This window comes from Miniopterus natalensis, chromosome 19 (genome assembly GCF_054644295.1).
Source record: "Miniopterus natalensis isolate mMinNat1 chromosome 19, mMinNat1.hap1, whole genome shotgun sequence".
NCBI classification, from domain to species: domain Eukaryota; kingdom Metazoa; phylum Chordata; class Mammalia; order Chiroptera; family Miniopteridae; genus Miniopterus; species Miniopterus natalensis.
The window spans coordinates 25,834,138-25,905,881 of NC_142099.1; the positions used below are offsets into that span (position 1 = coordinate 25,834,138).

The window sequence follows — 71,744 nt, forward strand, 5'->3', positions numbered from 1 at the left end:
CGTCACTTTCTCCAGCAGCCTCCTGTGATCCCTGACACATTTCTTTAGGGTCTCTGACTGTGTGCTTCCCTTGACTCTGTAGGTGAGTCATAGCATACACCCCATCCTATTGTTATTGCTCGTTTAAATAAAGAAACACACCGATGAATGGATCCTGATGTGAAAGATTACACAGCACCTAGTGTCCACCTGTTCTGAGATCTGACTTCAGTGAGAAAACTCCGTGGGCGTGAACAGAATCTTTGTGGAAACATCTCCCTTTCCTCTTTTCAGTAGGCACATCACCTTTTTCTTCACACTATGTATTTCCACATGCTTGGAAACCCTTAGCAACACCTGTTTCACCTTTTCTTTTTCTTTTTTTTCTTTTTTTAAATATATCTTTATTGATTTCAGAGAGAGGAAAGGAGAGGGAGAGACAGAGCTAGAAACATCAGTGATGAGAGAGTCACTGATCGAGCCCACAACCCGGGCATGTGCCCTGACCGGGAATCGAACCCCGATCGCCTGGATCCTAGGTCGACGCTCAACCGCTGAGCCAGGCCCGGCCAGGCTCACCTTTTCTTTTTCATATTTTCTTCTTTGTCTTTCTTTGTTCCCTCTTTTATCCCTTCTAATAAGCTGCAGAGCCCACACAACTAATAAAACATAACTGAACTTATATTCTGCAAATAAACGCTTTGAAGGCAGTGAGATCCTGACCCATTTCACCTTGGGGTTGTTCTTTAGTGGCTTAGGGTGCTTCGTGGGCTCAACATAGGAGTGGGCACCTCCCTTAGGCTGCCCTTGGAGTGACCCTGGAGCCAGCATGCAAAGATCTTTCCGCCTCCAAGAGAAAACGATAATGCCCACATCTCTGAGTCATCTGACTCCTGTAGGAAGCTAGAAAAGTAAAAGCATGAGAGGCACTCTGGGCCCCAGATCAGACTGAGCAAATCTGTGCACTTACCAGACTAATTCTTTACATTAATAAGGCAAAAGATGATGATGCATTTCAGAAATATCCAGGCCCCCCTTTCAAACCTGGGTTTCAGAAAGGCTTTGCGGTTCACTTCCATTTCACCCCAGGTCCCTGCAAATGTGGTTGGTGGTCACTGAAGGTTCTTTACCTTCCAGCTTATTGGGTGAGAAAATATGGAATCCTGTGTCTTTAAGAACTGAAACTGTCTAGAAACAGGATTTGATACCCTGTAGGAGACAGGAGACTTCCCTTTTGCTGTTCAAGTTTCATCTTCAGTTATCAGGAACTGAGCAGGGGGCACCAGGACTTGGAGCTGCAGTAGCTCAGGTCTGTGAAGCTGCTGCTTTCTGGAAATGAATGTGCTCTTCTTTCCTTTTGAATGTACCTCATTGCAGTGAAAAATACATTTAAGAAAGTCCCTGGTTGGCTCTGCATGTCCTGAGGTTCTCTGGAAGAAAGGAACTCCCGGTCTAGTCCCAGATGCTGGCCAGGCCAGGATTCCCCAGCACCACCCTTTGTCGGGTACAGCACCCTATGACATGGGGTGGGGGCCCTGGAGCAGTGAGCACAGCACCCAGCCCAGCCTGTGCTTGGTGGGAGGGCAAGCTGACACTATAGTCAAGGGATCTTACCCTGGAAGGCTTAGAAAGTCACATGGTCCATCCAACCTACTCATTTTACAGCGGAAGCAGTCAAGGCCCAAAATGCCACTGATGTGCCCTCAGGACGCTTGGTGTGCGGTGTCTGCAGTGTTAGGTCTGTCAGGAATCCAAGGATCTCGATTTCCTGTGGTTGGCTTTTCTGCCATTCCACAGCGGCACAGGCTGTGTTCCAGGGTATGGTGGTGGCCCCCCAAACCCACACGCCTGATTCATGCTCTGCCTCGCTCTGTGTCACGAGGCCCACCCCTACGCACTCCATCCCGTGCTCCCCATGGCTCGTTTCCAATCAGCATCAGCCAGAGGCAGCCACCAGAGGAGACTGAGGGTGAAAGGAGGGAGAGGTCAGCCTGGTGTTTCTTGCCTATCCCTCCTTGATTTGCAGCCTTGGTTCTGGTGGTGGCTTCATTCCTCGGTGATTATTGCAGCCCTCACTCCCCAGCTCATTTCCACTGGGCCCCAGTAGTACCATCCTCTCCCTCTGCGCCTTCAGGCCTAGATGGTAACAGTGCTCCACTGTTGATATCCCTCGGGTGCCTTAACATCCTTGAGGGCAGGTTGGTTCCCTCAATCCTGCCCATCTCCCCGTAAAGTGTTCCTTCATTAAAATATCCTCAGTAGAACCATCAGGATGGCATCCTGGAACCTGACTGATGTGCTGGGAAGTTTTGTTTCAGCATTCTGAACTAAGGGCCAGTTGGCTAGGGGCTAACAAAGTCCATGTTAAATAACATTACCGCCACCCACAAAACCATGAAGAGAACTGCTTTATACTTGCTCAGAGCCCTAGGATGCGCATCTGCCTAACTAATTAATGTCCACAGACTACCTTTCTCACCAGCAGAGTCTGCCCCATGGAGACAAAAACTAAAGGGTTGGCTGGAGTCAGCCCATCTCTAGCTCTCTGTCTGCTGGGTGTGCACTCAGGGGGACTGAATTCCTGAGCTCTCTGGGGTTGTGCAGACATAATCCTCCACTCAACCTCTCTCATTCCCACTCCCATAGATAAACCTACTCTACTCTTTATTTCACAAATCCTGAAAAATGAAACCATCATCTACCCAGCTTCCCAAGCTAGAAATTGCAGTTACCTGGAATTCTTCCTCCACCAAGTCCAGTTGGTCCCCAAATCCATCCCTGTCTTCCATCTGTTCTTTTTTCTATTTCCATAGACATCACTTTGTTTGGACCAGGAGTTCTCAACCAGAATCAACTGGGGAGTTTTTTCTAAATGCATATGCTTTATTTAACTCTCCGTTCCCCTGTTTCCTAAGGGGATATAAAAAAAAATTTTGACTAGGGTAGGATGTATTTTTGCTACAAACTAATCTCCATGTTCACTGAATTCCATTGGTTTTGACCTTCATTATCTCTTATGTGGAATACCTTACTCCCTGGTCTTCCTGCCTCTGGTCTCTCCACACACCATCAGAATTATCTGCTTCAAAGTCAAACTGATCATTTCTTTCTCTTGCTTAAAAATCTTCAGTGGCTACAATGATAAAAGCCAACCTGCCTGGCCAAACGAGGTCTTTTACCATCTGATTCTAACCTAGCCCTCCACCTTCATATCTGAAAGTACAAAGAGATTAGAGCAGATGGTAGGAGGTGAGAGGAGGGACACAGGCAAGCAACAACCTTAAGGGCTTCGGCTGCTGAGGCCAGGAGAGGAACCTCAGATCCAGAATTCCCCTCCAAGCCCAGAATTTGTGAGGTCTCACCAAGGATTTCCATGGGACTTTATCTCCTGGACAGTTCCATATGCAACCCCATCATTTGACCAAATGCAATGAGTTTTAGTTCCTTATGATCAGCAAAACCTAAGTAAACCAGTGCCCTTCATGAATGTCTACCTGGTAAGTACTTAATCATCTTTCAGCTCCCAGTTCAAATGGCATCTCCTTTGAGGAGCCTCCCCTGAGTTACCTAGTGAAAGCTATTCTTTCTTCTTCTGCACTATTGTAGAACCTTGCACGTGTCTCTGTTACGGCCTTGGTCTTATTTTATTCTATTTTAGAGTCATTGTATTAACTTAAAAATTCCATATAAATTTAGAATTACCTTGTCTAAGTCTAACAACCACAGCTATTTTCAAATAGAATTTCATTGAATCTAATCTATAGATCAATTTGGAGAGAGCTGACATCTTGATAATATTGAGTCTTCCAATGCATTCATGTGATATATTTATTTATTTATTTAAATATTATTTCATTTCTCTCAGCTAATATAACGTTTTACGTATATTCAGTGTTTTATAGAATTCAGTGTAGAGGTCTCTCACATCTTTCATTAAACTTATTCCTAAGTATCTTTGCTTTTTGATGTTATTGTAAATAGGATTTATAAGAGTATAATTTTTCAATCATTTGTTGCTGCTATACTGTTTTTTGTGGGTTGGTTTTCTGTTTGTTTTTTTGGTATGACCTTATATCCTTTTACCTTGCTAAATTTATTTATCAATTTTAGTCTGATTGGGTTTATTTTGAATTCCTTGGGATTTTCTATGTAGATGATCATGTTGCCCGTAAATAGAGAAGGTTTTTGTTTTTCCTTTCCAAACCTTGTGCCTTTTATTTCTTTTCTTGCTTTACCCACTGGCTAAGGGCCGCAGCACATTTAATGGGTGTGTTAAGAGCAGTCATCATTTTATGGTTTGTTCCCTATCTTAGGGGAAAGCATTTAGGTTTTTCTCCCATTAGGTATGTTGTTAGCTGTAGTTTTTTTCAGAATTTCCGTTTACCAAGTTGAAGAGGTTTACTTCTTTTCTTAATTTGCTGAGAGTTTTTATCATGAAGGAATTTTAAATTTTTTCAAATGCTTTTTCTGCAGTTATTAAGCTCATTATTTTACTTTTAACTTTATATTGTTAATGTGGTCCATTACATTGATTTTAAATTAATGAATTATTTTTTAATGTAGAGACTAAACATTATCTTTATTTTTTATTAATTTTTTTATTGTTGCAAATATTACTGATGTCCTCTTTTTACCCCCATTGATCCCCTTCACCCCGCGTTCACCCCACCCCCAGGCCTTCCCATGGCAATGTCCATGGGTTATGCTTATAAACATATAAGTTCTTTGATTAATCTCTCCCCACCCACTCCCCCATCCCCACCTTCCCTCTGAGATCCCTCAGTCTGTTCCATGCTTCTATGTCTCTGGATCTATTTTGTTCATCAGTTCATTTTGTTTATTACATTCCACATATAAGTGAGATCATGTGGTGCTTGTCTTTCTCTAACTAGCTTATTTCACTTAGCATAATACTCTCCAGGTCCCTCCGTGCTGTCTCAAAAGGTAAGGGATCCTTCTTCTTTACAGCTTCTTTACAGCTGTACTCCATGGTGTAAATGTGCCACAGCTTTTATATCCACTCATCTACTGATGGGCACTTGGGCTGTTTCTAGATCTTAGCTATTTTAAATTGCGCTGCTGTGAACATAGAGGGGGCGTAAGTTCTTCCTAATTGGTGTTTTGGGTTCCTTAGGATATATTCCTAGAAGTGGGATCACTGGGTCAAACGGCAGATCCATTTTTAATTTTTTGAGGAACCTCCATACTGTTTCCCATAGTGGCTGCCCCAGTCTGCATTCCCACCAGCAGTGCACTAGGGCTCCCCTTTCTCCACACCCTCGCCTTCACTTGTCATTCCTTGATTTGTTGATGGAGCCATTCTGACAGGTGTGAAGTGATACCTCATTGTGGTTTTAATTTGCATCTCTGTGATGGTTAGTGACACTGAGCATTTTCTCATGTGTCTCTTGGCCATCTGTATGTCCTCTTTGGAGAAGTGTCTATTTAGGCCCTTTGCCCATTTTTTAATTGGATTGTTTGTCTTGCTTTTGTTAGGCTGTATGAGTTCCTTATATATTTCGGATATTAACCCTTTACCAGATGTAATTTTTTAAAATGCTGAATCAACTTTTCATTTCTGGGACAACCCCATTTGGTCATGGTACATTATTCTTTTTACATATTCCTGGTTTCAATTTGCTAAAATTTTGTGAAGAATTTTTGCACCTACATTCATGAGAAATATTAGTCTGTGATGTTTTTCTTGAACTGATTTTGTCAGATTTTGGTATAAGGGTTTACTTTTAAAATTAAAATGTAGGGCTGGATGAGGTTGGTGAAGGGATTAAACAAAGAAAAAAAAGAAAAACTCATGGACACAGACAACAGTATGGGGACTGCCAGAGGGAAGGGGGGGTGGAGGGAGGTAGACGAGATTAAAGGGGGATAAATGGTGATGGAAAGAGACTTGACCTGGGACAGTAAACACACAATACAATATACAGATGATGTACTGTAGAATTGTACACCTGAAACTGCATAATTTTATTAACCAATGTCACCCCAATAAATTCAATAAAAAATAAAATTTATTTTTATTTTTAATCAAATATATGCATAATTTTTAAAAAAATCAAATAGCGCTAGAAGGCATATATCACGATTAGAGTTAGTCTCAACTACAAATAACAGAAAGGCTCAAAATATTTGTCTTGAAACAAAATATATATATATATTTAATTTATCTTTATTATTGAAAGTATTATAGATGTTTCCCCCCATTGCCCCCTCTGCCCCACATCTGTATCCCCCAAGCCTTCCCCATGTGTCCATGGGTTATGCATATAGATATATATTTTTTATTGATTGATTTGAGAGAGAGAGAAACATCTATTTGTTGTTCCTATGCATTGATTCTTGTATGTGCCCTAACTGGGAATAGAACCCACACCCCTGACATAGTGGAATGGTGCTCTAACCACTGAGCTACCTGGCTGGGCCTATGTGTGTGTGTATATATATTATATATAAAAGCAGTCTGAGAGGAAGGGAATCAAGTTGGTACGGCCTCTCCATTGTGTCATCAGAGACTCAGGCTTATCTTTTTCTGCAAATCCTTAAGGTCACTTCACATTCCAAGATGGTTGCTGGAGCGCCACACATCAGGTCCATGTCCCAGGCCATCAGCCAGAGACAAGGGAAGAGAAGAACAAGGGTGTCTTGCCTTTCACATTTACAGAGCCCTTCCAGGAGTCCCACATGACCCTTCTGATTATGTTTCTTTGGCCATCATTTTATTATATGGCCACATTTGGTTGCAAGGAGGGTTGGGAGGTATGATTTTTTTAGCTCGGGCATTGCCTAGGGTAACTGAAGAAGGGGAGGATGGGCACGAACATTATGCTGAGCAAAACCAACCAGGCCACAAAAAGAGCACATACTGTCTGATTGAATTTATATGAAACTCTAGAAAAGCCAAATCTAATTTACAGTGACAGGAAACACATTACTGATTGTAGACCAGGGCTGAATGGGATGGGGTACAGGGAAACTCTGGGGGGGTAACACAAATATTCTGCAACTTGATTGTGGTGATGGCTCTGTAGGTGTATAAATTTGTCAACATTCATCCAAATGTACACTTAAAATGGATACATTTTGTATATAAACAATACCTCAATAAATTTTTGTAAGTATGGAAAATCCCAGCACTATAACAAAACTACTCTGAAATTTTGTTCATTTCCATTAAGTCTCCTTTTATCTGCTTATCTTTACATGATTGAAATCAGAATGCACATAATGACTTTGAATCTTGCTTTTTTCACTTCACATTTCATCATAAAATTTTCCATGCTGCTACATTAATTTTCATAATCACCACTGTAAATGGCTCTATAATGCTTTGGAAATTAAAAATGTCATATATACTCATAGTAAAAAATATTCAGAAATAGCAAATAGTACACAGTAAAAGCTAAGTCTTTCCCCCAACTCTGACCTCAAGGTGCCTTCCTTAGAAGCAAGGGACAACCCAGTTTCTAGTATGTACTAGAAATGTACAGAAATATTCTATGCACATAAAGAAACGTATGTGAACATCATTCCTTCTCCTTTTAGACACAAGTATGACAATATTAGTTAGATACTTGCTTTTCCACATAATGCATCTGGGATGTTCACTTCAAGTTCACACATTGAGACAGGCCTTATTCTTTTAAACCACTATGTAATATTCCATGAATGGATCTTCTATATAATTTACTGAACCAGTATTGATAAACACTTAGGGTTTTCCCAGTATTTTTTTCCTATGACGCAAACCACAAGATAGAATGTTGAAGTTTTGACTCAGCTCTCAAGTTACAGGATATGCTATATTCCAAAAAAGTGCTACAAAAATTGACTACAAAATTAACTGAAAGCTGATGACATGACTATTGAAACACCTCAGCTGCACTGAGGATATAAAAGAGTGGGGAGAGAAGAGATTGTGAAGGGATTTGTGAGGGCTTCCTCCATCCTCTAAAGTCATGGAAGAGGAATTTAGCAGGGCTCAGTCTATGTCCTTGCAGTCTGATGGATTCAGCAAGCTGGCGTGTGACTTCTGCCTGGGAAATGCTGAGGAGGAGAGAAATACTGAGTGCAGTATTTTCTGCCTTAAGGGAGGGAAGGAATGTGGCCACTGGCTGTGCTCATCTTGTGGGCTCAGGGTTTGTCCAGAGAGAGTTACATAAGTTTTCCTGTGCAGCAGTTGGCGTGACTTGTCTTAAATCAGAGCCAGCCCTGCTCCCTCTTTCTTCCTCTGTCCCATCAGCTGGAGGCTCAGCTGGCCAACTCTTACTGCCTTGTTCACGGAACACAGCCCATATCTCTCATAATCTCAGCCCAAGCCAGGAGCAGATAGGCCAGGCAGGACCTCTGAATTGGGCCTGGGTCCAGCTCTCAACCTGTTTTCTGGCCTTTGATCCTTCCTCAGTTCCCTGTGCTCTGGGCTGAAATAGGACCCTGTGGACCACTGTGCTGATCCTTCCCTTTTCTCTTCCTTCCACCTGCATCAAGACAGGTGCTTCCCCTTACAGGGTCCAAATCCTCACCTGTGCCACCCACTGTGCTCTGGAAGAGCCTACTTTCTAGGCTTCTTCTCCCTCATTGCTCCTCTTGACCTAGAGGCCAGTTGCCAAGGTCATGACATGTGTGACTCCCTGCTGTGATCTGTTCTTGCAGGGTTCAGGTTATTTTCTCTCTGCTCCCTCCACCTCCAACAAGGCCCAGGGCTGGATGCCCCCAGGACAAGGCATGGACTCAGAGAGGACCAGTCTCTGTTAGCATCACTGGGAACAAAGCAAAACTCTGCAAGGAACATCTCTGCCCAGGAAGATAATGCCCAACACGGCGCTTCTCAAACTGCCCTATGCCCTGCAAGCACACGATTTGAGATTCACAGGCCTGTTTTCCTGCTAGACATGAGTTTCTCAAAACAGCTGCAAAATGCCCAATTCTCTCCCATACATTAGGCTGCTATGACTCATTATCTCACCCCTTTTGTTCTTGACAAGGGCCATTTTTATTTTTTTTCTAGCCCCCACTGAATGTGTTTTCATATATGCATTGAATAAATGAACAAATAATTAAATTCATTTGCTCAGAGCCCTAGCTGATTTGGCTCAGTGGGTAGAGTGTCGGCCTGTGGACTGAAGGGTCCCGGGTTCAATTCCGGCCAGGGGAATGTATCTCGGTTGCAGGTTCAATCCCCGGCCCTGGTTGAGGCCCATGAAAGAGGCAACCAATAGATGTGTCTCTTTCACATCAATGTTTCTCTCTCTCTCCCTTCCATTCTCTCTGAAAAGCAATGGAAAAAACTCCTCAGGTGAGAATTAAAAATAAATAAATAAATAAGTAAATAAATAAAATTTTGTTTGCTTAGAAATTAGTTTCCTCACAGATTTACAGAAGTAAACTTTGGTCCCACCACTATGTTGCCACAAACTCTGTGTACTACTCAGATTAATGTCGTTTTCCCAAGACCTAAGCCAGGCCTGGCATCAGTTGCCTTCTCGTGGCCCCGCAGCTGACGATTACTCAGGGCTGGGCGACTGTTTTCCTGAGCAAAGCTGAGCAATCATTTTTTTCTGTTGCCCTGAAATGACAGCTGGTAACAGCTCGTTTATTATCATTGCCTCTCCCAGCCTGTGTTGGGGGAGGGATGTTGTGCAGGAGGAATGGCAGGGAAGTCAAGAGGCTGCTTTTAGTGGTTGCCCAGTAAATTACTGCAGTTTCTCTCTGAGTCATCACAGCAGGCAGGAGCTTGGGGGGACAGGGGTTTCCTGTCAGACAGAACCCAGGTTCTATCTGGGTGTGGGTGGACACAAATGGTTCTGGAACCTGCCCAACAGCTGCCACCTCATTTGTATGAGGCTAGGTTTTGGATACTCATGGGTAGGTATTTTTCTGGGGTGTTCAGGTGAAAAGTTGTTTGGAGTGATGAAGTTCAGGGAACTTGATTTTTGGCTGTTTCCTCATTTCTGCATTTCTACTGCTAATGCTGTGATAGCCATGAAGTTGGAGCATCTAACCGGGGTCCACCTTGGGAAGAACTTCATGTGGGGCCCTTGGCACTGGAGAGGGGAGGGCATAAAGAGAACTAATAAACACAACAGCTCTGGCTTTTGAGGAACTTCTGAAGCACAGAAAGATCCTGAGAACATTCAAGAAGGAACTTCTGTGGGAATGGGCTTAGGGGGCACAAGGGCACAGGGTGGTGACCATGTAGAGAGAGCAGAGGTGCTGTGGCCTGGCAGAAAGCAGAGGAGCATTAGCTGTGAACTCTAGGGAGTTACTTAACTTATCTAGGTCTCAGTTTCCCCTAGAACAGCATCTGGCTCTAAATGCCATTTGTCACAATTATTACTGTCAATAAGATAAAACTATGGCTCTGGCTGGTTTGGCTCAGTGGTTAGAGTGTTGGCCCGCAGACTGAAGGGTCGTGGATTCAATTCCAGTCAAGGGCACCTACCTCTGTTGCAAGTTCGATCTCCGACCCTGCTAGGGGTGTGCATGGGAGGCAACTAATGGATGTGTCTCTCTCACATCAGTGTTTCTCTCTGTCTCTCCTCCTCCCTTCCACTCTCTCTTAAAAAAAAAAAAATCAATGGGAAAAATATCCTTGGGTGAAGATTAACAAATAAATAATAAAATAAATAAAATAAAATAAAATAAAAATAAAATAAAATAGATAAAACCATGGACCATCCAAGATGTTGTTTTGCATATTCTTGCTCACTGAATTTTCTACCGTGAGGATGGCCTGCCCTGAGCACCCTCATTCCCTCAAACTTGGGTTTGCTTTGACATCTACACCACCAATGAATGTCCACAAGCAGCCACCAAACAGGACAGACCAGAACGAGGCTGTAGGGTCTTGAGGGGGAAACTTTGGACTTCCGCTCAGGGACAGCATCACTAACTTTCCATCCCCAGCCAGCTGGTGGTAACATGTTGGCAGACCGAAAGGTTGCACAGTAAGTAGTTAAGAGCACAGAGCCAAACTGGGTTCAGATCTCAGCACTGTCAATAGCTGCATGACCTTGAGCAAGTTATTTAGCCTTTCTGTGCCTCTGTTTCTTGATCTGAGGTAGGGAGAATACTAGTACCTACCTCATGGGGTTGCAAGAACCACAGGAGTTAATACATAGAAAGTGCTTGGAAGTGTCTAAATGTTAGCCATCTTTATTTAGTAGAGTCTTGGGTGTGAAATTCTGGGTTTTGTCACTCTCCAATAATTTTTGAGGGGGTGGCTGGCACATACAGGGTAGTGTGAGGGGGGCAGGGTGACAAGAGGACTGAGGACAGCCAGGTGGCCAGGCAGAGCCTTCCTCTAGCCCTGGTCTGGGGGTCCTTAGGGAAGAGGAAGATAAGTGTGGTGGCCAGGAGGGAGGAGTACATGCCTGTCCAACGTCAAACAATCCCTGTAAAGACTCTCATTTTCTAGGAGCATCCATGGGGAGATAGGGCCCTGCCCAGGATGTCATCTCCTCCTTCTACAGATGGAGAATGCCCGTGTCCCTGCGACCCTCCTGGGGACCACGCCTGCCAGCTGCAGCCTGTGCTTCCCAAGCCCCTGGCCAGCCGCCTGGCATGGGCATTAGTGCCTAAACCTTCCCATGGCGACATCTCGCTTTTCGTACCACTAACTCTCCTACTTTCCGTTTCCTTATTTAGGTTAAAAAAAAAAAAAATCTTGCTGTGTCATATCTATTTTTGTAAATCACCTTAGGTTCTTCTTGGAATAGGCAGAGAATAAAGAAATAAACTAGTTCTTGGAATTCTTATTAACCTTTCTTGAAGTACTTATAGCAGTGATTTTCAGATATATTTTTTCAAAGGAATCCTTTTTTAAAAGTGAAATATTTCAGCCCTGGCTGGGTAGCTCCGTTGGTTGGAGCATCGTCCCAATACGCCAAGGTTTCAGGTTCGATCCCTGGTCAGGGAATATATGAGACAACCAATGAATGCATAAATAAGTGGAACAACAAATCGATGTTTCCTTTTTTCTCTCTCTCAACATTAATAAGTAAAAATTTTTTAAAAATAATAAAAATGAAATATTTCATCAAAGCCCTACACCCATATTATATACATCGGGTTAAAGCAAGGAAAAGAACCCCAAGCCTCTAGCCCCTGGCCGTCCCCTTGTCTCCTGAGAGATCCTTACCAAGCCCTCGCTCTGAGGAGCCCTCTTTTAAACCTCCAGACTGCTCCATACTGCAAATCTTAGTATGTCATCTTGATGCAGAAACAAGGAAGTGAGATGATTTCTCACGACCTTTTGGACAATTTGCTAATTACTGGTGGACACCAACTGCTGAAGAATGAAGATTGGTTAATACCTAACATAGAAGAACTATGAACAAAAACAAAAGTCCTGTTTTCCCTTCTATTATATAAGATAATCATTGTGAGGTTAAGTAACAACTAGGTCTTAAATCCTACTGATGGAATTCAATAGTCAAATGTGGGTTCTTGGTGTGAAATGTATTTTGTTAAAAAAATTTTATTTTTTGTTAATCTTCACCTGAGGATATTGACTTTCAGAGAGAGTGGAAGGAAGGTAGGTCTGACAAAGAGGGAGAGGGAGAGAGGAGGAGAGAGAGAGAAACATTGATGTGAGAGAGACACATCTGTTGGTTGCCTCCAGCATGCACCCAACCAGGGCCAGGGGTGGAACCTGCAACCCAGGTACATGCCCTTAAGTGGGAATCAAACCCGAGACCCTTTGGCACGTGGGCAACTTGGTGCTCTAACCACTTAGCAACACTGGCCAGGGTGTGAAATGTAGTTTTTAAAATTCAAAAGTAAGTTTGGAATTGAGTTTCAACTGATCATCACAACCTCTACATCAGCTGCCTCAGTTTCCCCTATACCAGTGAATTCTCCATTCCTCAAAATGCCTCCACTTTCCCCTCTCTCCTTTCATGATTACCCCCCCCCCCCCAAATCCCAGCTCCTTCATGAAGCTTCTTGTGATCTACCTAGTCCAAACTCTGTAGCACTTTGTCACACACAGGTTGCTCTGTATTAGGATGTAGGCCTGGCTCCCCCAGTGAGAGAGTAACGTGATGTCTGAGTCACTTTGCACCCAGCCTGCACTAGGGCACTGGGCACCTGCTAAACTCTAATTCTGCCTGGTACCTAACACAGTGCCTGCTTCTAAAAAAATTAAAATGTATATGTCTATGTAGGCATAAAGACAAATGTATTATTATTAGATTAAAACATTTTCTTTAGACCTAAAAATTTATTTTTTTCTTGATTTTAAAAAATAATTAAAACATTTGTGAAGCTCTCATAAACACTGTGGCCCCTGGCACTGTGCAGCTTACTAGCTACGTGGACCTGGGCATTTCACAAATTCTCTGCATTTAGCTTTCTCGTTTGTTAAATGGGAATAATAATAGGACCTGATTTGCAAGATTAAATGTTGGCTAACACGTGTTTTGTATTTCACAGTTAAAAACAGGGCAACACAAAGGAAAGAAATCTTAATTTCTTCTTGTGCTTTAATGCAACCTCAAATCTAGTTTTTAATTTTATTCTTGGCAAAACAGACTTCCTATTTCAAAGGAAAAGCATGACAAAAATAAAAACCAAATAAAAACAAATGAAACCAAACCAAAAGCTCTTTCCGAGACACCCAAGGAATCTGGCCAAACACCAACTTGATGAGTTCACAATAAATGAATCAGAGACCCACAGTTTAGATTCCCTCTCAAAGTCCTGAGAAGGAAACAGGAAGGCGAGGACTTCACAGAGCAGCTGGCTACTCTGCGGGTTCAGCAAGGAATCAGGATGTCCCCTCATACACCTCTCTTCTCACATTTCTCATGTGAATGTGTCCTTACCCACAGAGTAGATGCCATCAAGTGGCCCCGACTAGAAACCTGATAGTAATCAGGGCATCTTAAAACCAAGATTTGGTGATTGCTTAATCCTCAACTTTCATTCCATTCATTCCTGGCTGCAGACACGTAGGATTTCTAAGAAAGATTCTGGGGTGGAGGTGGTAGATTTGCTCTCTGCGGATGATGTTTTCCAGGAAACTCAGCTAGCTTCCTGAGAGATGTCTTACGCTGGAATATTCCCCAGTGGCTGGCGGGGAAACTCTGGAATGACTCAAGTGAGGACCTGAACCAGGAAAGGGTGGGTTTATGTCCTTAAAACCACACCCTCCTCTCACTTGGCCAAACTGCATCCGTTTTAATGACAGATTCAGCCCCTCCACCTCCACACCAGGAAGCCTTCCTAGATGAACCATAAACCCTTTCCACTCCAAGTCACTCTCACACCTCTAGCACCCTCATTTGCATATGTGGTTAGCATTTTATTGACATCTGAGTGATCTGTGAACCGCTTCCACAGGGCCCTCTAATGGACCCGCCTGAGTAGGACTGCAGCATCTTTAAAGATCTGTTTGAGGCCCAGCTTGGTTGAGCCCCCCCAGAGCCGATACACCAGAGAGTCAACACCCATGGAGTGATGGTGCACCACCAGCAAGGCTTTCCGGCAGGCCCCGGCTAGTGTGAGTCAGAGACGTGTTGAGGAAAGACCTGACTCTTATAAAGATGGACAAGTCAGGAAAGGCATAAGTAGAAATCCCAAAGAACTGCAGACACAAACATCTACAAACTGACACGCTCACCTGTGTGGCCACGCACAACAGAGCCAAGAGTCCCACTCCGTCTTAATCTGGCCAAGGTTCTGGAGCCCGTCTCTTCCCTTTGCCCAAGCAGGCCTTCCTACCAGCACACATTCTCTCCAGCCCTGAGTGGAAACAAAACAATGTTGACACCACCCCCACCCGCTCCAGACATGCCTCCCAGCCCCTGGGAGCAGAAGGGGTTCCCTGCAGAATATAGTAGTTCCCCCTGATCTGCGGTTTCACTTTCCAAGGTTCCAGTTACCTACGGTCAACTCCGGTTTGAAAATATTAAATGGAAACCCCCAGCGCCCTGCCGGCGTGGCTCAGTGCACTGAGCATCGTCCCACGCGCCGAGAGATCGCCGGTTCGACTCCGGGTCCGGGCACACGCCCTGCTGCAGGCTCGGTCCCCAGTAGGGGGCGTGCGGGAGGCAGCCGATGGATGTTCCTCTCTCATCTAGGTGTTTCTCTCTCTCTCCCCCTCTCCCTTCCTCTCTCTCTGAAGTCAATTAAAAAAATACTAAAAAAGAAAATCCCCAAAATAAACAATTCATGAGTTTTAAAATGCACACTGTTCTGAGTAGTCTTGCTCCGACCGCCCGGAACGTGAACCAGCGCTTTGTCCAGCGTCGCCACGCTGTGGACCCTGCGTCGCCACGCTGTGGACCCTGCGTCATCACACGCATGACGCTCCGCCCGATCGTCACTCAGTAGCCATCTTGGTTAGCGGATGACTGCAGCTCCCTCGCTGCGCGTCTGGCCGCGGAACTTTATTTTGCTTAGCAACGGCCCCAAAACGCAAGAGTAGTGATGCCGGCAGCTCAGAAATGCGAGGAGCAGCTGTAAAGCGCTCCGTGTAAGCGAAAAGGTGAGTGACACAGCTCAATAGATACTCTGAGAGACCACATTCACGTAACTTTTATTACAGTACATTGTTATAATTGTTCTGTTTTATGGTTTGTTACTGTTTTTATCTCTTACTGTGTCTAATTTAGACATTAAACGATCACAGGTAGGTATGTATAGGAAAGACATAGTATATATAGCGTTCGGTGCTATTGGCGGTTTCGGGCATGCACTGGGGGTCTGGGAATGTATCCCCCTCAGCCAAGGGGCGGGCGGCTGTATGAGGCCGAAGCTCTCGTCACTCAAAACTGGGCCCCCCGTCCCACAGCAGAGAAGGGCAGGGGACACTGCAGCTGCACGCAGGTCCACGTGAGAACCCGCCACCTGAGGGAAGACAAGGAGGAGGCAGAACGGGAGCCAGAGGCGGCGGTTTGTGGCGATCACTGTGACCCGCTCGGATGGCTGTGCATCAGGCGAGGGCCTGTGCTGGGGACTTCTGAGCAGAGATACATAACCCAGCCCTCTGGCCATGGGACATCGGATATGAAAAGTCAGCCAAAAATGCAAGGCTGCCTGCATTCAGTGTCAAATCGCTGGTGCACAGAGTGTCGGAGGAAAAGAAATAATAATGGTAACATTTATTGCGCGCTTACCATGAGTCAAACCCTATTCTAAACGGTTTCATACGGTATTTAATTTTTCCAACCACCCGTCATGTCGCTACTAGTATTCTTTTTCTCTTATGGGTCAGAAAATCGGGGCTCACGTTGATGAGCCACCTTGGTCGGCGTCCCACAGTTTTTAATGGTAGATCCAAGATTTGAACTCAAAATTCTGCCTCACCAAGAGCGTGGGCGCAGACATACCTGTGCGTGGTTTGTTGTTGTTTTTTTAAGTGATGGGAAAAGGCCTTTGGGAAAGAGGAGTGCCAGCAGGCATGGTCTCTGACTCCTGTTGGTAACTTATTTTTGGAATAAAGAAGGACCGTGGATGGCTTAAAGTAGGAACATGCCTGATAGCGAAGACATCATGTTTGATGTTTAGTTTTGCAACATTTAAGATCCTCAAACTGTGAGCGTGCTGAAACTATACTGGGCGAGAGCAGTGGGCTGGGACTGGCTGGTTGGGCGGGGGAGGAGCTGAGGGGTGGGGAGAGGAAGGGAGGGCAGGAGGAGGGCAGGGGGAAGGAGAAGCGGAGAAGCGGTTCTCCCGAGAGCTGCCAGACTCGCCGCGGAGCCCCAGTCTGCGGACCGTCAGGCTCTCCCTGATGCGGCCTCCACGCCGGGACCAGGGGGAAGGAGGAAGGGGAGAGGGATTGCGTTGGGGGTCGGGGGGAGGAGAGCGTCTTCAACAACTTCTTTGGACCCTCGGGTCGGGTCCTTAGCAGGGCGGCTCCGACTTGGGTCCCTTCCCCTTGCAAGGAGTCGCGGTCCTCGGACCCCTGAGACGGTGTCTGGTAGGACCACGAGTCTCCTGAACCACAGCGCCATCTCGTGGCCACTGACAGGTCTCTCTTGGGCTCCTTGGGCTCAGCACCTGGCGCCCTCCCCACAGCGCCGGTGGGCTCCAGCTGGCTTTCTTCTGCGACAGGGAGCCCAGAGGAGAAGTGAACCTGAGTGCGGATGCCAGGATTAGACTGGCCTTGATCTGAGCTCAGCGCTCAACATAATGGGAGGAACCATCGTTAGAGCCGGCAAGCTAGAACCTTTTATCTCTGAGCCGCTCTAGACCTCAATTTTCTCGTCTGTTAAAGGGCATAATAACACTGGGTGAAAAATAAATTGCAAAGCCTCTGGAACACTGCCTTCGAGCCGTAGGAGCTTGGTACATCATTGATGGTGCCATCATCCTCAGGCACCGTGATAGATCCCAATGCTGCCCAAACTGGTGCTCACGGGTGGCAGGTACTCTGGGAGCCTTGCAGACTAGTAGTGATGCCTTCTTAGTGCCAGCTCAATAGTGGGACAGCCCTAGCACTAAATGCCTGTTTTTATAAAAGACAAGAGTCCAGTTGGTTTTGCAAATCATGTAGAAATAGCTGCCTTTTCTGTTCATTAGCCCAGGGGGATATTCCATCTCCTTCAGTTATTCCTGCCTCCCACATATGCTGTAGGAAACCCCTTTGCAACAGAAGCACCCCACTTCTAAGAGGCAGAATAGTAGTGAGGGGAAAGGTTAGCAGTGCATGCCACACACACCCGGGGTTCACTTGCCAGCTGAGGACTTGGGGCAAGTCGCTGACTCCGCCAAACCTCACGTTTCTCATCTGTAAATCAGAGATATTAATTCCCACTTCCTTGTGCTTTTCTGCAACTAAATGAGACATTCATGTAAAACACTTAGCCAAGTGGATTTAGCATGCATCAACATCATCAGAGAACTTATTAAAAATACTAGTCACTGGGCCCCACCCGCAGTTTCTAAATCAAGAAACTTGCATTTCTCAAGAATTTGCATTTCTAATTTGCATTTCAGGAAATGTTGCTACAGTCTGTACAGGGTCCAGACTTTGAGAAGGACTAATCCAGCACATACTGGACCCTCAAAGTTCATTGTCATTCCTCAGCCATCCAAGTACAAATCAAAGGGGGGAATGAGGAGATATGGGGGAATTTAACCCAAACCCAATCAAATAAAAGCTGCAAACTCAGAACAGTCCCATTTCACAAATGTTCATGGAGTGTCTTCTTTCAATTTCTCTCGGATGCTTTGTGGGGCAGTACTTCACTCATGCACCATCTCATTTGATGCTTCTGAAGTGTGTAATGATCTCGAGGAAGGGGCTCTCAAATGACTTACTCAAGGGCATAGAGCTCTGGAAGGCAGAGCGCAGACTCCTTTCGAGTCGGCTGCCTGTCAGAATTGAGCATGCTGTGGAGGCTGGGTGGGAGCAGCTTGTGGAGGCTGGGTGGGCCAATGTAAACCTGCCTGGGGCCCTGTCCTCCGATGGCTTCCATCTTGACTGAATTCTCTGCCCAAGCACACTCTCCTGACCAGCTCACCCTGCTTTGGGGTCAAGTGCCGAATGATGTCCCCTTGCCGAACTCATTGGCTCTGCCTGTCCTCTCACCCCTGGGACACTTGACCTTCCCAGAGTGCAGCTTGTGTTTTGCCTCTGGCTGTTTGCTATGGGCCCCAAGTTCTCCTGCAAAAGCAGGATGCCCTCAGGGTTTGGGGTAGAATCAGGAGGCCCATTCTTGGCAATTAGACCCTACCCAGGCTCTGTAGGTCAGAGAAGGAGTATCCCTTCTTCATCCTGGGCATCTTAGAGGCCACAGAGAGCCAGCCTTAGCAAGGCCTCAGTAGAGGAGCTGCCACCCTGCCCCATTCAGCCTGGGGGTGGAGAGAGGAGCAATAACTCTGTGGACTCCAGACATCAGGGTTCCCTCCTCCAGGTCCCAAATTCATTTTAGTTTTTATGGTTGTTGGAAGGAACATGGCCTTTAGAGCAAAAAGACCCGCTATGAATCAACCCCAACATTTCTGCTACAAAAATAGCTGTGCACTCTTAAAGAAGTCTCTTAACTTCTTTGCCTGTGTTTGTTTGTTTTCTCATTTGCAAAAATGGGCTGAGTAGGACTCATCTCTCAGAACTGCTGTGTGACCTGAATGACTTCTACGTGTTCAAGATGCTGGCACCTAATGAGCAGTTAATAACACCATTTTTCTTCCTTTGACATTTATCCACCTACAGTGAGCCTGTCTCTGGGGGTGTATAGGCAGTGAGCCAAAGTCTCCGCCTACTAGGAGCTTCCACCCCACCCCCTTGCCCAAATAGGACAATGGCAGAGATCTGAGATTGGATCTGGCTGGGGGTGTTGGACGCAGGAGGCGAGGCTGCTGGTCTAAGGGATGGGCACCCACTGTGTGCACTCTGCAGCAGGGTGAGTAAAGTCCACTCCATGCCAGCTGGGCTTGAGTCAGAGCTAATGGCCTGCTAATGGTTTTCAGAGCTTTGCCTTAGAGTTGTGGAGAGTCTCATGACTCACTTTGTGCCAGCCAGGGAGACTAGAGGCTCCTCCACCCAGCAGTCTCTGCTCTTGGTACCTTTGGTTTCATGTCCATTCATTCATTCACTCCACAAACACTTGGCAGGAGCCCAGGATGTGCTGGGCCCTGGGAACACTGGCATGGGTGAGGATGACAGACTAAAGGGGGAAGGACTGAAGGTGGGTTACCTCTTACCTGACCTCACCTCTGCTCACCAGGTCCTGAGGGAGGCTGGGGGAAGGGGAGTTGGAACTTTCTTCCAGGTTCCCAATGGTCACTCCCTTTCTCATGCTGTCACAGGGAAGGCCTGATGAGAGAGAAGTATCTGAGGTTAATTGGTCTGAACCCAGCTCCTGCAGGGATGCGGGATGTGGAAGGAGGAGGCATCGAGGATAGTGCCTGGGGGACTAAGAGAAGCGGTGCCACTGATAGACTCAGCCATGGAGCTGGCTTGAGGGGAAAGTGATCGATATGGTTTCAGTTTAAGCGTTTTCTTGAGTTTCTTTTCTTTTTGATGAAAAGGGAGTCAAGAAGCCCAGGGTGGGGATATTGGAGGATAAGAGGAAGGATAGAGAGGGGAAAAAACACCCTTACAGAAGCACCCAGAATGTATTTGACCAAATATCTAGGCACCCTGTGGCCCAGCTAAGTTGACACACAAAATTTACCATTACACTGCTCCCATTTCTCGTCAATGTCTGCCCTCTTGAAAGGATCATAAAAACTCATCCACCTTGAGGAGCATTATGGGGCATTTTGTGTCCCAGGAATATTTACATTGTATCTCTAACGGTGAGATTTCAGCAGGGGATTTCCTAGGTAAAGGGAGTAGGACTTGGGATGGAGGCTGGGGGTGGGGCAGAGTTTTCTGAAGCCTCTGAAGAAATCTCAGCACACTGGCATCTCTGCCCGCTCTCAGCTTTCCATGACCCACATTTCCATCACTGTTTTTGCAGCTTTGCAGGGTACAAAAGTTAATTTCTAGCCTCTCCTCAGGATCTCCTTGGTCCAATTCCAGGGCATGAAACCAACCATAAACCACAAAAAGCCCTTCTCCATGAGAGGAAGGGGATTTTGCTGCCAGGCCAGTGGGGAGACAGGAGATCCCAGAGACTCAGGGAATCTGGGAAGTGGAGCCCAGGACAAAGGGGTATATGAGTGCTTGTGCGATTTTTTTTTGGGGGGGGCAGGAGAAGTCTGCTCGCCCCTGCAAATTATACTTGCAGGAATGACTATCTCAGTAGAAAATTTTAAAACCCTTGACTCTTTTCTCCCTTCTTACCAACGATTCTTTGCCTCTGTTTCTTTTAAAAATCAGACTGAACTGATTCTGTCATGCCCAAACTGCTGGCTAATCTTTACTTCTGTTAGGTTGATTGATTACATATGTTTCTTTTTCACATGATCCTAGTGTAGTCCTTATATGATATCGACTCAACCATGCCTGCAACCGAGGTATGTTCCCTTGGCCTGAATCGAACCTGGGGCCCTTCAGTCCGAGGGCCGATGCTCTAACCACTGAACAAACCGGGTAGAGCAAGGAGAACCCTTCTTGGCATGAATAGTAGAAGGGTTTCCCCAGACATGAGGCTGTATGTTCAGCAGGTAGTATGATTGTTCGCTTGATTTTATGGTTTTGTTTACCCAATTTTCTCTAAAATCTTCAGGAATCGAGCTCTTGATTGTGGGAGAAGCATTGGAGGGGGAAAGGTGAAATGTGGGATTAGATCGTATATTTCTGTTATATTATGTGGCAGTATGGCTTAATGAGAGGGGATGGTTTTTGGAGTTTGATAGACTTGGTTTCAGATCTTGCCTTCACCATGCTGTCAGTCAGGATAAGCTCAGATCTCAATGGCTTAACACAGTAAAGCTTTATTTCGTCCAAGTCAAACAGTCCAGCACAGGTGGCAGAGGTCATGGTGAAGGGTGCTCTGCTCCATGTAGTCATTCAGGGGCCAAGCTCCTCCCATCTTAAGCACATGGTTTTGTGGTGCTCTGGGTCTTCTAGATAGTGATGGGGAAGGGTTACCTGCAAGATTTTTATGGGCCGGACCTGGAGGTGGCAAAAATCACTCCTGTCCCCATTTCACATGGCTGGCCTATAACAAAAGAGGGCTGGAAAACATCATTTACCATGTGCCTAAAAAGAAAAGGAAAAATGGGTACTAATGGGTAGTAGAAGGTTCTGCCACAGCCATTCATCAGCTGTGTGACCTTGGGCCAATGACTTTAACTCCCTTAGCCTTGGTTTCATCATCTGTCAGTGGAAATGATACATATCTAGTGGGACTGTTGTAAGAGTTAAAAGATATAATATATAAAACATACTTGGTACATAGGGTACCCTTCCCTTTTAAATGTACGGGTAAGTACTTTTTTCTTCCTCTGGGTAATTCCAAATACTAACTAGTTGAAAGTCAGCCTTCAGCAAGTTTTCTTTCTAGTTAAGGAAACAAGGAACAATACATAATGTTCCCTATCACCTCGGGGTAGAGGGCTCAGTTTGGGTGATTGCCTCTCAGGGAAGTGATGAGGTGGACCCTGAATCTTGGGGGAGTTTGTCTTAAGGCCTTTCCATGGCATATGTTAAGGGTTTGCTGGAATATTACCATAATAGCCAGGAACAGCTGTTCTCTGGTTGAAGGAAAGAACCAGAGGAAATGACTTCCACGGTAGCATCAAGCATTTATGTTAATGCAGGTAAAAAACGTTCTGATGAAACTTAGTGGGCTCTTGGAAATATTTTGGAAAAATAGTTTCTTCTCTTGAAATCTTTAAGAAAAGGTCAGTTTCTACCTTTTGGAGCTATTCACCACATCTCAGTTTAGGGTCAGAAGAATAGACTGCTGCTTCTGGGCCAGCTTTCTCTCTCCTGTCTTTTCTTGAAGTGGTCTTTTCCTCCCTCCTCTTGGAAATGAGGTGCCCAAGGCTTTGTGCCTGAGTTGACTTACCTGCCAGCTATCCTCTGAGGTCTTCTTTATGTGAACATCCAGACCCCTGGCCAGGTTTCAGAACATTTTGTTCACTTGACCAAGTATACGCAATGAGGGACAAGCAGAAGACAGTCAATATAGGAGATGCAAAGGGAAAAAGAAAGAGCGGAGTGTTGCCACGAAGTGGGATATAAGCAAAATGCCCATTTCCAAAAATGCCCATTTCCAAAAATGCAGGATGCCCTGGGTGCTCTGCTCTCCAGCATTTACACTGTGGAGTGGTTTTGGCAGAGCTAGGTGCTGAATCAGAGCTCAGAGCCAACAGAAGAGAAGGGGAGACAGCTTGGCGGCCAGATGCTTTCTCTTCCTCTGACTTTTGCTGAATCACTTAGAAATGACATGGAACCCAGACTATGCTCCTTCCTCTGAATGACTTCCAGCCACATTCCTCCCCAGCCCCCAGCTGGAGGCAACTCTATTTTTAAATTCCTCTTGGGAAGTAGATTCTAAAATTCCCTAAGTCTTCCCATCAGGAGAACCTCTGATTTCCAGTAAATCCAGGGTCACATAGTTTTCTGTATTTATTTGCATTCTGTTTGCATAAATTAGCATGCCATAGGAGTCCTGGACTCTGAGTCAAAGTCGCCCAGAAAATTAATACAAATGGGCTCCAGCTTTTGTGCCCCTGGGAAGGGTAGAGGAAGGCCTCAGCCTGAGAGGAAGAGACAGAGAGTGAGAGGCCCAAACCTGTAGACAGACCGTCTCCCCACACCCTTGGCCTGCAACACACACCCTAGGCCCACTGAGAACTTGATCAAGGGATCCTCTGTTTTCTGGGTGTTGGAGATTTATCCTTAATGGCTTGGAGCCTAAGAGAGGGGATTGGAGTCATGGGGCAGGTGTAGGGGTTTGGTTTGGTGTGACAGGAACTCAGTGAGGAGGGATCTTCCAGATCTGAGTAGAGGGGTGGGAGGAAGGGGGATAGAGAGTCTCACTGGAGATGACACAGCTCCTGTGGAGAGAGCCCTGGGGGAGGAAGGGAGAGAGGGGGTAGAGGTAAGAAGGGGCAAGGGGCAAGCTGATGGGCGATCATGGCAGGGCTCGTTGGGATGGAAAGTGGGCTTCTGTCATCTAGGAAGGTAGGTATTAAGGTAGAGAGTATGGCCAGGCAGTTCCCTGATGGCCATTACTTTCTTTCCTTGCCAGGCTGGTGTTAGACTGGGGTTTCTTGCTGGGACCTGGAAAGTCTTTCCTTGGGCCTGTCCAAGGACTGTCTAAGGTATCACAGCCTGGAAACATGGATGATGGATTTTAAAGTGGTTCCGGGTGATGCCCGGCCAGGTGTGGCTCAGCGGTTGAGCGTCGACCTGGGATCCAGGCCATCGGGGTTTGATTCCCTATCAGGGCACATGCCTGGTTTGCGGGCTCGATCAGTGACTCTCATCATTGATGTTTCTATCTCTCTCCCTCTCCTTTCCTCTCTCTGAAATCAATAAAGATATATTTTAAAAAATAATGTGGTTCCGGGTGAGACAAACCAGGAGGATGGAACTTTGGGTTATTTTTCCAAAAGAAGGAATGGGCCACTCTGTCCACACACGTAGCTCATTCCCCCAGTAGTGACCAGGACACTGCTGAGCCTGAGTGAAAGGTGCTGCCTGTGGCAGAGGAATGTAGGGAAATGGAGTGGTCTCCACAGCCAGGGTAGAGGGTGGTACCCACTACCGTGCCCAGTGCTCTAAGCCCTGGAGTTTATTGACAGCTGGCTGTAGGTTGGCGACTCACCAGGTATAGGCTCAGATACTTTCTAAGGCCAGGCACTCTATGGAGCCAGCCCAAGGTAGGGGTCAGGGATGTGGGGTCCAGTGGAATTTAATCCTGGCTCCACCACTGGGGCTTTGGGTAAGTTATTTGAAGGTGTCTGTGCCTCGGTTTCTTCTGTAAAACGGGAGTAATAAATGCCTACTTTGTAGAGTTTCGGGGAAAGAACTAAACACAATAATCCCTGTAGTGTTCCTAGAACAGTGGCTGCCAGAGAGGAAGCACTCAATAGATACCACTGTTATTACACGCGGAAGCTCCAAATAATAAGCAATGAGAAGATTGCAGAACTTGGAGAGAAGCATGGGATGGGCCCCCAATTTCTTGGCTCTGTGCCCAGTGTCGCAGCTGCTCTTACCATTTCAGCTCACGTTGATGCAGCCACAGCAACAGGCTGTGTGGATGAGCACCAGGCACGGTCTCTGGCCTACCACAAGCTGAGAAATGACACTGTTAGTTGACAATGTTCCTCCCCCCCCTCCACCTCCAGAAGGGGAATATGGAGGAAAAGAAATAGCTCCTTTATTTGTTTGGCAGGAAGGAGCATATAGGTTGGAGGGAGGGACCCTAACTAGTTGTTTCTACCACTCCCAATAGAGGACCCCTGAGGAGGGTCAGCTAGTCTGGCACCTGTGGGCAAGGAGGGCCTAAACCTCATGAGTGATGTCTCTCCATATCCCAGGCCACCCATCAGTTAGAGCTGCCAGAGGGCTGCTGGAAGGCAGGGGAGAGGACACATGGAAGGATGGAGTGCCCTAGCGGTGTTGTGCCTAGATGCAGGAGAATGACTGTAGGTCTTCATAACAAACTTTAATGCAACCTCCAATATGTGCCAAGCTCTGGGCAAGACCTAGGGACCCAGAAACAATAAGACATGGCTACTCCCCTAATGGAGGTCACAGACTATACCAATTAAAATAATTATTTCAACTCCTTGTCAGTAGAGTCCTCCACAGATGCTGTTTCTACAGCCTTGGAGACCCACACTGTTGGCCCAGGGTGCCTTCCCTGACAGCACACCAATTTGCAGAGCTGAATATCTTGTGACAGAAAGCGCTGAGCTGGTGGATTACAAAAACTTGTGAGAGGCTTCTTAGCAGGCTATTCTCCACCTCATTACAATTCAGAGCCCAGAGCAATGTGCTAGTGCCCTGTGTTTTCTCTAGCCGTTGCTTTTCCTTCAAGATCCAGCCCCTATGCTATGGGATATCTGGTGGTCCAGTCTGGGATCCTCACTCTGGGCCCTTGCCTCCTCCTGTTTGGAGTTATCAAAGGAAACAGACTTTAACATAACAGAGTTGCTGTCTCTTGGGCCTGGCCATACAATTGTCTTCTTGCCCTATGACACCACAAAGCCTGACTTCAGTCATCATCAGCCTAAATTAAATTCACCATCTCCCAGTGCCCTCAAATATTTGAAACTGGCTACTAGTTGATGCTTGAGTTCAGAGAATTCTTGGATTTCAGGATCAGAAAGAAAGGACCTACTTGTGTCTGGGGTGCAGTGAGATGGTTGGAGGGGGGCTGGTTACTCCATCCACAAGTGTCCCCCCCCCCCGCCCCCCCCCCCCCCCCCCAGTCCATCTCTGAAGGCCAGGGCTGGGACAGGCCTTTCTGGGCAAGAAGCCTGTCAGTGTTGGTTTTGCTCCTTGACCAAGAGGCCAATAAGACATTGTAATATTGAGGGAATGAATGTGAAACAGAAACAAGTGACTTTAGTTTCAGGAAGTCAGAAATGGAAAGCAAGTGTTGACTTTCTTTGAGACCCACTCTGGGCTATATTTTGTGCTGTGCTAACCAGAATTCTGCTATTTACTTGAAGTAGGAACTTGGGAAAATCCCTCTTCTCTCTAGACTTCAACTTACTCATATGTAAAGTGCTTCTGGGTTTAGTCAAAACCCTTCTGGGCCTGGCATGCTATGGTTCTAGGTGTCCCAGTAATTTATCATCCAGGGGTCAAAGAGCTTGAAGATATGTGGGGAGAGATGAGGAGGAAGGGACTAAGACATGTCCAGTGGGAGTCCCTGTGAGTTTAGTTAACTGAAAGTGAGAGAAAGAGAAGGGATTAAGAAAATAAAGTGAAAAGAAGAGGAAAGAGTATAAGAGAGGGAGATCAGGAAAGAGAAAGTATGAAAGACAGAGGTGGCTACCACAAACACCTCAGGGCTTCTCAGGTACGGACTGGCCAGGTTTTCTTTGTTAGGCTGGAAGTAGGGGGAGGGAAGTGGCAAATCATATTTTCCAAAGAGGGCCACAATAATATTGCCACCCCTCCCCCATGCTCTTTTACAATGTGATCTTGCCCTGTGTAAAGGTGGAGTCTAGTTCCCTTCCCTTTAAACCTGGGTTGGTATTATAACTTGCTTGTAACCAATATAATGTGGGAGAAGTTATGCTGGGTGACTTCTGAGGCTCAGTCAGAAGCAGCTTCCACTTGGGTATCTTGAGACACTTGCTTTGAGGGAAGCCAATCTGACTACCTGAGACTATTATGCTGGAGAGGCCACACATAGACATTCCTGCTGATATCGCAACCCCCACCTTCTGGCTATTTCAAGGCATCAGACATGTGAATGAAGCTATCAGCCTGACTTGATCCCACCAGTAGCAGAAGAATCGCTCAGCTTAGCCCTGTTCAAATTCCTGAAGTGAGACATATGTATGTGTGTGTGTGACTATATATAGGTAATATATGTATGTAGCTATTGTTTTAAGTCACACAGTTTTGGGATAGTTTGTTGTAAAGCAAAACGTATTGGAACAAGATGTTATGAGAGATTTGGAAATATAAGCCCCTTTGCAATGAAAACCATTTTAAAAGGATAAATAAGACTTTTAAGATTTTGGAGATGTTTGAGATTTCAAAACTAATTTGGATGCAAACTTTCAATTTTCCATATTAAGGACATTACAAAAAAACTGTTTTCAATGGGTCACCATATTACATTTTTTAAAGTATATTTTTGTCATGAAAAAGAAAGAAAAGGCAGTACATCCCATCAGAATGGCTAAAATGGAAGGGATGAACAACATCAAATGTTGGCAAAAGTGTGGAACAACCAGAATTCTCATGCATTTCTGTGGGAGTGTGAAATGGTACATCCAGCTTTGGAAAACAACTTGGTGGTATCACCTAACGCTGGACATATGTAGATACTCAATTCCATTCCTAATTATATGCCCGACAAAAGTTTATATATATTTTTACCGAAAGATCTGTATATAAATGTTCATAGCAGCACTCTTCCTAATAACCCCAAACTGGAAATAACCCCAATGCCCACCAACAGCTGAATGAATAAATAAATTGTAGTATATTCACACAAAAGGAATGTATTGAATTATTGCAAGATTGAATTATTGTAATTGTGATGAATTATTGTCAGAAAAGTCATGGACAAATCTCATAATGTCAAGAAAAAGAAACCAAAGAGTACATACTATGAAATTCCATTTATATAAAGTTGCAAAAGCAAACAGAATGAATCGATGGTGTTAGAAGTTAAGACAGTGTTTACCCTGGGGGTAGTGACTGAAAGAGAATGTGAGGGGCCTTCTAGGGGTGTGGTGATATCCCTATTTCACCAGGTGCTAGTTACGTGGAGTTGCTTATTTTGTGAAATGGCATCAACTTGTGCAATTTTCTGTATTTATGTTACACTTCAAAACAAAATGTTAAAAAGCAGAACGCAGGACATGATCTCAAAGCAAAGGATGGGTGTGTGTGTTTTTAAAGGATAGGTTTTTAAAAATTAATTTAGCTTTATGAAAATTTTATGAAAAGTTTGCTATATTTGTTATTTTTCTAATTTCTCCTTGGACCAGCATAAATTACATAATAGGTCCTAGGGGCTCTGACAATGTCAGTGGGAAAGATACAACAAGGAGCAGAATTGGGACACTCAGAGCAAGTGTCCCTAGATAACCAAGTGGAAGCTGCTTCTGACTGAGTCTCAAGCCACCCAGCATGACTTCTCCCACATCCTATTGGTTACAAGCAAGTCATAAGGCCATCCCAGATTTAAACAGTGTGGCATGGTCAGTATCAAGTGAAGCCTTGTGGAGCAAGCTGGTTTTACAAGGCAGGTGCTTCTCAGCTGCTCCTTGCTGCTGCTGCACCCCATAGTTCACATGCAAATGGTAATGTGTGTATGTGCGTGTGCACATCTAGAAAGATGCTTCCCGACCTTTTCCTGACCATGGCACATGTAGAAAATGACTACATTGGGATGGCACACTGAGGTACCAGATGGGGCTCCTGTCAGCCAAAGCCTACTGGCCTGGTCCTCTGGGTGCCCCTGGGATGAGAGGTATCAATATACCTTGGCACACCTGTGGGAAGACATCTTCTTGGATAATGTGTGGGAAGACAAGAGCCTTAATTTTACACATTTTAAGTTCTTTCAATTGGCAAAGGGGAAGAGTCTGGGCTTTTCTTGCCCTTTTGCTCCCAGGGAGTCCAGCTCTGTATACCCCGCAGCCCCAGATTCCTGGCCCTATTGTCATGTCATGGACTCCCCTCTATTTCCAGCCTCCTTTCCCACCACACTCTCACCCCCTTTCACACTTCACTTTCTCCCCCAAGCTTATTGCACCCTGGGCATGCTGCACTTTTTATTTTCTGTGAACATCACCCAAGCCCCAAATCTCACAAATCCTTCTCTTTCTCTGTCATTCCATTCCCTCTGCCAGGAGTGCTCAGCCTGTCCTCTCTTTGCTCAGATGTCCCCTCCTCTGTGAACGCTGCCCAAGGCCACCATCATATTTTGATTTGTATTATTGGTTGTGTGTGTGTGTGTGTGTGTGTGTGTGTGTATGTGAAAACATCATGTGGTCCCTGATTTCCTATCTTGCCTATAGTAGGTACTTAACAACTGTTTCTCAAATGACCTCCAGGCTGAAGAAGGACCCCACCCCTATTCTTGGTGGTCACTCATTGTCCCCTTGAGTCTGAATTCCCCACCTCCCAGTGGACCTGTTGTGCTGACCATTTCACACTCTGCTACTCCACTGCCAGGGACCTGGAGCCATACAGCCTGGATGAGACACATCTTCCTTACTGAGACCCCCTCCTTTCCCCCAGGTCACCCTCTGGGATTAGCATTAGGCTAATTGTGGTGTGACAAAGGGAAAGAGTGGCTGCTGCTCAGCCTCAGTCCAGGCTCCCCTCCTTCAAGCACCAACCTGCAGTACCGAGGCGTGGCCACAAGGGGCTCTGCCCGGCGACTCTTCGCCCAGTGGAGGAGGCCTGGGTGAGAACAGTCCTACCCAGATGAACAAGGAGCCAACCTTTCAGGGGGTCTCTCCTCTCTGAAATCTCCAAGTGCGGGAGCCCCAAAGCCCTGTTGGCTGGCTTCTCCTGATATTTTACCCCTTAGCCATCTAGAAGATATTGTTTTATATCTTAACATATTCCTCTTTGCTTTCCCATGAGCCTCTCTTCTCGCCACCCCTTTTACTGACCAACAGTCACCACAGGGGAGGACACCTCCACTTCGGTCATTTCCACCTCCTGTAGATGACCATTGAGCCTAAACCATGAGCTCCCTGTCTTTCAGGATGTGGGATGGAAAATAGTCCTCTTCCAGCTCTTCAGTATCTCTCGACTCTGCCCCCTTCTGTCTCCCCAGTGCCACCCAGGTTTGGGGCTCCCTTTCTCTGACTAAGATTAATGCTTCCTGGAGGATCCCCTGTCTCCAGACAGCCCCCTGCCTGTGAATTTTCCACCTGGAGCTAGAGCGATTGCACTCCCATTAGGTGCTGGCCTTTAGTGGCTCCCCAAATCTCGGATATTCACACAGCACTCCAGCCCCCCCCCCCCCCCCGGAGATCTAGCCATGCACATGTTTTTGTTGCATTTTGTTAATTCTCCAGCCTCATGGCTGCTTCTTCCCTGGTCCTCCAACCAGCAGTAGTGAAATACTTGCAACTGCTCAGCACAGTGATGCTTCAAGCCTTTGTACTTTACTCATGTTCTTTTCCATGATCTAGTGCTCCCCCAACCCCTCCCCTTTACCTCCTCCATCTTTTTCCTTGCTCCCCATACTTCCTTCACCTGGCAGAGCCCTGTTCATCCTTAAAACTGCCAATTCCTCAATGAAGCCTTCCCTCACCCACAACTCCTTCCTTTGTCCCAGCACCCCTCCTCTGAATGGATCCTGTTCCCCAAACATGAGTCTCTCCCTGTATCTGTCACTGGCAGTTGTGATAATTATTCACCCGTCCTGTTTCCTCCACCTGCTCTGTACCTCCATGTGGGACCCAGGGCCAGCACATAGCAGGTGCCTCATGAAAACTGTTGCCCTAGGGTTGCTCTCGCTCTGCACCATCACCTCCCACCTTGAGCAAGTCCTTTAAATGCTCTAACTCCCATTTGTTGATCTGCAAGGTGGAGAGATGTGAGGATCAGAGGGCCATGTGTATTAAAAAATATACATGGCTAAGTGCTATGCACATGTTTTTGTTGCCTTTTTTGTTTGTTTGTTTTTTGTTCCAGATTAGTGTTTACCTGCACTTGCCTGAGTGGAAATCATAAGATGAAAGGAATCTGATGTCATCTTTTTGTAATTTCCCTACCTTGAGTCCAGGGAAAGCTGGTCAAGAGTAAACCATTAATTTTGTCTCCCTGCGGCCCCCAGTCTTCTCTGAAGCTCTGGGTTAATGATTCTGAGGCTGCTTTCTTCACAGGGCCAATTCGTATCTAATCTCTGGCATGTTCCCTTCTTTCTTAAGAATAGCTTGACTCACTCCAGTGACTCCCCATCCTGGAATCAGGAACTTGTTTCGCCAAAGGAAACGGGGCATGTGTAGGCCTCAGCAGTGCCCCACCCCAGGTCCAGCATTCCCTCTACCAACAGAAAAGACCCCACGCTCCCATGATGAATTCTGTGAAAGTCACAAACTGAGAATCCAAGCAACAAGGATGCTGTGACCTAACTCATACCCTCCTTCATATGAAGTTTAAGGGTTTGTTTTCAGAACCCCAGAAGAAGAAAGTTCTTGAAGATGTGCTATAGAGAAACCATTCTGAGACTGGCTTTCAAAAGTTTAATTAGCAGCTGGGGGAGAACTAGGCTGCAAAGAGAGGCAGCCCCAGTCAGGAGTGGGCCATGGAATTCCAGGCAGGTGGCCTGTTTGTGGCTGGAGTGCAGGTGATGCCAGAAGCTGGGGACAGAAGCCTGGGAGCCAGATACAGCTCAAGGGTGGTCTGGACACTTTGGAGATAAGACCAGCTAAGGGCTGCAAGCTCACTGGAGTTTGAAAACCAGCTCCCCAGCAACCACACCTCTCCCTCCCCTCAAACCAGTAAATTTGATGCTCATTTCTATGGAATTTTGGGCTGTGTTGGTAAGAGAATGCTGATGTCTCAGGTTCTTGTTCTGGGCCAGCCTCTTTAGACTTGTTTGCTCTGCTTCCTACCCATACCCGAGACAGGGCTGTGCATGAAGCAAAGATCCCACTGTGTGACCATAACGAGTTATTTCTCTGAGCCTCAGTGTTCTCTGTAAAATAGGAATCTCATTCCTCCTTTTTCTAATAATCAAATAGGTTTCTTGTAATAATTTACCTAGAATAAAGATAATTTAAAGAGACTAGACCTTTCAGACATCCCACTTGTGTGCATATATCAGAGTGAAAATACAGGAGAAGGCACTGGTTATGGTATCGCTGAGGCAAATCATTACATCACAACTGCCATGGTGATTGTATCTCTGATTTCAGAGTATTAAAATGTGAAAAGAAAATGCAACGCCCCCATGCCCACCACCTTGCTTAAGAAATAGAACAATTCCCAACAGCACTAAAAGCCTTGTGCTCACCAATTTGATCTCTTAACTTCCCACCCTGGAAAAAACTGTTGTGCTGAATTTTGTGTCTACTGTTCTATTTTTATCTGGTTTTAGCAAACATGCACCCTATGCAGTGTGTGCAATCTTGTTTTTTAGCTCTTCTCTGAATGGAATTACGTTCTATTCTGTGACTTGTTTTTTAAAAAATTATGAGGCGTTTATCTATGCTAACATCCTACTGTATCAATTGTTGTTGGAAATATGGGCTGTTTCCAGTGTTTTGCTGTTACATTGTTTTTGCTAGAAACATTCTCATAGCTGTCTCCTAGAATATGTGTTTCTCCAAGGTATATACCCAGGAATGGATTGCTAAGTCTAGATGAGAATGCCCCCCCCCCCCAGTTCTGATTGCCAACAAATGCTGATGCACCCCTCATTCCTTCCCTGAAAAGCCCAAGGAGAGGTGAATCCTGTTCTTGTTTTGTCTGTGGACCTTCAGGGGGAAGAAATATTTATAAAAAGGACAGGGAGATGTTGGAGGTAGAGCTTCCCAGGCCGTAGCCTGACTTTCAGCCATGGCCCTGGGAAACAAAGCCAGGAAGGAGTTGAGGCAAGATGGAGCTCCCCTGCTGGCTCTGCTCTAGACTGGACATTGGGGTCTCAGGCTGCAGCACAGTTGACATCACAGAATCTACTGTGAGGTCGCTACTAGACTAGGGGACATAGAAATTCAGACAGAAAGCAGCGTTGTATCGATCTTTATTTAAACTGCAGTAAGGAAAGCTGTAATAGGCTCTCCACAGATCCTCCCCTGAGTCCCCGTCCCCTTTGTAGCTTCCAGTTCTGGGTCCTACTAATAGGGTTCAGAGGTCACTGTCTTCATGATCTCAGATGTACTATCAATCATCTCCAGTCCCTGGCCACTCTCTCCTATCTCTATAATGCCCTCCAGGCTGTTCCTTTCCATTGTCTTAGCTAAACTGTCCACATCCTTACCGTGTGGTGAGGCCACTATTTTTGTAGTAAGATTGGCTTTGATGCTCCTCAAAAAAGAGCTGATCCTGCTGAATCTCTTGGTTGTGGAACCTGAATTACTTGTGGACAAACTTCTCCCCGATTTGTGAGAGGTCCTGGAGTCCTTGGTGATCGGTGCGTGGCTGATGCTTTTGCGGGTGGTGTCAGGCCTGCTGCCCCCTGGTCTGCTGAAACCTGGCTCCTTTTTGTCATTTCTCTGCCTGGTTAAGGACCAGCCAGATGGTTTTCCGAGTACCTTGTCACCCCCTGGCTTCTGGCAGCTTACAGTTGCCCTTAGATGATGGGGACTCATGAGATCTCTGTCCCTTTCCCTTCGCTCCCTCCTGTCCCTTCTACTCTTGCGGGCTTCAGCCCTGGCTAGGGACACTTGTGGCTGCCTTCTGGCCTGTTCACTCACATTGCCTTCCTTGGGCAAGGTTGAGATGAGAGGTTCTGCGGTACGATCGTTAGCTATTTCTCCAACAGTCTTGCTGGTAGGTTCTGCTTTTGCCGTTGCAACAATCATGCTGGTCTCTGGGGAGAGGCTAGTGTTGGAAGAACACTCTGAAGACTTGTTTGCAGCACCTGCAAAGGCCATCTTAATGCTCTTGGGTGACATGTTGGCAGCACCTGCAATGGCTATGCTGGTGTTGCTTCCCCCTGGATCCTTGGTGGCTGCCCCTGTTATGGCCATGCTTATTCGTTCAGGGGCAGCAGACTTGGTGATTGCCGTGCTCAGAGCGCCTGCTGTGGTGCCTGCTGCCACCCCGGCTGCTGACGCTTTGTCAAACTCTGTAGGCTTTGTGTTTGGGATGGTTCCGTCAGGCATGGCAGTGAATCTGTGGGAGTCATATTGGATACCCTCCCCCCCAGAAAAAGCTGCAGAGGTGGCCTCAGCCACAGAGGCCACGTGGAGACTTCTGATGTTGACCCGGTCCTGATCTGGTTTCCGTTGGAAATCGGCCACTGCCGCCCTCCTCCTGTCCTCTTCTTCAAACACAGGCTTGTATGTCATGTCCCTGGCAGGAGTGGTATAGGTACTATTGTTACTGCCCACCGGTGGCTGCAGGAGGCAAATGAGGTTTTCCCAACAGGCAAAGAGGTTTTCTGGAGCCTTCCTAGGGGGACACAGCTGCAGGTAGCAGGAGCTGCCAGTGGTGAACTTCAGGCGCAGCTGTTGTTTCTCATGGTCATGAATGGAGATCTGCACAAACTTCAAGGGGAGAAGCCTAGTGAGCTCTAAGGTCTTTGCAGCCTTATGGGTTTTTCTCCTGGTGACTTTGCTGTGCCCTCCAAGCTCTTCCCAGCAGGTGGCCTGGTGGGCCAGCAGCATGACATCTGGAAGTGGGAGGACAGGGCTGGTGCATGTGATGCCCATGGTCACCACGCGGACATGGTTGTGCACATCAATCACGTCTCCCTTTCTTGTGATCTGGATAAAGTCGCTCTCAAACATAGGTGCGTACTTGAAGATGTCATATTCTCCCTTTTGCAGTTGTCGCTGCAGTTTCCCCCTGGTGGTATTGAACATACTGGAGCCACTCTGGTTCATGTAATATGGTAACAGAGACTCCCTGTTCATGGCTTTGTTTGATCACAACAAGCAGTGTTGGCAAGACAGGTCCCTGGGTGTTCTCTTTCTTGGCCTCGTTGGAGAAGAGGGAGCAGTAATGCTCCTGTATGACACAGATGGCTCTATGTAGGTCTCTCAACCTCACCCCAACCCCACAGGGACCCCTTTGCCTCCTAGCCTCCCAGAGGCAGGGGTGGGAACAGGTCACAGATGATTGCTGTGGGGATGCTAGAGGGTGATTGGACCCCAGGCTGAACCTCTTTAAAGATGTAGAGATGTAGAGTGGGCTTCCCTTCCGCCTCACCTTGCCTCCTCCTCTGATTTTTTATTTCCCCAAGAGGCTGTGAACTCCACTTTCTCAACTTAAATCCCCTGCAAGGCCATACTTATACTCCTCTGCCCTTTGTGACTTGTCATTGTCACATACCCCTTTGTTCTCACCCCCCAGCCTCCCCCTCAGGGCAGGGCAACCATCATTTCCCCAAACACACATTGCCCCCACAGAGGACAGGCCCACTGTGCCAGGGACGCAGGTGGGTTCCAAAATAAAAATTGGACAAAACCTGTAGGAACATAAGATGATGGGATAAATTTGAACCATTTGAGCTCAAGGTTTAATTTAATCAAATAACCCAAAATTGGCAGTCTTGGTCCCTAGCCTATGCTTTCATAAAGTCTCAGTAAATGTTGATGACAATGACCTTTAATAATAACATTAACAACTGCTTCCCCTAGGCACCATGCTGTGTTCTTCACACAGGATTATAAGAATCTATTGAGTTTGGTACTGTTGCTACCATCCCTGTTTTACAGGTGAAGAAATTGAGATTGTATCCCTTGCCTAAGTTTATACAGCTAATGGCAGTGGAGGCAGTATTTGAATGCAGGTCTAACTGATTCCACAGTCTTTGTCCTGAACTACTAAGTACTTTGTCTCATAGAGGAAGCTTGGGTCGACCAAATGTTTTCGAACTGGATTGATTTAACAACCTCCAAGAAGACACATTTTGTGTATTACTAGAAGTTGCATAATTAGTTCTGTTTATATGTGTACATTATGGAGAGAATCCAAGACAATGGCTGGACTGAGTTGGGAATTAAATTATCCAGGGGCCACTCTGGCCAGTGTGGTTCAGTTGGTTGGAGCATTGCCCCATACACCAAAAAGTCGTGGGTTCAATTCCCAGTCGGGGCACATACCCAGGCTGTGGGTTCGATCCCCATAGGGGTGCATATGGAAGGTGACAGATAGATGTTTCTCTCTCACCTTGATGTTTCTCTCTCTCCCTCTCCCTTCCTCTCTCTCTCTCAAATCAATAAAAACATATCATTGGGTGAGGATTAAAAAAATAAATAAATAAAAGAAATTATCCAGGGGCCACCTCAGTTCCCCTGTGCAAAGAGCCTGTATAAGCTTCAATTCCAGGAGACTGCCAAAGGCCCTCCTGCAGAACCTACCAACAAGAAGTTGTTGGGAAGCATTGACACCTATGGGGAGCATGTACCATGCCTCCTGCCTTATTGCCACTCCCACAGAGCTAGTCACAGAATAAGTGATTTCTAAATTGTTACTTGAAAGTTCTGAGAAAGACCTCTGTTCCCAACCCTCTTATCTCTCACCTTAGAGATTCATTCTTTGAGAACACAGGCTATCTTTCTGTTAAAAGACACCTGTGCATCAACAGATGAGTAGATAAACCAAATTTGGTCTATCCATTCAGTGGAATATTATTCAGCCATAAAAAGGAATGAAATACTGATGCATGGATGAATCTTGAGAACACTTTGCTAAGTGAAAGATGCCAAATACAAAAGGCCACATATGGTATGATTCCATTTATATGAAATATCCAGGAGAGGCAAATCCATAGAGACATATTGGATTATTGGCTGCCTAGGACTGGAGGGAGGAGAGAATGCTGAGTGACTGCTTAATAGATGTAGGATTTCCTTTGGGATGATAAAAAATTCTGGAGCTAGTGGTGATGGTTGTACAGTATTGTGAATGTACTGAATGCTACTGAATTACACAGTCTAAAATTGTTACAATGGTAAATTTTATGTTGTGTGTATTTTAATTACACACACACACTGGTTCAGAACCCTGATAGTTAAAAAACATTTGGTTTCAGCTTTAGAAAGGTCAACTGTGTGACCTTGAGCAAGCTCCTCAGCTCTCTACTTCCTCATCTGTAAAATGGGGATAATAACAATTGCTGGGAGGGTTAAATGAGATAGCGCATTTAAAGTGTTGCGAATATTGTCTCAATAACTGTTAGCTATTATTGGATTAGTCCTCAACTAGCCCGTTAAGCCTTGGTGTGAATTCTTTCCTGAGAGCAGATTTGATTAGACAAAGAGAGAAGCTTCTAGGGTTAGAGCACCATGAGGAGACATAAGGATGCTCAGTGGGTAAACCTGGCCTCCTGTGAGGTTGTAACTCAGGCAGATCCATGACAAAATTGTTCATGCCACAGAGAATCTGCATGAACACAACCAAATAGTATGGGGTGGAGAAGAGAGGAGAAAGATTGATTTGGGTTTGAGTTTCAAGGGTTTGTTAAAAGCCCATCGGGAGAAATTAGGATAAAGATGAAAAAATAGTCAGCATTTTAGCTCTTGGCAAAAAGTGAAAGTTTCAATTCCAGAACCCCTGTCCTGGGTCAGAACCCTTTAAAGCTCCTTACTCCAAAAGAGTCAGGCCAGATCTCAGAGAAAGGTGAGGAGGCAGGTTGAGGGCAGGAGGAGGGAGGGTGGGCTTCCCATGACCTGTGAGTGTGATGTCACCACAGAGGCAGCCCAATGAAAAGACATTGCCATTCTGGCAGAGATCCCATCCAACTTTATTCTCTCAGACAACCTGCCCCCCCCCCCCCCAAAACCTTCCCTTTCCATTGGATGTGACACAAGATGAACTAAAGGACTTGATGGTAAATACATTATTCATCCTTTTTTTAAATTAAAGACTCAAAACATAAACTTGGCTGCAGAAAACAAAACTATTTGTAATGCATTTGTTAGAAGAACTCAGTTTCACTAACCATATACAGTGCATTTCTCAGATCAATTTTTCCTGCTATAGCCACCAACCCCTTCCTTCCTCTCTAATCCATTGTCCATGGCAGCTTAAAAATTGTCCTGAGTTTCATAACAGCTGGTCAGTGGCACCTATACCACACCAGAGGGTAAATGCAAGGGATTCCCCCGCTCTCTCCACCACGATAAGGAAAAGATTATCTCCTAAAAGAAGGGTGAATGGCACTTCCACCAGCTGGCTCTTTACAGATTAGGAGCTGCCCCTGATGTGCAATTAAAGCAGCAAAAGTAGGAAACCTGTGTCACAGGTGATAGGTTTTTTTACTTTTTCTTTTTTAACCCTCACCTGAGGATATTTTTTCCATTGCTTTTTCAGAGAAAATGGAAGGGGAGGAGAGAGAGATAGAGAGAGGAACATGGATGTGAGAGAGACACATCGATTGGTTGCTTCCCAACCAGGGCCGAGGATTTAACCTCAACCGAGGTACATGCCCGTGGCCAAAATCGAACCCGGGACCCTTCAGTCCGCAGGCCAATTGATGCTCTAGCCACTGAGCCAAACCGGCTAGGGCACAGGTGATAGTTTAACGGAAACATACATGAGTTCAAAGGAGCAGGCACCATTCCTCTGCATGAATCTTAACATTAAATGAAGCCAATATCTCTCTGAAGAACAGCATTGGTGGCAGAGTAGCCAATTTTTATTTCTCGCCTGAGTGTTACATATGTGCACAGGGAAAGAGCAAGGGAGCCTGGTTCTGTTCTAGACCTAAGGAATCATATGCCCCAGGGATTCCAGGAAATTAGGTAGAATACTTTTCTTTGAATTATCACACCTATCCCATCTAAAATTATCCTCCCTTTCTTTTTCCCCATTGTATGGTAAATGGGAACATGGGCCCCTTCCCATGCTCCAACTCCCCCACCTACCCTATGGGAAATACAGTGAAGGCCTTCTGTGAGCAGACTGTGAGACCTTGGGAACTTGGCCAGCAACTCGGTCTAAGAAAAGCCAAAGAGAACTGCTTCTAGATGTGAGCCTGGATTATAAACCGCTAGTGCTTTGATTTTATAAAGGCACGTACCCCTCCCCGATTGCCATTTTTCTGTTTTCTGTATTCTATAAAGCCTTGTTCTGGGTGGCAGCAGAACAGTAGCACCTGTTGGCTTCCCCCTGTGTGGCCTGTCCGCAGGCTGGATGGGACTTAGTGGGACAACTTCACCAGTGGCAGCCAGTGTGGCGGTAAACTTCATCGGTCGGTCACCACCAGTGCCTAAGTCAGAAGTCAGTCCTTATAAACCCATGTCTTTCACAGCCAGTCCTCCAGGTTATTTCTTGCGAATCCACAAACAATATGCTGAAGTTTTCAGGGACCTCAGCACTTTGCATAACACCCATCCTGCCCTCATTTTTCCCCTGATATTTGAAATACGTATTTGCAACAGTGAGACACACATCTGGGCGTTATAACGCATGTCATTCAAGTGAGTGCTTCAAGAGAAGCTCTGCCGCTGAATGGAAGGTGTCCATGGCTCAAGTTGAACAGCAGGTGCATGCTTTAGGCTTTCAGTGTATTCAGAGAAACTGATAGTTGAGGTATTTAGCAATTTAGATTTTATATCAAAATTCTACCTTAACACCAAACAGTTGGCCTAAGTGATATCCAGGGTTTGTTAATGAGAAATTGAGCATCAGATGCCATAGACTGAGGAACAGCTAGTGGCACCCCAAAGAACCAAGGGACACCCTCCCCACCCCCTACCCCCAAGAAACCAGAACAACACTTAAGTTTACCATATATTGGTATCAGTATTTATTATATTGACAGGTTAGGAATACTAGGATAAATAGTATTTTTTTTCTTACAGAAAATTGTAATGATACTATTGAGTAAGATTTAAACACTCTGAGAATTTCACAGAAACGTCAGAATTTAAACAGACCAGAGTCCTTGTGGCCAGTGTGAATGACCTCTCACAGTTGTAAATGCTCTGGGACAGATTTCTATAGACGTCTGCATGACAAAAACAATGCCATTAACATCCAATAATGCTAAAGCCTAGGCATCACCTAGCTTCAAACATGTCTCCACTTAATGTGGTTTTCAGCTGCAAGAAAAGGAAATCGGAATATTCTTTGGCTCTTCCAGCCTAGGAATAACTCCTGACCTGAGTCACTGAGCAGAGAGTCCTAGCCCTTTGGAAGGTGGACTTTTTGCTTTCTTCCTGTGACAGAGGGCCTGCAGTCGTGCCCGTGAATTTTGCGTTAATGCCTGGGTGCCAAGGGAAAAGAGGCCTTCTCTGTTGGCACAAAACTGCGCTATTGGCTGGCAAAATTCTATTCTCCTGGGGCTGGCAAGCTCTTCTGGCCGCCTGAACATATTGTAAGATGCTACACATGGTGATAGCCCCTCAAACTCTCAGAAACTAGATCTGAGGAAAATCTCGAAAAAGTCACACCAGTGCTATCAGAACAAACATCAGGAGAGCACAATGCCTAGTTATGAAACAGATGCCTGCACACAGTAATTCCTGTACATAACAGCATATTTGCTAAAAGCACAGCCCTGGCCATTGCACAACTTTGCTAAATGCCATTCTCACTCCATGTTCCCTACAGTGACTGTGGCAGTGGCAACGGAGGAGGTGACCCCACCCCACCCACCCAAGATACAGACACTTCTTCGGCATGAATCCTAATGGTGGGAGTTCTGGTTCTTGTAGAATCCAGACGATAGGTGGGCAGGACCCTAACCAGGGGCCATCTGGAGAATCCAAGAATGGCTGATATGTTAACGCCTAAATCCTGGAATTAAGGCAAAAACTGCCCTTGCTGTGGTCCGAGGTCCACTCTGGGGCAGAGTGGAGAGGCCCAGCAGAGTCACCGAGCTGTCCTGCCCTCATGGTTCTTTGCTGCTGGGATTCAAGAGGTGCACAGGAAGTCAGATCTCAATGGCTGCAGGGGTTTGGATATACAAGGAGGATTCAATGAGGAGTCCCCAGTTGCCCCCATAACCACAGCTGCTTAGCTCTGCAATGTTCCTTCTTTTATCTGTTGGATAAAAAGATTTCTCTCATCTTCTGGAGTCCGCCCATTCTGAGCTCGGACAATACACGTGGGCCGATGAAGGTTGAGCATGTATATTAAATGCTGCTTCTCGTTTTTGAGCTCCTCGATTTGGGCCTTCAGTTCAGCATTCACACTCTCCAGCTTCTCTGACTCCTGGGGGACAAGCAACAGAGTTACTAGGAATGGAGCCAAGGTCCAGCAAGGAGGGGGTAGCCAGGGAGTACCATGTCCCTGGGTGGTAAGGGTAGCACCTGGGACATGTGGGGGCTCATCAAGCTGGAAATGGCTGGCAGGGGCAATGCCACTGGCACCCTGCTACAGTGCCCCACAAAGCTAGGGCAGCAGCCTTAGGTATGGGAGTATCCAGACCCTGGAGAAGCCTTTGAAGTTAGAGGCTTCTTCAGAGATGCCCTTGAGTTTCCACTCAAGGTTGAGGCAGGTAATGAAGCTGCAGTAGAACCAATGGCTCAGAGATCTCCTTTGCACGAATCCAGCAGCCCATGGACAGGTCTTCTGAACCCACAAGGGCCTTGGGGGCTGGGGTGAAATCCAGATTCATGGTGCTTGGTCTTTTGTGAGTCACTCATTTCACTGAGAAGCTCATCTCCCCAGAAACAATGTATATGACAACACACAAAATGTCTTAATTTTCATTGACTCCCTAAGGCAGTCAAAAGAACCTTTTGGGACCTGTGGAATTTGGGTGATGACTCTGCCCTGGCCTGTCCACACTTGGGGGGAGAGACATAACCACTGGAAAGACTACAACACGAGCCACCCTGCTTGCCACAGATACTGTTCGCTTTAGGAAGGGGAGGGAGCTGGCTGAACACAGCCAGGAGCTAAGCCTATTGGGTGAGCCAAGGAGAAGGATTGTAGAGTTAAGAACTACCCGGGAACACCAAGAAAGCTTAACCATTGCTTGTGGATTAAGGAAATTACTTGTTTGAAGAGATTAATTAAAGGTGTTTCATAGTGAGCCAAATGAGAGCTGGCAGCTTCCTTTTCTCAGGAAAACGGGCAAGTGAAGCCTCTTGGACTGCGCTGACATATCCTGCAGCCTGGGAGCTGCTAGACATGTAGGGACTGGCCGAGGGTGCTGTGATTTTTAAATTCACACACCTGCTTTTGTACATCCTGAGTCACATTCATTGTGCTAACAGCTTTGCTATTGGCATTTCTGCTACCAGTTCCATAGCCCTTTCTGGGAAAACACTTCTGGGTAGGGGGCTTTTTAACTCCCCTCTGATAGCGACATGAGGTCGGTGGGGGACAGGCATGAGCAAGAGGGCAGGGCAGGGTGAGGGGACACTCACTTTCTGCAGACACTCTGTCTTCTCTTTCTTCTTGTTTCGGCACTTGGCGGCCGCAATCTTATTTCTTTCTCGTCGCCTCTTTTTCCTTTCATCTTCTTCAGGGGCTACCTGTAAAATCCAAGAGGCACCTGCTTAATGGGAGGCAAGAAATGAGACCCACCTCAAATGCACTGCCTGTTATTGCCAGCAAAAACTAGCAAATTAGAGCAGCTGTAATGCTAAAGGACCTGGAAACAGTAAAACCCCGGACTTAAGTGAAACATCACCACACACCTACGTCGCTAAGACTGAACAATGAAAAATAAAGAACTGTTAGTTAAAATTATATTGACAATATTGGTAAATCAAAATTTAGCTTATTTTAAAAGGCATTTGGATTTTGAAATAAGAGTTTGGTATTCAAATTGATAACTATTGGTAATAACAGTAATTGTTTAGAACAAGAAACAGATTCTGTTTGGTAACTATGTCCTTTCCCCTAGAACCAGGAATGACCTCAGTGGCCTGGCCACCCTGTTCCCCTGTTTCTTTGATTCAAGGCCCAAGGGCAGACCATTCATCTCCATCTTCACTGGAGCATCAATGCACCTCCTTCCTGAATTCAGGAGATGTCCATGGAGCTCCTGGAGAAGAGGACCCAAGCTCATTCCCAACCACAGTGGCAATATCAGCCCATGGCTTGGTGCCACTGATGGGTGGCAAACTAGAACCATCCATTGATTTGTCCTTCCTCTGTGCTTCCCCTGAGCCAGCCCTAGGGCTCCTCAGAAAACAAAACCCTATTCTGTTTTCGGTTCTGGCCCTCTGGAAGTTCGCGCTGATCTTGACTTTGTCTGAGGAATGATGAGGAATCAGCAAAGTCTGGCTGCTGGACCTGGCTTAGAGACCAGAGTCCAGCTAGGGTGGAGCACTTACTGTGGGCTGAGTGGGTAATGGTTTAGGCTGCTAATGTCAGACCTTGTCCTGTCACTTGTCACTGCTCTGGACAGTGGGAAAGGGTGTGGGAGCCATACCTCAAACCAGAGATCTTGGCATGAGATGATACTTTGTTTGGACTGAGATGGAAGGTCTTGCAATTTAGAGAAACAAAGCCCAAGGGGGAAATATGGTGAGAGAAATTCTACCTCTGATATTCCAGATCCCAGAACCACGCAGGCAGACATTTACGTTTAGACTAAATTGCCTTTGAATCCTAGCTTTACTACCTATTAGCTGTGAGACCTTGGGTAAGCAACCATGTTCTTCTGAGCCTCAGTTTCCTCATTTGTAAAATGGGATCAATAATCTTACCCACCTAATAGGGTTGTGATGAGGGTCAAATTAGTTAATAAACGTAAATGCTTTGCACAGTGTCTGGCTTACGGTCGGTGCTATCTGTATAGCTTTAGCTGTTATTAACCTCATCATCCGTGTCTTCATCAACAACTCAGCAATTCTAGTATTTCCTTTGACATTTTTTCCTTTGACATTTTGATATTTCCTACAGACATTTTGGATAGGTGGGAGAGGATTCAGGGTTTTCTCACATGGGGAAGTACTTGAAAGTAGAGCAGATCTCAGAGTCACACACCATCAGAGATGGAAAAGCCTTTCTAGAGGCCATTTAGTTCAGTCCCATCAGTTTATTAACGTGGAAATGTGGAATTCAACCAACAAATAAATACCCATCTATTAGTGTAGTAACGTGCCCAGGGAGGCCCAGGAATCACCAACTCATGGTCAGCAGACCAGTAGGCTATAAAACCCTGATGTTACCCAGGCCTTGGGCTCCTCATCCCGTGTCCTCTCGGGTCACAGCTGCCTCGTTCCACCATGTTGCCTTCCCAGAGGTGACTAGGATCTGGGGAACAGGCTCACGCTGCCCAAACGCACAGGATGCCTAAGGGTTTCACAGGCTCAGTGTCTAATTTTACGCTAAGAATTATAGCAGCCAAGGGGACCAGAATATTCAGTAGGTCAGTTGGTGCATTCTCTTCCCAGTAGGAAAATCTACTTGTTAAACTAGCCAAAGATCAAAAGATCACTTGAGGAACACAGAATCACAGATGGACTGGGTGGCTTTAAGGAGTTTTCCCATAAAGCAGGCTGCCTGCCTACTTCTTCCTCAGGAAAACCCTCAAAATATCCTTCAAAATGCTCTCCTTCCTTCTATGGCAGTCCTACTACTTCCATTGCATCCTGTTATCTCAAGATATTTAATTATAAAATTAACTGGGTGTCCCATTGTCCAACCTGCACTGTCCACTATTAGGCTGAGTACCAATGATATCCCCTCAGGTTAATTAGGGTCCAGCCAATGCCTCTAATGACAGCATCATACAGTGGTCCTCTCTATCAGTCACTGAACTATCAGCCAAGTGCTCTGCTAGACCCTTAAAAAATGTCACTTCATTCACCCTTATACAGGTTCATAAAGCCCTTTTATAGAATCATAAAGATCCTTAATTAACCAACTTCCTTTAAAACTCAGTTCCTTTTCTGCCAGTTCCATGACTCCTTGCCCAAAGGCAGTGTTCATGCCAGTGCAACACTCCCATCTTGTGCCCAGGATGGAAGGCCAACAAAACATCTAAAACCCCAGCTTTGAGTCCTCGAGCCACCATAACATCAGCAACCACCTCTCAGACTTCTCACCATGTCTGTTACTCCAGGTGTCTTATAAAAAGGTCACCCAGTGGGGAGCAGTGCAAGTGTCAGAGACAGAAGTGTACTTGGAGCAGAACCTGGTACCAAGGCTTCTGAGCATGGCTGCTGGACACTGACGGTGATCTCACACAGGCTCGCGGCTTTAAATAACATCCCTGTACTGGTGGCTTCCAACTCTACATCTCTGCCCTGATTCTCCTCTGAACTCTCTGAATGCATATCCAACTGCCCCCTCTACCAGGGTGTCCAACAGGATGGATTCCTGTCCTTGCCCCACCCATCCTCAAGAGCACATGGGTTCGCCATCCTTACAGGTGGTCAGGCCAGAAATTTTGGAGCCACCCTTGAGTCCTCACTCCACACCCAAGGCCCACCTTGCTACTGCTTATAGCCACCAAGCACAGTCCCCCTAGGTGCCCTTATTTCTGCTCTTTGGCCAGATATGCAGATGGCTCCTCTCTCCCTTCCTTTGAGTCTCTGCTCAGAGGTCATTCTATCAGCGAAGCATTCCCTGACCTCCCGATTTAAAACAGCATCCCACCTCTACCCCACTCTCAGTCTCCCTTTGCTGCTTAATTTTTCTCCCTTGCCCTTGTTTCTCATATTATGTATTTACTACTGTCTCCTCCCAGCAGAAGGTAAGCTCTCTGAGGGCAGTGGTTTGTGTTAGTCACGCTGTTGCCCCGTCTAGAGCATGTCTGGCATGTGGTAGGTGTGCAGGCATACGATAAACACATGCTGAAAGAACGGGCACCTACCTGGGCTTTGGTGACTGACATCTCAAGAGGTCTGCTGCTGACAGTGACCGACTCCAGAGCAGAGGACATCCGGTGGCAGAGGTGCTTGTTCTGGATGGCAAATCTCAGCTCTTCCTTGACAAAGGGTGTCAGGTTAGCAAAATCTTCAAACACCAGTGACCCAGGAGGGGACAGGCAGGGGACGATGGCAGAGGCACTGACTTCCGAGGCAGAGACCTGGCCTGGGTGTTGAAGCATCATTTTGCTGAAAGACACATCGAAACCCAAACTACTTCAGGGATTGGGGGCATGGGGCCGAGTCCCGCCACACCTGCGACCTCCAACCGGAAACCCATCCCCAAGGAAAGCCTCATAGCCCTCCGGCTTCTGTTTTGTTTTCATTTCATGCCATGCTCTGCTTGAGTAAAACAGGCTCTTAAAATACACAGCTCAGTGGATAAAATGCCTAACTTAAATTTGTCAGGGTTGGCGTTTCAGGCTATTCTGAATTCTCAAAACCATTCGTTTTGGCTGGTGTGCATACATGCAAATGTAGCCTCAAACAGTACTGAAAGAGGAAGACCATTATAAAAAGGGAAACTATTATGTAACCTCATTTCCAGTCTCTTTTTGAAAAGAGAAACTTGGTATCTGAAATGAAGTGGAAGTTGTCAGTGAGCAGAAGCAAAGCAAGGCGTGGGGAACCCTTGAATGTAGCAAATATGGCTCTGATAATTCTCCTTCAGGAAGTTGGATCCAAATAAATGAGCATGAGGATAGTAACTGTGGCAGGTGTGTTTCTTTCAGCCAGTCCTTGGAAGGGGCTGGGGGCTAGGGATTCAGATCACAAAGAACCAGCAGCCACTTTGTAAAGTTACGCTTAATGAAGCAAAGACCTCAGAGTAAAGAAAAGTGAGGAGCTAAGACTTTGGACCTCATCTGGAGGTCTTGTTCAGCCCTGTGGTGTCTGGAGAGGCTTGGTCTGGGGGCCAAAGGGGACCTGGCACTAAGGAACAGTGTGACCTGAGCTCTCTGAGTCTCAGTCTTTATCTGGCATATGGCTGATAGCTCCTTCAGCACAGGGACTGAGTGTATGCTGTCACTCTATCCCAGAGCCTGGTACAGTGCCTGGTACAGTGCGTGGCACCAGCTGTTCCCAATCCCTGCTGACCACTGGAGACTGCCCAACTCAATACATGGAATCAGGAATGGGTGGCCAAATCAAATGGCTTCTGAGGTCCCGTTTATCTCTATTATTCTACAGCCCAGGGAATCCAAAGCGACAATAGGAAAATAAAGGGTAGAAACAGCAACAGTCTCATGGTTCCCATAAATTTCTCCCTGCCATATACTTCCTCCAGCACTGGCTGTTCCCCCTTATTCAGGCAGTCAGTTCTCCAAGGGTAGTGAGGGTAGAGATTGTCTAGTCAGGGGGTCTTCTGGAGCATCCTTCTCAATCTGGGGATCTGTACTCTTCAAGACAAGTCCAACCAGATAAGAAGCCCATCAGTAAACCGCTAACATTTAACGAGTGCCTCCTTCATACCAGAAACCTTACATTATCTCATTTCATCCTCATGAGAACCCAGCGAGTTAGGTCCTAGCTCCATTTTACAGATGGAGTAACTGAGGTTTATACAAGCTAAACAATTTGCCTAAAGTCATAGTGTGAGACAGCATCAGGATTTGGAATTAGGTTTGACTCCAGAACTCATGCCCTTAATTTATAGAATATAGAATATTATTCCACATTGCAAAAACAAACAAAAAACCAGAGCAAATTTTTCTTGGAGATGGGGGCAGGCATAAGGGTAGTGGGGGGGGGGGGTCCTGGAACCGAAGCGTTGGAGGAAAGAGGCACTTGAACTCTAGGTAATGAATTGCTGATCTTTCTATGTCAGGGTGTACTCTCAGGCTGTGGCCCACATTTTGGAGTATGTATAAGTGGGTCTTTTATCCACAGAATTCCCAGACTGGGGTCAGATCAAGATTTAAGGCTCACTCATATGTCATTATTATACCTCCCAGTGCCTTCCTTCTCCTCTGTAAAAGAAAGCTAATAACAATTATCCCACTTTCTCATTGAGTTGTACAAGGAGTTGAGGAAATAACAATACATAAATATGCCTTACAAATATAATGCAACTAGGAGGTATTTCTCACTGGGCCTCCAGGGGATCTCTCCGGCAAAGGGCTGGCTCTCTGACAGACGCTCTGTGAGGTCCAGGTGGGAGGGTGGCTGGTCACTCTCTTTGATCTCAAACACTTTCGAATAGAACACGTTAACCTCTAACTCCCACTTAAGATCTGAGATATATTGTTGGAGGCAAGAATCCCAGGCCAGCAAATGCCACCGATGACTATTCAAAGAAACCCAGGAAATGTATGTAACTCTCTTCCTTAAAGCCCTGTCATGAGTCAGGACTGATGTTCTACCAGTTTAATCCTATAATCTTAGGATGCCGGGAGGGTACTTGTCTCTGGCAGGTGATAAACTCTGAGAAGCCAGCCTTCTAAAGCCAGAGGCTTAAGATTCTCCCATGCATTCATGTTTTCCCTCCCCTTCCAACTTTATTAAAAACCCAGTAATTCGGGGATGGAATTCAAAGCTACCACTGGGTTCGCCTTTGTTTGGAGGGTGAGATGGCTCCCTTCTACATGGGTAGTCTGAATTCCAGGCAGTTGAGTGTAGTTCCATTTCACCACCCAAGTTTATTAATGAGCTCTCAAGGCTTGAGGTCTGCTGTTTGGGATTTTTTTTTGTTTCCTTTCTAAGTGTAAAGTCAGCAATCCTGATGAAAGAAAATGAAGAATGTCAGTGGTATGGAATGTCTTTATGAAAAGCATTGGGTGGGCTTACTTGGGGACAGAAATGGGTTGTAAAAATGTTAGAAGCTTTTCAGAAAGTAAAGTAGTTGTATCTGAAGAGGTTTGTGCTTTCTCTGCACTTGACTAAAGCTTAGTTTTTTAGTCTCCTGATATACTTTCTAGTTCTTTACTCAGTTCTCTTAAGGTATGATTCAGCCCAGACTCAGGCTGTGTCCCTACAAGGAAAATTGAAGTTAAACTTTCAGACAATTTTTCCCCCTGAAAGTTGAGACCTTCTAACATCCCCCTCATTGAAGAAAAAAATATGTTTGGGGATTTTCTGAGTTGACTTTCTACATTGATCTTTAAATTGTCCACACTTGCTACAAAGCATCTGCTTCTGTTTCATTATCTCTGATCAGAAATCATGTCAGATCATTGGTAGTTTCATCATTTTCAAGAAAGTGAAACTTTACTCATGTATTTCTTTAACTGGAAATTTGGCTCCTAGATTTTCTTTCCTAGTAGCTACAAACAACTGTTGAATTTTCACTTTTCATTTTGATCTCTTTCCGCTAACCGCTGCTCATAAAACATCTTAAAGTCAGAAGCCAACATTGGTCTTTTGCTAACTTCACATCTTGTTTGGTCTTTCTCCCAGCCCACATGAAGGTTGGAGGCGTAAGGCTGGGCTTCAGGACCAGATGTTTCCAGGCCTATCGCTACCACTCGCAAGCTGAGCACCCACCAAGAAGCCACGCATACTTTCAGGGCCGCAGTCTCCTGTCTGTGGAATGAGACCGATACCGCCTACCCCAGTTCCCACACAGGGCTGTCAGGAAAATCATATGAGATTCACGAAGGTGAGTTTACACACGTCCTGGGGACCCAATACTACTGTGATTCCACTTTTCTCATTTCAAGGGAACAATACTGTTGTCAATACAGCTTATTCACTGGGAATTAACTGGAGCCCTCAAGACATTCAGGTCAGTCACAGCAGCTTCTTTTGCACTTTGATTGACCCCCAGGCTCCTCACACACCAGGTCAGTTCCACCCCACTATTTGCTGGCACCAGCTTGTCTTCACTGGTCTTACATACTTAAGAAATAACTAGTTCTCACTCATGAAACCATTTCTGGTTTCTGTGGTGTCCTGGCTATGTACTTCCTCCTCCCCAGGATGGGTAACACTTGGAGTCACTGACCCTGCTCCATGCCCAGGCAATTTGAAAAAGGAAGACATCATGGTCTCTATCTAATGAAACAGAACACCCAATATCAGCGTCATCTGGGTCAGGTTTTCATTTGTAATTGAGTAAAATGAGGTCCAGGAAGGTAAAGTGGCTTCCCAAGGCCATAAAGCTGGTGAGGGGTCCAGCTTGGGCCAAGCTGCTGACCACCTATCCACTGCTCATTTTATTCCATCACCAACAGAGATCCAACCAACCAGGCAACTGGAGAACAGAGCCACTGGCCAGGGAGGTGAGGGGTCAATAGTCCAGTAACCTGGTACCCACCACAGAGGAGGCTTTGATGGGACTAGACAGGGAGGGAGTATAGAAGAAAGAAACCAAGGGAGAGAAAAGGCCAATAGGGAGAGAGAGAAGGGTGGGGTTAAGACAGGAAGGATCCAAAGGCTCACATAGCTGCCACAGGTGCAGGGCGTTGTGTCTTATCCACACTGTGGGCCTGGAGTGCTGCCTGCCATGTTATCTCTGGAACCAGCCAGACAATAACAACTGCAAAACCTATACCCATCCCAGTCTTGGTCTGGAATATCCTCAAAGCAAGAGCCTTTATGTTGTAGCATTATTCTACACACACACACACACACACACAAAATGCTAAATGCAAAACAACGGGACAGTAATATCAAATTTTCCTCCTTTTAAAGTTGGGGAGACAGTAGCCCCAAAGAGGGGTGACCGTCACCCACACTGAAATTGGCGCATTGGGAGACAACATGATAGGCAGCAGTTCAGGCCCACAGATAAGATATAGCACCTGTGGCCACTCAGGAGCCTTTGGAACCATCCTCTCTTATCCCCACCCTTCTCCCTGGCTCTTGGCCCTCCCTCCCAAACACCCCCTTCCCCCATCAAAGCTTTACCAACTCATTTATTTGTAAGAGAGCATTATGTGATCTAGGTAATGAAATCAGAGAAAAGAAAGCAATGAGGAAGTAAGTAGATGAGATGAAAATGGGGTGTGGGGGCAGAGAGAAGGAGAACCAATCCAAACGGAAAGAAAGTTGGAAGGGATGCTCATGGAGAAGTACCCATGCCCCCTTGGCCTCAGAGGCTGGTCAGTGACATTAGATAGAGACCCCCTCATTCACGTCATACAAGATCCCTCACTGGCCCCCCTTTTTTTCAGTTACACCACTCTAGAATCTGAAAATCTAGCCAGTTAGGACCTTAATGGTTATATGTGCCCACATCTCCCAACTGGGGATACTGAGGCTCAAGGACGTCAAGTGCAATATAAGCTGTCCTCAGGGTCCTGGCCACTAGACCACAAAGCCATTCTCTCCATTATCTGAACAAGTGGCTTCGCGCCCTCGCTTCCCCTACGCCAGGTCTCCAAGGACAAAAAGCAGAGAAATCCGCGAACCCGCCAGAGGAAACGCCAAAGCCACAGGTAGGAGAGAAACTCGTGAGAGACTTGGGACAGGAAGTTTCAGGCCCAGGAGCCGGACACCAGCCTGCGCCGGGAGTCCGCTCCGTCTTCCGCCGCAGGACTGGACGCGAGCGCTTGCCACCGCTAAACTTATCCCAACTACCTTTCGCTCCGGGCTCCCAGCGCTGTCCTGCTGCCCTGCGTACCCGGGTGCGCAGAGCGACTCCCAGCGGCCGCGCCCGCGACGCGGGTTTGCCGGTCCGGTTTCATTCATTCGGTTCGGCCCCTGGGGCAGCCCCGCCGTGAGCCCTCGGCCTCCGATCCCGGCTGTGGATGTCGGGAAGGCTGGGATTGGGACTGGGAGTGCCCCGGCTCCAGGCGAGGGATGGAGCGGACAACGAGCTGGACAGCCTCGGACACCCCGGTGCAACACACCTACCCACGCCCACTCCCAGCCGGGTACGAAAGCGCAGAGTGCGGAGCAGAGCCGTGTTCCCAGCCTGGTTGAGAAGCAGGAGCCCCACCCCTCCGTCAGCAGAAAACTTTCGCGCCCCAAGTCAAAAGAGAAAGTTCTTGGCGAGAAACTTTCTGAAGCCCCGAAGAGCATCGGTGGCTGGGAAAAGTTCAGCCAGAGTTCTTCAGAAGCCGGAGGCTGGGGGCGCGGGCCGGGGGTGGGCCCAGGGGTCGCGGAACTAGTTACTATAGGGGCGCAAAGGGAACGAAAGCTAGCCGTCCTCACCGCGCTCACTCGCAGGACTGGTAAGCGCTCACCTCTGGTCTCCACTGGGAGCGGCCAGGGTCCGGAGGGCGGGCAGGGTCGGGATGGGGTCGGGCAGCCTGTCGGTGGGGCCGGCGGGCGAGCACCGGGAACCGACGGCCGGCGCGCGGGCTGGCGGGTCCGCTGGGGCAGCGACGCCGGGAGAGTGCTGTGCAGTGCCCGCCTCGCTGCGTGCGACTGTGGCTGGGAGTGCGTTGCATCACCCCTTTTATAGCTTTCTGGCTGGCGCCGCGCCCGATTACTCCAGTCCCAGGCTGATGTAATGCTATTAATAGCTTTCCCCGAGAACCAGCCGAACTAGGCAGGGCAGGGGAGGAGGGGTGGAGGAGGGGCCAACGGGGAGGCTGGGGGGGCGGGGAGGTGGGGAGAGGTGGGAACTGGTGATGCAAGCTTGGGGAGGAGCCGGCCGGGGCGCGTCCTCCAGGGCTCGAGCGCTAGGACACAAACCTGCCCGCCCTCTCTCTCCTTATCAGGACCGGAGTCGCCCGGGCTGGCCGCCAGATGTGCGTACTCGCTGCTGCGTGTTCCAGGCATGAGCCAATGGTGCCCAAGCCAGCTGCATGACTCCACCGCGCTGGCATCTCTCCCTCCGCTAGCCTGGGGGGGGGGGGGGCGGATCTTAGCCGCAGCCCAGACTAGATGAGGCTGGGAAGCGGGCACGTTCTTTCTCTAAAATAAGTTATTTTCTGGAGCTTCGGGAAAATACCCCCTCCCCCTCCAAACGCCTCCTCACGTAGGGGGCGGGATAAGAACTGTAGCTTTAGCCTCTGGTGGGGGAGAGGTGCCCGCAGGCACCCTATCGTGAACCCACACCGCTACCCGCCGGGGGTGACTTCCGAGGCTTGGACCTCGAGAAGTTTGCGAGTTAACCCCAGAGCCGAAGGCAGCGCTCGGCGGGCTGTGTGCGCTCCCAGCCCCGGCGCACCCCACCCGAGGGCACAAACGGAACTGCCCCGAGCCGGGTTGGGAACCCGACCCCCAGGCGAGGGCAAGTGGGACTTTAAAGATCAGGATTTTTTTTTTTCCTTTTAAAAACAACCACAGCGTTTGAAATTGACCATAAAACGAACAAGACCCTGGAAAGATGAGAGAGCTAGAGAAATCGGAGGCATCACAGAGAGGGACTGAGAGCGGGGCTGAAGCCTAGAGGCCCGGGAGAGGAGGAAAGATAAGGTGCTTTGATCTCCTTACTTAGGTGCTTAGGGAAAAGCCGCCTTCGACTTTCACGTGTTTTTTTGCGCCCAGAGCGGATTGGGCTGGGACCGAACCGCCGGCACTGGGGACGCCCTGACAGCTGCGGAAATGAGGCCCTGTAGCAGAAATCCCTTTCGCCCCCAAGCCGGGGTGGTGGGAAAGGCATTGTCCCGTGACCCCAGATTCGAGCTGTTTCAGCAGAACTGGATTTGAACCTTAAAAATGACTTCTTGGTTCGGGTTCCCCGACCTTAGCTGTCTTGGGACCTTGTCGACGGCCCACGGACGCATTTATGTGGAAGCGAGTGTGGCCCCTCGCTGGTTTTGAACTTGGCTGGGCGAGCCCGTGGAGTGTGGGGGCACACCCGGGGGCAGAAACACCTGCTTCCACCTGCCTCTTGGGAGAGGGGCGATCGAAGGTCCAAGTTTGGTAATTTGGGGTAAGAACTAGAAGGGTCTCGGAGACCTGTTCTCGCTCTCACGCAGCCCCACCCCACAGCGCCTGCAGCCTTCGTATTTAAGCTGGTGATGGAGGGTCCGACCAGCCCCCTTCCCGCCCCCCCCCTCACACACACACACACACACACACACACACACACACACAGTCTCGCACCCAGGGTATCTGTGTCTCTCCACAGCTCCTCTAATTGTCCAGTAGCCTGGGACAGAGACCCTCAGAGCAGGCAAAACTGAGTCTCCAGCACCCGGATTCCTCTCCCCCAACCTGAGCCTCACCGAGAACCCCTCTTGCTCTCCCCCCCAAGTTTCGGGCTCAGGACAACGCGGAGGGCGGCCTCGCAGTCCCCTCTGTGCACCGCCAGTCCTGGAACCGCGGGTCCCACTCAGGACACGCCTGGATGTTGTTCAGGACTCGATCGGGTTTACAGCTGTGTCGCGCGGGGAGCATGGGGCGATTGTTTTGCTTTACTTTTCGCCATAGTAACGGCTCTCCCAACCACACCCTCCACCCCCCAGGCCGACACCCCGCCCCCCTCACTCTGCGCTCCACACCCCCGCACCCGCCCTCCCGCCTGCGCGTCTGCTGGTAAACTCGGGGCGGGCAGGTAAAACGCGCGAGCGTCGTCTGCGCAACCCCCGGGCCAGAGGCAGGGTGTTTGTCCATTTAAATTAAAGTTATTTGGGATTCTCTACTTACTGCGTCTACTTATCTACTGCTTGGGATAAATTACACCATTATAAAGTGAAACAAGGAGATGTGACAGTTTTCCCCTCGTTTTCCTCTGTGAAACGCCTACGGAAATCTTTAACCAGTTTACATTTTAAAGTCGGAGCCACTCATACGCCCGAGCCAGATTTATCGAGGCTGAGTCCGGCCCAGAAGGGGAAATTCAGCTTCAGGCGAAGGGTAAACAACTGCAGAAGCAGCCTGCACAAGCCGGCGCGAGCGAAGGGTCATTAAGACGGAGAAGTCAGCCCACAAACCCGTCGGTTTATTTTTGTTTCCATGGTGCCTCCCGTTCCTCATAGTAGTAGTCTCGTTTCATTCTAATAATTCTTGGGTTTGGATCTTCAAGTCACACCTGGATAGGAACACTGTCAGCTGCTCACAGAAGTCTGAGTCTGACCTTCTCTGTCTGCTTTCCCACTGAAACTCTAAAAGCGATAAGAATCTTGATACAGAAGCAAGTCCACCCCCTTGTGAATGAAACTCTTATCTAAGGAAAACAGAAAGGACGCCTGCCTGCCTCCCTGCCCCCAGCCAGCGGGAGAGCTGTAAAAGGCCCCGCGAATGGCAGGCTGGGGAAATGGAAAGGAAGAGCCCCGAGGTTTGTGCCATCGGAGGGGTGGACAATATCCGAGTCCCGTGCGCCCTCAGTTTACCCTGACTTAGTCCCGTGTGCACCTTCCGCACCATCTAGAGGAGGGCCAAGAGCAGCTCCCCAGGCCAAAATGCTTCTCTACACAAAGGCAAAGAATATCGCTGCCTCCAGAGAAGGAAGCCCTGGCTTGGGTTATTTCAGGGGTTAATCCTCAGTGAGAGAGGGTTAAGCAGAGACTTGAATATTGTTGAAGTTTCATGCTGGAGAGAACCGCCTGGGGAATCCACATTCAGACCAGCCTTGGTATGTTTTGCTGAGTGAGATAAGAACTGGAAACTTCATGTTGGGGCATGTGCAAAAGGAAGGGAAAAAAGTTAAAAGGGGAGGGAATGGAACTAGGCAGCTAAAAACAGCCCACTCGTGGCAACCAAATCTAAACACCAAAACATTGCAGGGAGCCAAAAACAAAACAAAAAAAGTCCAGAGATATTTAAAGATTTTAGCAGTTTCTCAGTCCAGGGAACAGTTTCTTCCCACTCCCTCCCCCACTCCCATTACTCTTCTTCAAACCCTGAGATTGTATTGCTCACGGAGCTCCAGAGAGAGGCAAATGAAACACAAGTTAAAATCAGTCAGGTACTAGCTGTCCTTGTCCTCGTGGCTCAACCCACTTCACCTCAGAAAGTGTGGGGTAGATTTTTCTCTCCTATTCTGCTTTCCAAAGCCCACAATTTGAATATGGGAAAACACAGGGAAGCATTGTATAGTGGGCTGTGAAGTGTGGAAAGTGGCTGTGTCACCTTGCATAAGTCATTTCACATTCTGGGCTTAAGTTCCTTAGCTGAAACATGGCACTAATAATAGTACCTAACACATGAGTTTGTTGGAAGGATTAACTGAGGATGGGGACACAGATGGTTCTCAGTAGTGGCGCCATTCATTATGAATCAAGAAGGGCTTTCTGGGGATACCCCTAAATCTCTCCCAGAGCCCATTCTGTCCCCTAGTCTGTGACAAACAATTGTAGATGAAGTCGAGCTATATCCAGGATAACCATCTTCAGGGGCACGGGGATAAGACTCCACACAGAAAACAATGAGAGTGATCCCTGTTCTCCACCCTCAGTAACTCTAGTACATACCCAGTCTCTCTCTCCTCAGTGCATGGAGGACCAATGGCCAGTACAAAGTGCCCTGGGCTGGGAGCAGGGGATTTGGGTTCTGGTCTGGTTCTGCTTTTGGTATTCTTGAGCAAGGCATTCCTCCTCTGAAGTGAGGAGCCTTGGGCTGAGCTCTGAGGGTCTTAAATGAAGACCACCTGCCAGAGCCATCCTGTAAAACCCTGGCAACCTATCCTAAGAGACTCAGAGGGAGAAAAGACTTCAGGGGAGGGGACACATTGAATTGCACAGGGAAAACCCATTTCCATAATCTCTCTTCCCCTCCAAAAACTACAGTGGAGAAATGTTGTCCAACTTGACTCTCAAACACAGCCTGTGGTCCAGACAACCTTTTCCCTCTTCCTCTCCCTCTCCCTCTCCCTCTCCCTCTCCCTCCCCCTCCCCCTCTCCCTCTCCTTGTCCTTCTCTGCCTGTCAACATTTCCAAGAAATTTTACCCCTGGACTTTGTGCCTTATTAGAAAGGAGAGTGTAAGAGCATCCCAGGCAGGGATTGCATCTTCAGGACCTTTTTGTGCGTAATCAGTCTTCAACAGCTATAGACACTGACCTTGGACCAGAGGACCAAAGCCCAGGTAGCAGCTACTCCCATTTAAGTGTGGGGATCCTGGAGCCCTGGGCACCCAAGATGAAGTCCCAACAGTCAGAATATTAGCAGGACTCAGGAGACCTGGGACCACCTGGGAGGATTCCCTCTAACCAACTGAGTGGCTTACGTAAGTTATAAACACTTCATCTGTGTTCCAGTCTGTAAAATGGACTATTTAATAACAACTCTGTCCAAAACGTTGTTGTCAGAATCAGTGAGATAACAGATGTGAAAGTGATTTGAAAATAATTAAAAGAATATTTTTAAGGATTCTTTTGGGGGACCTTTTCTTAGTATAATTTATTTTTTACTATTATGAAAATTTGGGAAATAGGCAGGAGAAAAAATAATTACCCATAATCTCAACACTATTAGCATTTTGATGTGTTCCCCTCCAGTCTTTCTTCTCGTGCATATCATTTTTAAAGACAGTTATGATTTGAAATTGGAAGCAACTGCAACATTTGCCCCTTTACTTCTTCTGAATTGTATGTGGTCTTAATTACCATCATTTTTCTTCTCAAAAATATTTTGTCATTTATTGTGAAATGTAGCATACATACAGATGATGATAGAGAACATATATATTCATTTAAATAATAAAACCAACATTGAGAACCCACCACCCAAGTTCAGAAATAGACCACCACCCACCACCCGTGCGTAGAAGCCCTCCTGTGACCATTCCTGATCATGTCTGCCTCTCTCCACCTCCCAGAGGTAATCACTGTCCTGACTTTTATTACCATAATTTTCAGTGGCCAATGGAGGTGGTATGATTTACTCAGTCATTTCCCTATTTTTAGCATGTAGGTGTTGCCAATATTTTGCTAGAGCATTATACAAATTTGAATCTTTATAATGGAGGAAGAGCATCAAATTTTATCATTGCCTAGGTTGCTTAAAAGGGAGGAGAGAACAGGTCTTGATTTTTTATCTTCAAGTGCTACATGGGGGAATATGACCCCCAACGATTGTGACTACCTGCACATTTTCCTTGTTTCCTAACGTCCAAACAAAAATATCCTGCGGGCACTTTCCCCCACAGAGCTTCACCTTTAATCCTCCCCCTTTCTACTTTCCCATCCCCCTTATTTTCTCTTCATCCACCTTAGAACAGAAAATCCAGGCTGTGGCATGGTGATTGGTACTGAGGCAGAAGAACTGGCAAAAGGATTCTGCCTGTGCCTTCTGGCAACACACTTACTGCAGATCGGGTAGCACTTTAGCTTGGAAATTGCTATACCAGCTTGGGGGTATGGGTGGCTCTGATGATACCAGGTAGGTGGCTCCTGGAATCCAGAGTAGGTTCCTGGAATCTGGTGGTGCTGATTCTCTGAACTGCAAGACACTACGGCTGAAAGGGTCCTGGAAGTCATGGGCTGCCATCAAACTGGGTGTGAGCATGCTCATGGGTACATTAAAGTGCACCAGAGCCAGGAGGTAAACAGAGGATCTTGCTGGAGTGTCTGTCTTGATTAATTAGTGTTTTAAATATTGCTTTATATTAAACAAGTGTGGATATGTTGAATTTAAATATAAGTCATGCAAGAATTTTTAAGGAAAGGAAAAAGTTATCAAATACATTTTGGGCTTGGAATGGGCCACTGAAGTTACACTCCTGGGACCCTGGGGTGAGTGGTTCCCTGTCTTCGGCCTCTAAGTGTAGCCCTCACTGTGTCTAGACTGTAGGCTATGCCCTTCACATATAGTTAATGCCTTTAATCCTCATAACAACTCTATGAGGTAAATACTGTGAACGTCTCCATTTTATAGATGAGGAAACTGAGGCACAGAGAGGGTAAATAACTGCCAGAAGTTACACAGCTAGCAAATGGCAGAGCAGGAATCAAGCCCAGGCAGTCTGGCCTCTGAATCTGGATGCTTAACCACAACACCTACTGCTCATGGGAAACTTGGGATGCTGTGACATGGTTCAGTGTCCTCATTTGATGGGTGGGGATAATGAGCTCAGAGAGGAAAAGTGGTTCTCTATGGCCTCAGAATCGTAAAGTCTTACACTGAAAGGAACCTTAGCAGCCAGATTTCTGAGGCCCCCTTTCTTCCTTTGCCCCAGGAGATGCTCCATTGGCCAAGACTGGGGCCACGGTGAAGAATAGCTGAATGGAAGAGCGACTGACAGCATTTTAGGGGCTGGTGGCTGGCCATGCGTAGCATTGCTGGAGTTGCAAAAGGTGAGTGGTGGAGGAGTAGAATGGCAGAAAGAACCTTGGACCTGCAGTCAGAACTGAGTTCAAATCCCCAAACTGCCAGCTCCAATTTGGCTTTGAGTAAGCCCTAAAACCTCAGTAAAGTGAAAATGTCTATCTTACAACGTGATAGAACAATGAATTAAAGAACAGTGTGCCCTCAAGGCCTCCGCATGGGAGGTATTCTATAAACGTTATGTTTTTCCTTCCTCATGCCTTACCCTTGAAGCTAACAAAGAACCCTCATACATCAGAAATGTCTGGATCCCAATGGAAAGCTCTATCTTTCAGGCTGATTTACAGACTAATTTTTAAAATAATCAATGTGAAGCCAGGTCATATTTAGTAATTACTATTTACCAAGCACATACTACAGGCGAGGCACAGTGGTAAGCACTTTTTAAAATACCCAGTATCTTATTTCATCCTTATAATAACCCCATGAGGTTGGTATTATTATTTCAGCTTTGCAGATGAGGAAACCAAAGCTCAGAAAGGCTAAGAAAATTGCTCATAGGCATTTGATTCAAACCCAGGCCTGACTTATTTCAAAACTTCTGTTAAATTATACTGTCTCCTAAAGCCTAGAGAGCTTTCCATATGCTTATTTTTTTAGCCTTGCCCTCCTTACACCCCATTTGAAAATGGTCACTCCTGCTTTACCAAAGTCTTGTTGAATGCATGGAACCTTCTAGAATTGACTTTACCAGAAAATTCATACACCTGAAGTCCCATAAGAGTCCCACTTGACAAATTCTAGATTCTTGAGCTCTAGTGACACTATCTTGTCTGCCAAATTTGCAATTATTTCATAGTTTGCTTTAACCACAAACATAAGCCCTGCTATTGACTGAGTAAACTGAGTAGGGCTTTTTGAATTTTTATTCTGTTTCCCAAAATATGATGAACTGAAATCATCTGATGATGAGCTTATACTTGAAACTGGAGTGGCTGAGGGTGGAGTGAGTCACTGTGAGTTTATACGTGTAAGTCAATTCTTCAAGTTGTGTCCTATTGCCAGATCCTGATCTCAGCAACTTGTTTAGCCATCTTGAGGGTTACAAGGGCAATCTAAGAGCATCCCTTGCCCTTGAGGAGTTTGAGATCTTGTTTAGGTGTCAAATTAAGGTGCATGAAACAGTATCTAGCACATAGCAGGCATTTGATATCCATACATTTATTCAGCAAACATTTAATGAGCACCTACTATGTGCTGGGTACTGTGTCAGGAGCTGCAGATACACAGTGATGCTTCCCTGCCCTGCAGGTGCTCACAGCTCATGGGGAGACAGACTTCGAGAACAGATAGTTACAGGCTGATGTAATAAGGGCTAAAGTGGGGCAGGAAGGCTCGCCCAGGAGAGCTGGCAAAGGCTGATGGACAAAGTGACTTTTGAGTTAGACGTTGAAGACTGAGCATTTTATAGGAGGAGAGGAGGGAAGGCATTCCAGGCATAGAGAGAGGCAAATGCAGAGGCTATGGGTGCCTGGAAGACAGGGCCTGTGCCTGTTCATCTCTGTGCTTATCCCCAGCTCCTCGCACCATTCCGGGTACATACTAGGCCCACAGTAAAAGTGCATGCAATAAATAAGGTATAGAATTGTAAAAACCTGTAGCACATTTGCAGAATGCTGAGGCAGCTGCTGAGCAGGAGTATGTGTGGAGGGAAGAGGGAGTTGGGGAGTAAGTGGCGGTGGCCATGAGGGTGGAAGGGAAGTAACACACTGTGATAGGCCTTGAAGGTTGGAATAATCAGTTTGGATTGTGTCCCAGGGACAAAGCGAAGAGGTGGGACACAGGGCCTTTGGGCAGTGGATGGACACAGTAGGTGTTGTTCAGGAAGATTGCTGGTGCAGGACTGAGGGTGGACTGGATGGGAGAGGAGGATGCCAGCAGAGGCACCAGAAAGCTGCAACACTTGTCAGGTGAGGTGAGTGAAGGCCAGATAAACTGAGAAGGTGGTAGTCCAATCTCATATGTCATTCAGTTAAAATAAAAATTATCGACAAAACACAGTGCTCTTATGTTTTGAAAGTAAAATAGCTTCTTTTCCTAGATCTTGTCATTGCAAAATTCAAGATTCCTTCTTTAAAGCTGAGCTTCTCTCATTTTGCAGGGTCTGTCTCCACTTTACCAGTGCCCTAAGCAGGTGCCTGTTAGACCTTGGGAGTGAAGCAGTGCTGCCTGTCCTGGAGGGGGTGGGGGTAAGGGACAGTGAGGTGAACAAGATGGGATGATTTGGGGAAAGTTCCATGTGGCCATCTTTGGATTTTGGCACGAGCTTGGTGACAGGACAGGTGGAGAGGGTAGGGGTCCCCTGCCTCAACGTGTTATAGAGCAGAGTTGAGAGTGAGGTGGGGAGGGGGCTAATTGGTATGGTAGGGACTAGGGGCTGAAAGAGACTAATGGGCTTATGTAGGGACAAGCTTAGTGCTTAGCAGTGGGATATCAGAGAAGAGAGTGGTCCCTGGGCATCAGCATGTTGGGGACATCAAAGTAACAGGAAGACTCAGAGGAGAGGGCAGAGAAAGAGGAAGGGTAGCCAGGCTGGTTGCTAGGGCTCAATGTAACCTGTTCTAGATTATTGAAAATTTACTGTTAAGTACCAAGTACCACCTGTGTTTTCTCTCAGGCTTTTGACAGTAATATTGGCCCTAACTCAACAATAAAAAAAACAAGTTTGTTTTAAAAAATAGTCCAAAAACATTGACATCTCACCAAAGAAGAGTTACAAATGGCATATAAGCCTATGAAAAGATATTCCACATCATGTTATTACGAAAACGAAAATTAAAACAACAGTAAGGCATAACTACACACCTATTAGAATGGCCAAAACCTAGAACACTGACAACACCAAATGCTGGCAAGGATGTGGAGCAACAAGAACTCTCACTCATTGCTGGTGGGAATGAAAAATGGTACAGCCACTTCCAAAGACAGTTTGGCGGCTTCTTAAAAAAAGCTAAACATACCGTTGCCATACAATCCAGCAAGCACACCCCTTGGTATTTCCCTACAGGAACTGAAAACATGGCCACACAAAAACCTGCACATGCATATTTATAGTAGTAAGTAACCAAGATGTCCTTAGTAGATGAATGGAGAAATAAAACTGTGGTACATCCAGACAATGGACTGTTATTCAGCACTAAAGAGAAATGAGCTATCAAGCCATGAAAAGACATGGAGGGAACAAATGCATATGACTAAGTGAAAGAAGCCAATCTGAAAAGGCTACATACTGTACTTCCTCTCAATTTTGCTGAACCTAAACTGTTCTACCAAAAAAGTCAGTCTTAATAAAAAAATAATAATGTTGACCCCAAATAGCTTTCTGATAAAGTGGTTAATAAGTAATGGAGTAGTCACCAAGGAATCAGAAGTCAATGGTCCTTAGCCTGGCATATATAAGAACTGACATAGTAAATAAGAGTCTGTTTTTTTCATGCTTTGCCACTGTTTAAAAAGATGTTTACAAAGAACTTATAACATAGGGAATGCTGTAGGGATAATATAATTTTTAAAAAGCAGGACATATATCTTATAAATGTAGAGCAATCACAACTCAATTAAAAAAACTATAAATAAACAACAAATAGATAAAAGAAAAAATTGTAATAAAATGTTGAAAGTGTTTCAGTCTTGATGGTGGAAATATTGGTGGGTGATTTTTTTTCTCCTTAATTTATATTTCTGAATTTTCTAAACTTTCTTTAATGGGGCATGTTAATTCTTAAAAGACGAAGTGCAAACTTGATATTATAATGAAGTTAAAATTAATATTATTCAATGCCTTTAAAAGGGCATAGTTGCCTACTTTTTCCCAGTCCTGCCACTAAAGGATACTAAGGACGGAGATTCCATCCCAATCAAGTCCTGGCTTAATTGTGTCAAGCACTTATTGAATGCCTACCATGTGCCAAGGTCTGAGATGGGATACAGGAAAGAATAAAATAGTTCCTAAGGTGGGAAATGGAATGACTAATTCATCTTCAGTAAACTCAGATAATTTTTGTCTTGCTAAACGTAGCATTGACTGAAATCAACAAAACAGAAAGAAACCCAAAGTGTACTCATCTAGAATTGAGAACATTGGATAAATGCAAATGACATGAGTCTTGGGTTCAAGTTCCTTCTCGAAGGGTTGATAAGCTGGGGAAGGGGGGTGGGGGGGCGTGTGTGTGTCTGTCTCTGTGTGTGTATGTAGTGTAACTTAGTGCCAGGATATAACAAATTATCCACAAATGAAGGCTTCTAGTATTAGAAATTCCGAAATTCCTTACAGTTCTTCAGCTCTATGAGTTTCAGCTCTGTGTCTACAGTCGATGATGATGATAAAGATGGTGGTCATGATGGGGATGTTACACTTTAAGTGCCCCCTTTCTCCTGTCGTCATTCCCTATTGAGCTAGGGTTCTACAAAAAACACATGTACCCGGTCACTTAAAAGCTAGTCACCGAAGTGGCCCTGTGTCATCTCTGTCTGACTTGGGTGTGCTTGGCTGGATGTACCACTGCTCTCCCTGGATTTCCAGTAGAGTCTTAGTCTCTGTTTCCTGAAAAGTTGCCACAGCCACATTGGATTTTTGTGAGGAATAAATTCATTTACTTATTCATCAAATATTTATTGAGTGCCTGCTACATGCCAGGCATTGTTCAAGGTGCTGGGAATATAAGACTGAACAAAGCAAACAAAGACTCCACACCTGGCACTTAGCAGATACCCAAACATTAATTTCTCCCCTTGCATTTAAATTGAAATAAGGCTATGATGGAAACCCAAAGAGATTTGCAATTCAGAAGAACCAGTATTGTCTCCTTAGCATTCCTGTAAAGAATTTGGGTGCAGCCCTGGCCACTGTGGCTCAGCTGGTTGGAGTTTCTTCCTGTGCATTGAAAAGTGGCTGGTTCAGTTCCGGGTGAGGACACATACCCAGGTTGTGGGTTAATTCCCACGCAGGGGCGTGTACTGTGGGGGTGTGTATTGTGGGGGTATGTACAGGAAGCAACCAATTGATGTTTCTCTCATATATAGCTGTTCCCCTCTCTCCCTTTCTCTCTGTCTCCCCCTCTAAAATCAGTAAAACATATCCTTGGGTGAGGATTAAAAAAAGAATGTCAGTGCAAAGTATGGACCATTACCAGCTCATCATCCACATGCTGAAGGAAAGCGACCATCTTTCCCCCCCTTTCATGTTGACCTTGAAAAGGGAGAGGCTGGGTGAATAGGGGCCTTGTACTTTCATTCTGACATATAAAGCCTTAGTCTTAACTTTCAAATTCCCCACAGCACAGTTCAGCATTGTCTCTCTGACATATCCTGACACGTAGAACCAAAGGAAACACAAAATGAAAATGAAACAACGTTCCACCTGAGTCACTGTCTGTGTTTCTCTTTTATCACCAAAGCAATGAACTCCCACACAATTGAGGCTTGTTCTATTTAAGTTTTAATACGTCATCTTTGTAATTAAAGCACACTATTATTGCTATAAAATAAACAATCAGAAAACAGGTTCTTAGAAACATCTCTCTCTGATTCATAAGTATTTGGGTGGTGAAGTCACAGAGATGGAATGTTAACTTTGCTAACATGCTGATGATAAAGATCAGTAGACACTAATATTACACAGTGAAATTTAGCCTTTGTCTGCTGTGAGAAAGTAAGGTGAAAAACTGGGCAGTTATTTTGTAATGGTCTTTTGGATTAAGTTTAAAAATAAGTAATTTTTCTAATGTAACTCACTTGACTTGTATTTATTAATTCATTCAAAAAATATTTATAGAGTGCCAGCTTCCTGGCTTTACACACCAGGTCCTTCTCTGCTCAGTGGGGACCACGCCCAGCTGGGACTTTAAGCTCCAACCACTTGAGGCACTAGTGGTTTCTCATTGAGCATTTTCACCTTGCTTCACTGACTATGCTGATCCCTCTGCCTGGAATTTCCTCCTCCTCCCCCCAACCTTCTTCATTTGGAAAATTGCTATTTTATCTTTCACAATTCAGTTCCAAAGTCACTTCCTCATGTATGTAATGTAATGTTAGTCATACCCTGGATTAGCTATGTAATTTGTAATTTAAACAAAAATGTGGATCCCTGTTCAAAAACTATTCAGAATTTCAAGTTGGTAACAGCAGAGGATTATACCAAGTATGGAACCTTTTAAGAGCTGGACTGCACAAGTCACAAACTCATGAGGCCAGCCCTGGTCACACCCTTTCTGTGTTCCCATAATTCTTAGTGGACACTGTTTCTTGGCAATTCAGCATCTATTTACCCTAATTCGGGTAACTGGCTTCCCAGTTTTCCTCTGGGAAAGCCATTCCCCTCACATTCCTGGTCCTTGGCATTGGGAGACCAATCAGAGCAAACGATACCATGGGCCATTGTGATTGGTCCAGCAATGGGCTTGAGAACCAATCAGAGCCAACCAGATGCTGAAAGCATCTGGCTGGGGCTGCTAGAGACCAGCTCTGGACTTGAGTGTGGGGGCCTGTGAGGCAGAGATTGCTGGGGTTGCCACATGAAGCCAGAGATAAGGGGCAGAAGCACATTTACCAAGTAGTTTTCAGTTCTTTGAGTCAGTAAATCCCCCTTTTGCTTAAGCCATTTTGAACTGGGTTTTCTGACACTTGTAAACAAAAAAGTACAAGGGGAACCACATCTGTTTGTATATGTGTTCCCCCAACTGTTCTGTGAGCTCTTTAGGAAGAAGCACCCTGTTTTGCTTATCTTATTATCCCTAGTGCTTGGGATAGCATTAAAATAGCCTTTCATTTTTCAAACAAATAAAATGGTTGTCATAGTAGGTTGCAGAACAATTGACAGCCTCACCTCCATTACCATGATTTTTTAAAAAAACACGTTTTTATTGATTTCAGAGAGAGGAAGGGAGAAGGAGAGAGAGAAAGAAACATCAATGATGAGAGACAATCATCGATTAGTTGCCCCCTGCACGCCCCCTACTGGGGGATTGAGCCCGAAACCCTGGCCTGTGCCTTGTCCAGGAATCGACCTTGACCTCTTGGTTCATTGGATGACACTCAACCACTGAGCCACACTGTCCAGGCCATTACCCTGATTTTTGTTGTGAAATTTAATTGGTCTGTAAAATCAAGATGACTGTGACCCCTGCCACACTTCCATTCAGTTTGGCACGTGCTTAGTCCAGGCAACAGGGCAATAGATAGGTTAATTCTGCTCATGGGTGCTGGTAACACTCTCCTTTATCCTGAAGTAGGGGCCTGTGAGGGACTCCAGGGTACAAAGCACATTCACACCCACTAACTCCTATGCATTCCACACAACCTTAAAAAGGGATCAGGGCAGGGAGAGTTATCTCCATTTTACTGACCAGAGGTTGAGAGAAGAGTCTGAACAATTTTTGTCAAGATCTAGAGCAATGCTGTTCAATATGATAGCTACCCACCACCTGTGGCCATTGAACACTTGACTGTTCCTAAACCAAACTGACATGTGCTGTAAGTATAAAATACACAGGGATTTTGGAAGACTGAATACAAAAATGGAATGTAAAATAACACATTAATAATTTTTACATTAATTACCTGTTGAAATATTTTGAATATATTGGGTTAAACAAAATATATTATTAAATGATATAATAATTTGTTCACTTTTACTTTTATTAATGTGATTAGTAGGAAATTAAAAATTATATATGTAGCTCACATTTATGAATCATTTTATTCTATTGGATAGCTGACCTTGAGTCTAGTATCCTGGCTCGTGCTGTTTCTACTTATAGACCCAAGCTCTCCTCCTCCCTCCTGCCACCCTCATCTGAGGCTCTTCTGCCCCGTTTTCTGCCCTCTTCTCCCTCCTTGCCCCTCCATTCTTCTTTCCTAATAAGGCAGAATGTGTAAGAGGTAGCCTGACTTTTTAAGTCTATCACTTGTTGGCCTCTGCTAAGATTTAAGGGCACAAAAAGACACATCAACTCTGAACTTTGGAAAATTGTCAGGTGTTTTGTTTTGTTTTTTAGTTCATATTCTCTGAATATTTACTTCTAAAAAGTTAATTATCTGTAGCTGGGAAGCTGTAATAAAGCATATTCTAGTTCTTGCCAATCTTTCATTAAGTTCATGAAGCACATAGGCTCCCTGGGATGTGCCCTAGCCTTGTGTATCATTTCTCCAGGCCTCTCTGAGTAGGGTCTGCTGGCCAACTGCTCTTCACCCCCACCAATCCTTAAATTAGAAGAAATGGAATTCAACTCCAGGAAGAGGGCGAGACTAGACAGAAGGAAGACTTATCTCTGTGAAAGCTTGGTCATTAGAGCAGGCTATCAAGGCAGATGGGCTAGGATTCCTTCCAGGCAGTTCTCTGTGGCTCTGAGTGGGTACCCATTTGTGGGCAACTCAAAGACTAACTGGAAAAAGGAGGCATCCTGGGTGAAATCTGAGAGCTTAAGAACTTTGGGAGTAGCTATTCAGCATCACAGATTGAGCAGGGACAGTGGGGAGTTTTGAGGATCTATGAAACTAATAAAAGACAGTTCTAGGACTGAGCATGGTGACTGATATAGATATATACACAGAGAAATACAGACACTTGCTTAACATCACTTACAAAGACTTAAGAGCACTTATTTTAAAATGCCTTATTAGCAGGTTGGAAACCACTAATTAACCTTAATATCTCTGGAAGTGAGACCAGCAGACACCACGAGCCTCTTGCTGTGATGTAATAGGGGGCATACAGATCACCAAGGGAAATGAACCTGAATTTTAAAAAGCCCTTAGATCTAACTATTGATTTTCAGGGAATTTAGGGCATAGAAAAAATAATTAAATAATGCTATGAGGATGCAATCAGCCAAACCCAGAATGGGGGAAATTCTAGGGGACAAGTTACTTTATTTTATTCAACAAATAAATAGCATGAAAAAACAAAGGAAGAGGAATTATCATAGATTAAAGGAGATTTAAGAGGCATATCATCTAAATGCAACACGTGGACCTTCTTTGGCTCCTGATTCAAACTGTACAATGACATTTAAAGAGATAATTTTGGAAACACAAACAGGCTAATTAGATGATATTAACAATATTGTTAATACTGTTAGTATGTTGTGATTATTATTTTAAAAGCCCTTAGTATTAAAAAGGAATGGAATTCTGATACATGCTACAGCATGATGAACTTCGAAAACATTAGGCTAAATGAAATAAAGCAGACACAAAAGGACAAATATCATGATTCCACTTATGTGAGGTATCTAGGCTAGGTGACTTTATAGACTTAAAAAAGTGTAACAGTGGTTACCAGGGCTGTGGTGAAGGGAGAATGACAGTTATTATTAATGGGTACAGAGTTTCAGTTTTAGATGATGATAATATTCTGGAGATGGATGGATGGTGGTGATGGCTGCATGACAATGTGAACTGTACACTGAATTGTACACTTAAAATGAATAATATGGTCAATCTTATATATACTTCAGCACAATTTTAAAGAAATACTTACCTGTTAAAGATGTAGCCTGAGATGCCTGTGATTTGCTTTAAAATACTCTTCCCTTCCCCTCCCCCATTAAAAGTTGTGTGGAAGAATAGATAAAGTAAGATTGACAAAATAGTGGTCATTGTTAAAGCTGGGTTATGGGTATACGAGGATTTATGTGTGCATGTTTGAAGTTTTCCTTAATTAAAAAGTGTTTAAATGACTACAAAATGCCTGACCCTCGAGAGTACATGAATACAACGCAAATCTGTCAACAAACGTAAGAGCTCAGCTGATTGGAAAGGCACCCGCAGTGGACAGGGAGCAGGGCTGTGGCGAGCATCTGCGTTCTCCAGGACTAATGTGGGCCATCAGTGTCTAAAGGGTGCATCCCCAGGTACAGTGATTTCCTGACCTCTGTCCTTGCTGGAACACCTTTCTCAATCAGCTTGATGAGCTTCTGAATTATATGTTTCCCACAGATATAAGTTATCACTGTAGAGTTTTCCTAGCAATAGCGGCCTAGTGGCAATTAGTGAATATAGTTAAGGGACCTCTAGTGAGCAACTGGATGATACGGGCTGCTGGGAACTCTTAGGAGGGGTCTTCCCTGCCACTGAAGCCTGGGGAAGCTCCTGTAAAGAAGATCAGTCTTGAAGATTTCCCCTTAAAAAGGTGGGAAAAGGCCTTCCAGCTAGAGGAATGAGGATATATAAAGGCATGAGAGCACAAAAGAGTACTGTTCCCTCCAGAAACAGACAGTAGCCACAAGTCCCTGGTTCAGGGACACAAAAGGGAAAAAGGCTGAAGGAGCTACCTGAGGTCAGGTTATGGGTGCTCTGATATGTCTTGCTATGAATTTCATTCTTTCAACAAATTGAGAGCTTACTAAGGGCAACTTTCTTTGCAAAGATGGGCATTTTCCTTTTCCTTTGACTAAGAAATTTGACCAAGAGTAGGAATAATGAAGGGAAATGTGCTGCCTATTGCACAACCCAGGACACCTGGCTATGGAGCCCAAAGTTACACATTACACCTTGACTCTCTTATCTTTGTTTAAACCCGGCTTTGTAATGTGGGTGGGACCAGGGCAAATAAAAGAGACCTGCTTAGGTTAAAAAAAAAAAAGGATTCCAGACAATAAATAGAGCTTGGTACATGATGCCAGGTCCATCATAAAGAAATACTTCTTATTTCTTTGCAATCTCTCCTTATTATCTAAGTGGTTGGCACACTTACCTTGTAGCCAACAGTGAGAGCAACGAATCCATTATCCTGCTCTTAATGTTGCCCATATCCAATGCTAACTCTATAAGTCTCTCAACAAGAGACCCATTAAGCTTATATTACCATTTAAAGAAGTGCCTAGAAAATGTGTAGTTTTTGAAGGAATAATAATAGAGATTGCCTTTGCATTTGGACACCTGTAGTTATGGCACTTGTCTTCTCATTGAATTCAACTTTTAAAATATGTGCTTTTAAAATGCATTTCCCCCTTTTACAGTTTTCAAATTGAAGTAGTATATGCACAAGATTTTAAAGAAGTCAATAGCATGGGAGTTTACATAGAGAAACCAACAGTGCTCACGCTGTTAAAAACAATTAGACAATAAGACACTGTCTATTGACTCACCTCCAAAAATATAAGGGTTAGCTTCCTGATTCCCTGCCCACAGCCTTCTCATTTATAATTTGGTTCTTCTACTGTTCCCTCTGTACAGTTATATGATATACATAACCCTCCATTTCTTCTTCCATCTACACAGTACCTTGGGACTCCCCACTATGTTAGATGAAGATATTAGCACAGTTCCCATCTTTCCATCTCTCCCCTCTGCGTGCCATGATCTGCTATTTGTACCTTGACTTTACATCAAGTAAGAAAACATCTACAATCAACTCTGTCACCATAGTCAAGTCTTCCTTGCTTTATGGATAGGTGGATTTCAAGAGTGGAAGGCTGATAGGATTTGCATTATTGACTATGCAAATCTGGATTACTGCACTGCCCAGGGGCATGCTAGGATCTTATTTCCTTCTCTGCCAAGTCAGCGTCACCACCTCTCTGCACTTAAAGAACAGGCCTAGCAATACCAGTCACATGGATTCGCTCTTGTGCTCAGAGCAATGCTGTATTTTAGTTGGCTTCAAATTGGGACAATACTTTTCTTTAAAAAAAAAAAAGTTATATATGCGCGCCTACTTAGTCATGGAAAAATATTGCATCCATGTATTACCTGTATTTTTTAAAAAAGTGATTGTCCAAATATGAAGACAACTAAAATATGGCATCATTTTGGGCATTTGAAGGGATGATGCTGGTGGTGGAGGAAGAGAGCTGAATCCAAAAGGTTAGAAGTCAATAGATAATGTCCAAAACAGAAAAATCAGCAGTAACAGGAAAATAAACAGGAAATTAGCAGTATAAGCACATTATTTATGAATACAGAGAAGAAACAGCTAAAGGAATGGAAAGTAATTGCCCTAGGGGAGTGGAAATCAGGGGTGGCTTTGTGTAGTCTGGAAGACTGTTGTTTTTTCAGTATGGATCCTTGTAGTATTGGTGGGCTTTTAAAACTTTGTACATGTATTACTTTGACACAAATTAAAATTAATCTTTAAAAGAGAGTAAGTGTCCCACTTATCCCACCACCAAGATAATCACTGTTTCAAAGTGAGGCACTAAAAACAGGTGGGATTGTCTGTGCTGAGTGAGCCTTGTCACCTGGTAATGATGCTGTGGGGTGATAAGATGTGATTCCTCATTGGAGGATGATCCCAATGTTAGCAACCCTAAGTGTTTTCTGTAACCTCTGGCCAGGGCTGGTGGTAATGCCTGGTTGGGGGCTATCTGTGAGCAGAGTAGGAAGTGTGCCTAGCATCCCCAAGTTCAGAATGTGCAGTCTCACTTAATCCCCTCGTTTCCATCCAAGTTCACACACTGCCCGGAATCTTCACGTCCTGAGCCTCTCCAGCTTCAATTTCTTCTTAAAAGAAGCTTCCTGAGGTGGTAGGGGAGTTACCTGGCTACAGGAAGTAAGAAAAGCTACTTAAGGACTTAAGAGTCACCCCTTTTGATTCAGATTTATAAGTAGTCTCCCTGGTTTCAGCCGCACCTTGCCCTCACCTTCCGCAGTTGCTGGTGCCCCCTAATGCTGTGCCTTGCAGGGGCCTCTAGAGAGACTCCCATGCCCCCTAGCAGGCACCTCCCTTGGACTCCTGCTTTGCTAAATTAATTATCTGTGCCCCAGCCCACCCCCGCTTTCCAGCTTCCACAATTCTGTTGACATCTCTTGTCTGCTGTTACTCTCTCCCTGTCCTCTGTGTCCTTACAAGTAAATATATATTTATTAAATCCCTTGGTGTTATTTTCAAGGGGCTTGTGGAGAGAGAGAATGGAGGCGCACATGTATTTTCAAATAAGTGAATGAATGACTGGTTAACGCTCCCTTTCACTGAAGGTCCTCCTAACTTTAAGACAGAAAGGCTGGATTTTATTTACCATTTTCTGCCCTCTGTTGTGAGTTCACATTCTGGGGTATTTCTGTGTGAGTAACACTTTGTTCCTTGGCCAATGACTACTTCCCTGAGCCCAGCGTGCAGGTTTCTAAACATATGGGTTTGTCATAAGAATTCCAGGCTAGAGATCATGGTCTGCATCATGTAACCCACTCCCATGGCAGCAACCCCAACTTCCACAAAAGTCCACTGCAAGTTAGTTGT

The 71,744-nt window shown here is 45.8% G+C and overlaps 2 protein-coding genes across 2 annotated transcripts; both read right to left on the reverse strand.

The window, feature by feature from the left end:
* Positions 1-32,853: 32,853 nt before the first annotated feature.
* On the reverse strand, positions 32,854-34,596 carry GARIN4 (golgi associated RAB2 interactor family member 4). The gene has a single exon (XM_016219213.2). It carries the CDS (start codon positions 34,594-34,596, stop codon positions 32,854-32,856), a length of 1,743 nt encoding a protein of 580 aa, XP_016074699.2.
* Positions 34,597-39,408: 4,812 nt separating this feature from the next.
* On the reverse strand, positions 39,409-45,653 carry ATF3 (activating transcription factor 3). Its single transcript, XM_016219212.2, has 3 exons — positions 45,414-45,653; positions 42,010-42,117; positions 39,409-40,846 (listed from the first exon to the last, which is right to left on the reverse strand). Exons 1-3 carry the CDS (start codon positions 45,651-45,653, stop codon positions 40,649-40,651), a joined length of 546 nt encoding a protein of 181 aa, XP_016074698.1. The 3' UTR covers positions 39,409-40,648.
* Positions 45,654-71,744: the final 26,091 nt, after the last annotated feature.

Coding starts and splice junctions, on each gene's coding strand:
- GARIN4 (XM_016219213.2), bottom strand. CDS start 34,596: ATGAACAGGGAGTCTCTGTTACCATATTACATGAACCAGAGTGGCTCC.
- ATF3 (XM_016219212.2), bottom strand. CDS start 45,653: ATGATGCTTCAACACCCAGGCCAGGTCTCTGCCTCGGAAGTCAGTGCC. Junction 42,118..45,413: donor TGTCAGTCACCAAAGCCCAG/GTAGGTGCCCGT, acceptor TGGATTTTACAG/GTAGCCCCTGAAGAAGATGA. Junction 40,847..42,009: donor AGACAGAGTGTCTGCAGAAA/GTGAGTGTCCCC, acceptor CTTGTCCCCCAG/GAGTCAGAGAAGCTGGAGAG.